The sequence below is a fragment of the Plectrocnemia conspersa genome, unplaced genomic scaffold (genome assembly GCF_051122295.1).
Source record: "Plectrocnemia conspersa isolate PC_06_02 unplaced genomic scaffold, ASM5112229v1 ptg000004l, whole genome shotgun sequence".
In the NCBI taxonomy this organism is placed as follows: domain Eukaryota; kingdom Metazoa; phylum Arthropoda; class Insecta; order Trichoptera; family Polycentropodidae; genus Plectrocnemia; species Plectrocnemia conspersa.
Window position 1 is genome coordinate 8,881,331 of NW_028277168.1, and position 72,089 is coordinate 8,953,419.

A 72,089-nucleotide genomic window follows, 5' to 3' on the forward strand; every position below is an offset into this window, starting at 1 on the left:
ATTTGAAAAGGACCTAAAATTATACATATAAATTGAGTAATTTTATGAAAGGCAAAGTAGAAGTTGGAGTGGTGATATTATATGTTACGTATTATATTATATGATTTATAAAATGAATATAAATATTTATAACACATTAACATTTGTAAGGCTGAATTCGCTGAACACGAATTTGAAAATAGTACAATTAGTTCAATTACAATGAAACACACAGTTGATCAATTATTCATGATTTCGACAAAAGTTGGGGGAAATTCAGTTTCGTGAATTAATTCCTGTCAGTGGGACTCCTTGGTACGCAGAATAATCGAAACTCGTTTGATTTTATCAACGTTTAATGTAAATGTAAACCTCGTTTTAGTAATCAATTCCCCTCGAGGTGTAAAATTAAATTTTGTTCAGGTCGTGCGATGTATTGAACAATCGATTGCTAGCGATTGGCCTGATTGCGTCAAATGGTTTGTATCGGATATATATCTGAGGTATTTTAAAATAAAATATCTAATTTGAATTATATCAAGTAATTAAAAAAACATTAGCATACTAAAAATAAAATAAGTAGCAGCGTGGAAAGCAGCACGTTTCGCTTTTTTTTATCTTGTATTTGTAATTTATTAGGTTATACAGTATATATTATTTTTTGTTAAATTTCTTTCATTTATAGGGCAATAGGTAAATGGAATATTTATTGGAAAAAAAATATTCAGTATATAAAATACATTTTTTATGTATTGTATAGTCTTATAAAACAGTATTGAGTATTTTTTTTAGTATGTGAGAAGCTCAGTATTTTATTTAATTTGTCAAACTTTAGTTGTAAAATGACAGGCGTAAGTTTAAAGCGTTACAATGTGGTGGATCAGTACTAAATCTTTACATTATATTAAATACAAGAAGCAGATTATGTACGTTTGTATTTTAATTAACTCAATACCTCGCTATATATTTTTTATAGATCACTAAAAGACTACATAAGCTCTTTAGTAAAGGACTATATACCATCATATAAGTTACAACCTAGATTGATCTTAAAAAAAAAAACATGATATTTTTTATTTTTATTCAATATATTAAATTTATTTAATACTATCAAATGAGCTTTAGTATAACGTTAACCGTTTAGCATTATTAAATGTAAAATTATTTAAGAAACTGGGCTCTAAAAGATTTTCCTACAATTTTAGAGGAACTCTTCTTAAAATAAAATTAATAATAACTTTAGCTTAACTTTAATATTTGTATTACGATATTGTCAATGCTGTGGTTTAAGATGTAGTCTTTAATTTTTTATATGACACATTAATCCTTAGCAATACACAATAAGGATCGGTAATATATAAACCAGTATCGTGAAATATTTCTTACTATTAAAATAGAAGTAAAATCCTTAGTTGAATATTTTAAATTAAAGTATTTTACTTTGTTGTACTAAGTGCCTAAATAAAATCGTTGATTTATGAAATTTTTTATTTAAATCAGATTTTTAACGAGCCAGAAATATGTGTGGAAGTCCCACCAAGAATTGAACATCTATAATTTGACAATTAAGAAAACTATTCATAGATCGCGACAAATTTTTCAACAAAATAGGATATCGGAAATGTAAATATGTAGTTTGCGCACAACTATCCTAGAGAGTCGCGTTCGCGCTCTTTATTCTTTCCGTCGGGGCCGGGACGTCAGCGCTCAAGAGTGCTTTTCATACACGAGTTATTCAACCAGTTTGCCAAATACAGAAATATTTTATGTGACAGCAACTAAGAGCTGAAACATTTATTATATCATTTTTCATTTCGTGTGCAGTTTTTTATAAATTATAAATATTTATATGCTTAAAATTATGTTATTTAGCTACAATATAGTTGTGATCAAAAAATATAATAAAATAAAATCGTTAGTGACTACAATATAAGAAAAAAATATAGAAAAACCTTTTTTAGGTTTAAATAAAAGCAAAATGTGTTATGCGTGATATTTTTGTAATATTTTCTAATATAAAAATTGAAATATAAGAAACCAAATAAAATATGTAGTCAGATTTGTTTTATATAAATAAAACGAATACAGTGTTCTTATCAAACATTTATTTTTATTTTAATATCTTATTACATTTTTATTATTATAATATATATTTTTTTTTGAATATATTATATTATTTATAAGGAATTTTTATAATTTTATTAATTAAAAAAAAAACAGTGATAAAAACAAAGGCATTTTATAAATCACCAATTAAAGAAAATCATATTTTAAAAAATAGTACGAGTTCACCCAGAAATAGAAATCGCCATAGACTTTTTAAAGTGTGAACAATCCCGTTTTAATGCAATTTTTCAAACAGCAATACAGCTGTTTTTTTTAACAATATGCATTTTTTAATAACCTACTGTAATTGTCTAAATTATGTTATGATGTTAAGATAAATTAGTTCAGGATATAAGCTAGATATTTATTGTAGGCCACATTAAGGAATATTTTAAATAATGCATTTAAATAAATCAGGCAAAATATATTTGTCAACGCTGCTAGATTTAATAATATCGCTGTATTGCGTATACTAGTAAAGTACTTTATGTTATTCACGACTCAGAATAATTTTTCCAACGCGTGATTAAGGATCGTTAGGCTTTACAAATTATATTGTTATTAATGGTTATGTATGTTTTTTTCAGTCAATAGGCGAACTGAAAGAGGCGTGAATTTAATTCGGCTAAATAAGCCTTACTATAACCGTTTACTATTTGTCAAAGCTGCTAGCATAAATTATATAAATGCTGTTTTTTATATACCAGTACATAGACTTAAAACATTAGAGGCTCTGTTTTTGAAGACTTGGACTTTGAGTGGCGCGCAAATATTATTACTTATATTGGCACTAAAAACTTGACAATCTGTTTTACTAAAGCGATTTATGTAAATTTTCTCGTATTATATACCGATGTCTTGTACTAATAATTAGTGACATATTATAAATAATTTGTGGAATAAACAAGACGCTTCATTGGCTGACAAAGTAGCACTTACTTGCCCTACAAACATAAAATTTGTTGTAATACTTAATAACTAATTTTTTTACTTACAATACTATATTAAAAAAAAATTAGATTGCTTATGAGTTTTGATCCCACGACCTTCAATTTATAAGCTCTCACCACTGCTTCATCTAGCTAGTCAAAGTTATACCTTTTAAATTAAACTCCAAGCCACCACTTTAAATTGAATAAAGCACGAGCAGTAAATGGAGTAGATAAATATTTGATCACTAAGCAATTTGTTAAATGAAAAATTTATTTATTCCGTTTTCTTTTTGGCGAAAGGATGAATCGAATGCAATAGTGATTAATAGTAAAACACTTTGGTCGCCGCGAGTGGGGAAAAAGTATATAAGGCTCCCTCTACAAATCACGAGAGCTTTTCTCGCTAGGGGTGGGGGTAGTAGGCTTCAGGGTGGGGGTGGACCAGGGGGTTGGTTGCGAGGGGTGCGGTCTAACACCAGCGCCAGTCGCATCAGGCGCCGCCGAGCGTCGGAACGCGCGTCATGCGCGGACCGCGACCCGCAGTTTATAACCTCTTACCCATTCGCACGGTTTAACCCTTTTGGATAATGAAAAGCGCCGGTTGTATGATGAAAACCGCTACGATAAATATAAACGTGACGCCATTAAAAAACCGTGAAAATGAGTAAAAATACATAAGTATTGCTTGGATGCATAAAAGTGAATTGGAAAATCAATGTTTGAATAAAAAAGTGAACTTTATATAAAAAACATGTAAGAGAATTTTTTGTTTTTTTAATACTAAAATTTTAAATACTTTTTATGTAAAAAATAATAATTTTTAAAATGCTACGATATAGTAAAAATAAATATAAGCTAAACGCCAATGTCATATTCTTGAATTATTATACTTTATTATTGAAATTTAGTACTAACACAGTAATCTTAAAAATACAGATTTTTAACACCAATTAAGATGGTAGCAAATATTATTTATATTATATAAATAAGGTAGCGATTCTCATTTAAATACAAATGTGAAACAGTTTTATTATTTCTTTTAGGACAACATTTTACATTTTTATTTTACTTTAGAAATATATATATATTAGTGTAAGCTTATTTTTAGTGCTACTTATTATATCAGAAACAAACTAATAATATAATATATTAAATTACAAATTTTGAGGTTATTGAATTACTTAATAATATTTGGCGACGATACAATAATATTGTAATTATTCTAATACTTTGATATAATAGTATATCAAAATTTGTATGTTTTTATTATTATATAGCTCTAATGGCATATCAATCTAACTGGGCTTTATTTAATTATCTTAATATTGGTCCGATTAGGAAAAGCTAGAGCTAACAAATATATCTAATTACTAATTTCGATCTTCTATACACATGGGTTTACGTATGATTTAGGTTAATCATATAAGTAGAATATAATATTATAAAGAAATCCTTATATATACTTTATACACTTGTAATATATAAATTATTAAACATCTTAAACCATAGTTTTAGTTACACATATTTTAAGATTTAAAGTAAATAAAAAATATAGTTACTATTTTTATTTTCTCTCAATTATAATTTTAATATTCAATTATTTTTCGGTTTTGTATAAATCCAAATCCATTTTCATAAAACTATTACAGCTATTAATCACCACATTTTTTCGATAAATATTAGCATTGTTACTTTGAGTAGCAAGATAATTATTATTTTATTAGACCCAAGTATTTTTAATTTAAATGAGTAAAATTACGGTGTGATTTGTCTTAATTTTATTTTAAAGTCCTAGGAAATCTCAGGAAAGGAATGTTGACAAACTTAATTACGAACGGAATGCTTTTAAGATGTAATTAAAAATGTGGACTTTAAACAATTTAAATATGTATTTACAGTATTTTTGGGAATAAATATATATATATATATATATATATATATATATATATATATATATATATATATATATATATATATATATATATATATATATATATATATATATATATATATATATATATATATATATATATATATATATATATATATATATATATATATATATATATATATATATATATATATATATATTTATACACGTATGTATATTTAGGTACATTGCTAACAGTAAGATAACCCTAAGAAATATAATAACATTGGTTAACGAGTCAAGCGGAAGGTGTAATCTTTTACACGGCTTCCGATATTACCTTACTTAAGAACGAGATTATGGCATTGGGCGTCAAATTACATAAAATATTATATATTATAAGAACTTTACTTATATCTTCGCAAAGGATTAATTTCAACTGCAAAGTGATTTTTTATTCAAATAAATTTAGTTTATGCTAATACAACGCCATCTAGATGGGTGTAAAAGTGCTTTAAAACAATTAAACAGTTTCGAACTTGCTCACTGTTAAACAGTTACGGGGGAAAAAAGCTTGCACTTAAAGCAGAACCTCAGCAATAAATAATGATTTTTTTTCAACCCTTAACGATAAGTTTAATGCGAGGGCCGCAAAAACTTTTCGAGTGGAACGAAAAAAAATTAAGGCCGCACAATAGAAACGGTCGTTTTATCGCTTTCATTAAAGGCGTCGTTTGCGATATGTTATATAATAATTTATATAATAAACGGGCGTGTTAAATAATTATGTGAATATAAGTGAATAAAGTGTTTATGATTTATAATTAAACATTTCAGCTCAGTAGCAAAAGATAGATAGCAAAAGAAGGGATTATGTTTCTGACGTGGAGAAGAATCTCATATGCTCGTGTGAATTATGTTTGTGTATATGAAGATAAGCACACAACATGTCAAGAAAAAAAATAATGGATGGATTAATGGAATACTTTTTCGAGAGAAGTAGGCGACGAGGAGATGCTCGCAAAAAGAAGAAAAATATCACCAATTCGGCGAGATTGATAACGCCACTCCTGTTTCTCATAAGTGCTGGTAAGGATTATTAAAAAATATTATATATAATGCTTACTATATTAGTATATAAATATAATACACGCAATATAAACTTTATTATTGTGATCGATTCAGCTTAATGCCAAAGAAACGTATATTTGCGTGTGGATTGAAAATCTGAGCTTTTGGTAAAATTTCTTATAGAGCGAGCTTTTTCGTTTATAATGTTTTAACATGCGAGAAATTACGAATACGAGTATTGTATTTTTTCTGAATAAACTATAATTATATAATTTTGCGTAATTGCGTTATTATATTATATAATGATTTAATTGAAATACATTACGGTATACCAAACATTATATATGACTATGCTTATACAAAATATAATGTTTACACTTTTACATATTTATGTATACATATATAATGCATATTTATATTTTATTTCATGTACATACATTATGTAGTAAGCTAAGAATATAATTCTTAAATGACTGTTTCTAATTTGCACGAACCTACATTTCGATTACCTAAAATAAATTTGTTAGATAGAGAGTTAAAAGTTAAATGGACCGTATTTTAAGGAGCCATTTCCCAAAAATTAAAACTTTTAAATTTATATTCCTCTGGCCTATATTGTAGAATCTTATACTATTAATATTATACTATATTATAAAATACTAAACTCAAACTTGTTTTAAAAATGTGTTTATTTAAAAAAGTACTATTTTTATATTTAATTACATTTTAATAGTAAGCGTATACTTTGAATGATAAGGTCATAAGGGTAATTCTAGTTAACCCTATAGCAATATAGTATCGAACCCTATTCTATCTTATAATTGTATTAATTATTATTTGGTACACCGAATGATAATTATTTGATATATTAGTATAATATAAAAATAAGAGTAGATAAAGTTTATCGTCATATTATTTTTATAAATAGGTTTTAATATATATTAAATTGGTTAACTTAATTTATATTTGGAAAAAATGATAAAAAAACAAATCTTCGGGTATTAATTATATTTATTACATATTTATTTAGGTGTAAAATAATCATAATATTTACTTTTTACAATATTTTACCATTAATTTACTAAAAAAACAATATTTTATTAATAATGGGTTAAGCGTTTCTCTAATACATTTGTAATATATTCAGTAAGTCAAAAAAACTTTGCAAAGCTTTAATATTAGACATTATTTTAATAATTAAATTTCTAAAATAAACAATATACAATTAAAGACAAACGTTTTACTAAAATAGAAATAGTTTTTAAATTAGTAAAATTCCTCAAAATGAAACATTCATAAAGTGTAATTATTACAGTTTTAACTATTTTTTTAATGAGATTAGTTTTAAACATGTTTTTATGGTTTGTGATACAATTATATGTATGCTTTGCTTATGTTAATTTTCACTTAATTTGTAAGGTTTAGGTCTTTATAAAAACAAAATTATACATTAGTAAAAATAGCTAATAATAATTATTTAATGAGATATTTATATTCAAATAAATATTTAATATTGACTACTTTTACTACTAATACCAGCATTTGCGTATATTAATGTTCTTAAATAAAAGTTGGGAAAAATTCTGAAGCGTATGTATCGACATGAAAAGAGGCAAGTGCCAATATTAAGGTTAAAATGCCGTAACTATAATTTACATAATTTACACTCAAGGCTATTTAAATTTAATTTCAAAATAATTTACAGCAATAAATGTATGATAAATACAAATAAATAATTTTCTCATGCAATATACTAAAAAATATCTGTAAAAATATTTCTACAGATAATATTCTCTCTATAAATTGAGCTTGAATTATATGCTTTATACATATAGCCCAGTAATTAAACATCATAAATGCCGGCAAAACAAGTTTTGCATTCGAAATAATTAAATTCACACGGCTCATTAGTTTGGTTTTGCAAAATATATAGGTAAAGTTTTACGGCGCTCGCACAGGTACACGAGAAAATGGGGGTTGGAAAATTCCATCCCTAGTTTTACTACGGTAACCACCGCGACGCTTTTTGTTTTCGATGTCACCACCGTAGCTGACCGCAATTCTGTAAAGGCAAATTGTCCATGGGACGTTCCTTTGGACTATTCGTGGAATTTTCTACTTCAACATTTATACAGAGTAGGCGGTATGCCGTTTTTGATATCGCCCCTTCTTATTTTTTTTTCTTTTTACTCTCGTCCTATCCAATTGAACTTGGGGAACGATTCTTTTTTGTCGTGTTACGTCCTGGTTTACTGTCATACTTACTTCGTTGACAATTCCCGGGGGTAAACTAAGCCCGGTTGTCACCGTGGCTTGAATATACGTATGTATTTCCTTTTAACTGGGGAAGAAATAAGACATCAATCACGGTTCTCTATCAAGATGCTTGTGAGACGTATAATCTATTTCGTTGAATGATACACGGCAAAAAGATTGTGAGCGTATTTTTGATAAGATCTTCATAGCACATGACTGCTTACAAATGTAGATATATTCGAGTTTACACACACGGTATACTTATAAAGAAATAAGACAAAAAATGCGCATGCATTAAAATTAATTTATATAAGGAAAGTTAAACATCATATAAAAACCATAAATCTACCATAATTTAATCTTAAATATGTTAAATAGCTTAAATAAGTAGCTGACTAATACCTGTAAATATGGTTTCCAATTTCATAAATAGATTCATTTTTTAGAGTGTATTTTCTTGCTTTTCTTAAGCTCACAGAGCAATATCGTGATGCATAATTAAAACTATAGTTGAGCTAGGTCATGCGAAGAAAAACCTAATACCAAATATATTCGCTCGTTATTTAACTACTTGTTATTAAAATATTTGTCTAATTATTCGTTTAGTGTTTGTATTAAAATGTTTTTAAAATTTTTATTTATTGAAACTTAAAGACCAGCTCTAACAACACAGGTTTGTATTATTTCTTATTTTTTTGTGTTAAACAACAATGCAGGTACTCATTCTTTCTTAGATGTTTCGCTGCATTACTCTCACCTCATTTTATTAAAAGATCGAGAAGAGGCGACTAGCTTTAAGCTTTAGAAGCTTTTGTGATAACGGATCACTAATTACTTGTTTTATTTGCTCAATTCGTGCGAACATCTTGTCTCTAAACCTTATTCATATTCTTAATATGTCTATGCACTGTTAAATTGGACTGGTTCGGTTTACTGAGCCAACCGATGGATAGTTTTCGTAGCATTTGCTTCCATTTCTACAGCTATGATATCATCCTCTACCTTTGATAATTTTCTACATCTAGCATTATTCTTGATACCATAATTTTATGTTTGATTTTAAAAAAATATATTTGCTATTTACGGCTATTTATTGAACCACCTTCCAAATTCACAAATGTTTTTAGTGTATGTTGTCTATTTTTTTGATAAATTTATATAACATGAAACTTTGTATAAATGTTTCACATCATCGTAAATTTTAGAATTAAAAGGAATATGAAGTCTAGATGTTTTTTTTATTATATCTGTTGAACCAACAGATATATTAAAAAATGCACCTTGATTTCAATGACCAAGGCACGACTAACTATTAAATCTTAAATTTAAAAAAAAAATACATTTTAGGATTGGCTAATTTAATACGTATAATGAAAACAGCTATTTACAAGATTTCAAAACGGAACAATTATTTATTTATATACAAATAATGTAAAGACAAGCTTTAATTACAAAGATATTTATATAACTTGTATTTTAAAACATTGTGAAGCATTGTAAAGTCGGCTTATTACCATTATTAAAGAATATCCAAGTATTAGGTATAAATTATCGTTATAAAACAGGTGTTTTTAATTCAATTTAAAGTAGTAAGACATGAAATTAAAATTAATACCCATTAAGTATAAGTGAAGTTGTGACTTATTTAGGTTGAATATTTATATTTACATACAAATAAAGATAATGAAATATGGTTTTCTTAATTTATTAAATGTTCAAAAGATAAAATTTTGCTATTGTTGCTTTGTACATACCCTGTGTGTTCATAAAATACACTCATACGTACATGAATTTATGAATAAAATTTATGTTGGGAATTTTATTCTTGGGTCGGAGTTTCAAGTTATAAAAGAGGACTCGACCGTGTCTATGTATAACGAGGCTTATTTTGATCCTATTATATTATGTGGATTTTTTTTAAAAAACCTTAAAAAATACCAAAGTATGCTTCAATGCGAAATGGTTGTATATGCCATGAATATTACTAAAATAGCAATAGCTTTTAAAATATACTTCGGTTATACTCTCAAAGTCTCTTTAAAATCTTAAATATTATCTACTCAACTGAATAACGTTCACTTAACATTATAATCTTATCGATTCTGCCTCTTATTGAATAGTGAATTATATATTTTTAGATTTTAATAAAAATTAAGTTTTACTGTAAACTTGTTGATTTATTAAATACATGACGTTTGCCTCGAGTGGAAATTTAATTTTAAAGGTTACATACTCGTAGAAGTGTGACCTAGTTTTCATGCACCATAACTTTCCGAACAGGGAATATTTGTTTCTTTTTGACTTAATTTATAGTGTCTATATATATAGTTAGCAGATGAGAAAGTTAAATGTAATTGATGCTTTCACTGTAACATAATTTAATAACATTTTGATGCCAATGATTAACATAAAATAAAAAACTATCTTACATAATTTAAATTATTTTCATCCTTGAAATTACGTAATATTATATATATAATTTAAGAGGTATATTGTTAGTCCTTATTTATTATTTTCATTGAATAGTAGAAAAACATTAAGCAATAAACTCAAAGATTCTGTATAGATACTGGTATCTTGGAATGATTTATTTGTTGTTATAATAAAAATCGACGTAAATACATCGTAAGGGTATTTTGTTATTAACTTTTTTTTATTATTAATAAATTTTATTAGTAATCTATCATCTTGTCGTTTGTATAGTGCATCATTTCGAAATGTGTTGGGTTTTGAGTTGTGCTGTGTCACGGCTTGTGGTCTACCCCTTCTATTTGACGCTTGTTTGGCAACCATTCAATGGGTTTTCAAAATTGTGTGCCGTACATAATTGAAAATATGTTATGCTGGAATTTACAGCACGGTTTTTGGATAACAAATTCGATTATATTGTACTATTATTAGAGCTGTATTGTAGCAAAATATTTTAGTAAGTAATTAAATTTTATTTTGGGTCCATTCAAAATTTAGATTTTTTAAGCATATAAGAAAATATTTTTTGAGTAAATATATTTAAAAAAAAATTATATATATAATAATATCAGTGTGAAATTACCTGATTCCATGAACCTTTTACTACAATTTCACTAAAAAACCTTTTAATATCAAAGATTTTTTAATTTAGACATCTATTGTATTTACGATTATAGTTGCAATTACATTTTGTACTTTTAGAAACATTTATAGTGCAAGTTATATAGCAAAAGTAACTTTTGTTGAATTACAATATCATATAGCCACTGAGATTTTGCCGTTTTAAGCCTAGTAAGTCCTACATTACATACTTGTGATATTTTTATATCTATAAAAGTAATATTTTTTATTACAAACTGCAATTCTACATTATTTAGTACTACATTTACCTGTATAATATGTTTTGCACAGGGGTTTCAACATCCTGCATAATTTATTACAACTCAGAGGTTACACTAACGATCACATTTGAACAAAGAAAAATAAAATCAACCCGTCTTGAAAGTCGGGTTACACACAGTATATTCACAAAATAATAAAAAAGAGATTTTGTGACTCTATAGTTGTATATATTTAACGGGTTATTCTATTGCACATTCATCTTAAGACGTTTATTATCCATAAGTCCTAACAAAAACTTTTTTTGTTTGAAAATAAATAAGCAAGACAATACATTCTAAGCTGCACACATCACTATTGTTCTTCGACTTTTGGTTACCGATCGCCAGAGTGGCTATCAATACTGTTTCTTTTTAGGCCTGTATACAATTCGATTAAATTTTAATTAACTGACATTATAGTCAACAATAATACAACTCGACACGCCAGCTCTGTCTTCCAAGATCTGCCATTTTAATTCCGCCGCCTGATCCAAATTTATGCATATATTTGGTAGTTTATATATATTTATTATTTAAATTGTTACCAGCTTTTCTGATGCTATCTGGCTGCAAGATCCCATTTCTTCAGCCTCAAAACCCGATCTACTCTAATGCAAATTTACAGACTGACAAAAAAAGTGAAAAGACATTTTATATATTATTATTTCAATGTTTCGTATAAAAATAATAATACGTTAGTAGTAATACAATATATGTAATTTTATAGATTTGTCCTTATAGAAAATTAGCATTGCAATTGCCAATAATTTGAAATTTGTTGCCAATATTACATACAATTGCTAAAAAAATATATATAAGCTTATCTCAGGTACTTTATTTATTATAAATACTAGATACCATAAATTGCAAATACAATTTGAAGTATTATTTCAAGCCAAAAAAAATCAGATTTATATTGATGAATTGTATTTATAAATCAAATAAAATTTTGTAACATTGTGATTAAAGCTGTAAGCAGAGCACATTTTATTTTTTTTTAATATACCTTTCAAAACAAATTATTTATATCGATGAAAATGCTTACACACAAACCCACATATGACTCTTCGAGAATATAAAGGGCCAACTCAACGCATTCATTTGAGATAATCGATTTTGAAGATATTTATGTGCTTGAAAATACAATAAGCCATTTAAAACCAATATGAATTTAATCAGCATCCATTAAAGCAGTGAAAGTAAGCCTTTGAACTCGGTGTGTCGAACTTCTAAGAAAGCCTAGCATAAATCGGATGCCGTGTCACATCTAGAAATATCCATAGTTTTGTGATATTTGCAGCCCTAGTAAAAAAAGAATTATATGTTTAATACATTAAAAAAAAAACAAATAATTCTTTACAATAGTGATTTTTTTAAGCAGAATTTCATTTGCTAAATTTTAAGCCCAAGAATGCGCTACTAAGTTTATCTGTCAGTCGGTTTCTTTTATTGGTTTTGATGTGATTTTCCTTTAAGAATAATGTCTGACAAAAGTGCAGAAAAAATGTTAGAATTTTTTAAGGGTACTATAAGTGTTTGATAAACGTTTTCAAGCACTCCAAATCTATTGTTTGTAGTGGCACATCATTTTCTTTCCTGATTCTTAAGTTTGAAAAATAAATCGACAAACTATACCATCTTAACATAAATTTGCATCCATTGAAAATCATTTAATTCCAAAGTACTGTAGATTAACTACATCACCGAACTGATCTAGTAACGAGTTTACAATATACTAGTACGTTATATAAATATACTTCTTTTAATTTTGTAATATGCTGACTTTTTAGTAATTTATTATATATTACATTTACTATAAAAATGATCAAAATGCGTCGGATGGCTCAAAAGCCATTTTTTATAGCAACTAAATATATATGGCGTTTAACGATGAATGTAATTTATGAACAACTTATAAAAGTTTCTAAAAATGTTTTTTATATAGCGCTAATAGAAAGATTATACTATCTGAAAATGAGAGCCAATAGTAGCTTGTTCACAGGCTCACCAAATGCATGATTGTCCAAGTTAAATATATATAAAAATTAAATACTGGTTGATTGAAAGGTATATATGTCAATCTAAAAATAAAATGCTTTTATGGCCGTATTATTTACTTTTTCCAAAATCAAATGCTATGTAAAGTCGTACTCCAATTCAACACATCGCGATTCCAGCACTCTAGACCAGATCCATCATTCAATTTAGGCATCGATCACACACATCACCGGCTAGATTCGGGCGCCCCCTAGCTGACTGCGGCCCAAACAGCCCAGGGCATTAACGGCACCGCGTATGACTCCCGCGGGATTAGCAATTCAAATGTCATCCGGCCTGGAGCGTGTCGCGGTCGTGAGGGTACACGCCTTCCGAGACTCATCATTCATCCTTCCCGAGATGAAAACATGTCCGTTTTATATCGCCCTCGTCCCCGCTCCTCCTTCATTTTCACCGTCCCTCATAACCGACATGATCCGACAAACGCTGGGTCAGTGTTTTTCAACTTTGTCTCTGGTAAATTTGAGGCTTCTTTAAAAATACACTAAAGACTAAGGTCAGTAGAGAAGGGAATTATCGACTACACATTTTAGTTGAAGTGCATGCTATTAAGCATGTCTGGAATTTAAACGGTAGAGTAGGGATAGACGTCAAGTATTTTATCAAATTATTTTATCCCATTTTGAAAAAAATAATATTTTAATTATTTATATATTGGATTATTTTTGTCTTATTAAATTAATTAAGGATATACCGATGTCTTATATAAAATAAGTTTTTTAACCGATTGAATGGTTAACTCACATTTTCAACCTTAATTGTAGGAGAGAAGTAAATTAATATAAAATATATATCATATGTCGCAAAAATCTCGTAAGTATATTTTATTGTTTCTTAATAATTAAAAATAAATTGATTTAGAAAATTATACAGTAAATTTTTATTAAAAATTTTAGTAAAAATGTTTAATATACCTGAAGGATCAAATATGTATGTTTTTAATGTTTTTATTTTCTTAAACATAATTTATAACATTATTAGGTTATGTATAGTTTCTTCAACTGAATCAAATATGGTTAATAGTGTTGAAGGCAATCACTTATCTTTGTGCTTTGTGCTTACTCTTTGACGATTGTCTATTGATTGGATCTTTGGAACGAGCTATATTGCAAAATCAGGTGTCAGGTAATAATTAATTTAGACAGGTGTAATATAAATGGATATATATCCACAAACAACATTTTATAGAATTATCAAATATAATTAAAGATATTTATTCTTTATTTTTTTTAAATTTGATTACTAATATTTTATTTAATGTTATTGTTTTATTATTTGGTAATGCTGGTTAACAATGATTAACTATTTAATCTCCTCTTAATTTTTATATTTTACAATTAAACCTTAATATAATAATACGTTGGTGCAATAGTAATTATATCAACTTAAATATTATTTCATTAAAAATGATTCTTATTCATAAGAAATATATGCAAGCCATATGCAATAATTTTAAGTAGATTTTTTATTTTTTATGACACATAACTAGTTGAAAAGCACTGTTCTTTGGTCCACCTTGCACCCTGGGTGTCCTCGGCATCCGCACAGGAAGTGCCCTAAATTAAAGGGATGATTAACATCGCCATTAACATCCACGTCCGCAGATTTTGATATAGGGCTTCTCTTCCCCCGGCGACCTAAAAGCCGATCCCACTTCACCCGACTCCTCATAATGCCATTCTTGTATACACGGTGTTCCGTGAAAGTGTTTGCCAAACGTTTTATTGATAAATTATGTATTTATTATGAGAGTAGTATCGATTATGCTGCCTTAAGTTTTAATCTTTTGAAAGGTTATTAAGTTCACTGCAAACAACAATTTTCGAAAGGAGATGTTGTGCGGTATATTCGAGTATTATGTATGTGGTAAATGGGTTGATTATTTATCTTTATTGAAACATGGTATTTAAGTCATTATATAATTTATTTATAAGAACATTGTGTATGTTATATTAGATAGTAAAATCAAATCATACATTTCAATTATTTTATTATACTGTTTCATATAAACATATACTTTTAATTTATCGTACGTAAATCGTTAGCATTTTGATTTAAAATTGCAATAGAAATTTTGTTCTTATGGTAAAATAAAACAGACACAATTTAACTCTCAATATCGTATTACTACTATTTAGACACTTTTCATATATTTTAATAACAAAACGCACCATATTAGTAAGACAGTTTTATAAAATAGTATAAAATGTAGTTTAATGAAATATGTAAAATTACACAATGAATTTAAATATGCGAGAAAAATATTTTTATTAAATAAATATATACTACATTTCAACCTTGATGTGAAAGGATAAAAATTCAATGAAAATTCAGTAATAATTAATTATAAGGAATTTGTTGTTTGTGTCTAGAATATTTATTAACGACATTTAAAGTACAAAATATAAATATCTATTTACATTTTCAACTTAAATTAGTAGATTACTTTATTATTAATAAAATTAAATAATACAAATTTATTAATTCTGATATAAACTTTCTAGGAAAATATTTGCGATTTATGATTTTCTAATTAATGATTATTTTCTTAAATTAGGTTGTACTTCAATAATATAAATTTAATTAAAGACACATTTTTTAATCATTTATAAGCTTATTTTAATACGGTGATCAGAAAAGTTCTAAATTTGATTTAATCTCAAAATGCACTTTAATTGTAAGGTTTTCGAATACTTTTCTGTAAGAATTTGTCGAAATGTTTAAACAAGTTTAAACTATTGTCAAGATTGTCTACCAAGTTATGTTGATAAGGCAATATTTCAAAGCTCAACTAATTCAACTTTTGGAAGGTCAATTGTACGATACCTTATAACTTTAAGCTTTATTGTTTTGCTATAATTTGAAACTCTAATGGATTATACAAAATGCAAAATGTTTTCGGAAAACTTTGACGTTCAATTTTGTCCAACCATTGTACTGACCGCTTTCTGTTGTCGTGAATAATCCTAAATATTTTTTGTTGCTTATTACAATATGATCAATAAATATGAAAGAAGTTCAGAAAAACTTTAGTTTTTATTATTTTTAAAGATACAGAACTTTTTTATAACTAACACCGAACTTTGATGAGACCGTTAAAATTATTGTGTGGAGTAAAAATAAAATAAGCATTTTAAGTCGGTCGTTATTATTCTTAAAAGGAAATTTATGATATTATCATCATCTCACTACTATAAAGCATTATTTAGATCAGTGTTTCTAAACTTTATTTGTACCATGCCCCATTTAAAGTGGAGTATAACGCAAATAAGGCTTTATTTTCCATATCATAATTTCAAAGTCAAACAAATTACAAAAAATATTTTTGGAACAACTGGAAAAATAATATGCAAATAAGTGTGATTATTTTATTTAATGTGTGCTATATTTTTTTTTTGTGTAAAGTATTTTAAGTCCCTATGGTTTGTCATATCCAAACGATGTCTCTTAAGCCGTTTTTAATTAAATATGACGATGAAAAAAGGCAACAGTAATTTCTTGATTATCTAGTAAAAAAATTATATTTTGTTTCTATATTGACACATAATCATGCTATCATTTTTATACGGTAAATAGTGTTTTAATTGATTTATAAATTTACTTAAGTTATTCAATATGGAAAATCAATTTATATCAAATCTAAAAAATTCTAATGTACTAACCAAAAATATTACAAATTAATTTTTTTAACATAAAAAGGAACAAATAATTATGATTTGCAAACGGAAAGCACACCTCCTTAAGTGTTTGAGAGAAATACTAATATATTTCCAATAAGGGGCTTCACAAGCTGGGTGTCCACCCATAAGGGTTGGACTCGTAGGCCTTATTACCGGTAACGGCAGTGGTGCACGCAATGGATAATACGTAGTTAAACTTCTGTTCCTCAAAACATTTAAATTTATTAAGATTATTAACAGGTTTTTGCTTTACCATCCGTTTGGAACTCATATAAAAAAATTCTATTTTTTTTTTATATTTTATCCAATGATACTTGCTTTGCCTCCTATTGAGGATTTGGAGAAAATGTGACATTGCATGGTAATATAATATTATAGATACATGGCTGGCTGGCACTGCTATAGTATATCAAGTGGTGGTTTTCCATTAAATTTTGCACTGTTTTCTACATTTTACAGATATCTTTAAACTTATTTTAAGTGAGGGGTTTTCTCAGCCTCATTTTCATCCTTCTCATATATATTATTCTCTGTGCTGTTGCCTACGATGCAGATCTATTAGTTCTTTCTTAGTCAGCTTCTGGCCATGTTCTTTTAGTAGCTCTTGAATATCGTCCTCATTAACTTTCAGTCTCATGTTCTTCTCCAGTCATTTTATCTAATATTGGAGGCTCAAGTTTTTAAGCGAACAGTTATCTCCGAGCAGAAATAAAAATTCTCTTAGTGATCCCACCCCACGCTTTAATGACAATCTCAAGGTAGCTTACACAGCAAAAATGATTTTTTCAAAATTCTTAAAGGTTAAGTTTGTTCCTTTGGTCATTTCCAGCATCGATAAAATAGTGATTTAGTGTAAAGTTTTATAAAGTTAAGTTAATAGATTATACGTTAATCATTATTATTTTAAAATAAGATATAACGCTTGGTTTAACATAAAAAACAATGATGTATACTATTGACTTTAAACGTAATATATTATATTACATAGTTGTAGGCTACTTAAAAATAATGTCCTTTATTCATTTTTATTCTCTTTGTTTATGTGGTGCTTTGTCAATTTATTAAAGAACATTTTTTTAACGTAGTCGATTGATGTTTTATAAAAGCATATGTCTTGCTCATTTTAAAGCATTATTCTGCCAGGTAAATATATTTTTAAAACTAAAATATATTTTTTAGTCGCATAATAAGATATATCAGAAGTTCGTTATTTAATCCACTTCGATTGTAAAAAACAAGCATCACTTTTCACGATGCCCCGGGCGCATTAAATTTAAACGGTGCGCTCGATTGGACACGTTCTGGTCGAACAAAAAACGGGAAAACAAAAACGTAACTGTGACGTTTGACAGCGTTTGTTTGACATTGTTACGTTCGTAAAATTTACGGTGCGTTATTCGTTTTTTTTCTGCTTGTTAACGAAACGTATTAATAACCCTGGCAAATGCCCTTCCTCCCTTTGACACGAGATAGGGAACGTTCCGGTTTACGATCCGTCATATCTGCGATGTTCATCAACACGTAGTCGTTCGTGACAAATAAGGAATTTACGCGGAAATAGGTGAAAGATAATGACGAAATGCGACAGGATGCTGCGCTTTGCATAGAACGTGACGTATTTCCGTTGAAATTTAATGAAAGGACGATTTTCAACGGTAATTGGGAGTTGTGTGTCATTGTATTTTTTTTATAGTGTGCATTATAGACGTAGTTACGCAAAAGTTAAAAACATACAATCTTTTAATTTTAGAATAGTAGGGTTTAATTTAAATAATATTGCTTAGCATAATTATAAAAATACTACTTTTCACGGATATTATATTACTTATAAATACATAAAGTTTTTGATTAATTTACACTACTTTTTGTGAAAAAATATGCCATAATTAGATTGATATTTAACATGTGAAATAATGTACGTTTTTTTATGTTTTAGGAGCAAATAATAAATTCACAAATAAAATTTGCAAGCAAGAAGAGTATCAACACAATTATATTTTTGCATGTGTTATTGTATTTGGTTTGTTTGTTATAAAATTCAATAATATTGTTTTCCACACATAATTGGAAATATGTCATAATGGAATTTATAGCTTTGGGGTTTTCAGGTGACCTAAATTTGATTATATTGCTATTTAATAATAGGTTTGGCTGTAGCAAAATCTATTGGTTCAATTCATTAGTATATTTTTAACTGCGGTAATATTAATCCAAACATTTTTCTTAGTGTTTGTATTTTATAAGTAAGTCTAATTTAAAACATGTTTTATTAAAAATAAATCATGAGCATATATTATATATATTAACAATTATTATTTCTAAACTGACCTTATAATATGAATAATAAAATTTTACTAGATACATATCAATAAATAATTACTTTAGAAAAGAAAATTAATTTAATTTTTTTAAAATTAATTTACTAAAAGCTATTCGGATGTGTGTTTTTAAAATTAAAAACTTAGAAGGGTTAATACACACTTTCACGCTATGTTTTATATAAAAAATAGTACGGACCTTTTGATGTTTGATATAGAAAAAGCTTTCGACATGGTATGCCATAATGGTTTGATTCGTAATGTAGACAATTACAAAACCCCAAACTATCTGCTACGTTTAATACGCTTATAACTGAGAATTATAAGCTATATTGTTTTTTCCTGTCAGTCTAAAATAATGTCTAATTAATCACAGAATATGAAGGTTATCGTGAATATTGACCTTCTGCAATATATTACAAAAGGAGAGGTTAGCTGCTAATTAACCTACGATACGGGGAGAATCCCTTCCAACTACCCTGACTGATAGGGTATCGTGCGGGTCATGATTTTCTTGATTTATACCCCATCAATCGCAGTTTAGAGCGCGCGGATAAAGGTTAATTAACACACGAAGCTGTCTTATCTGACCGATTAATAATATCGCATTGGTAATGGCGATAATTATTCAAATTCGTTAATGTAATAAATTTATATCAAGCTAACTTATACAAGTAATTTAACATATTTTAAAGTAACTAATTTTACAATATAGAATATATTATTTTTAATTAACCAAAATTAGTATTAATGTATTAAACTTTATTTTTAGGTCCGCAGTTATTATTTTATATTTGCTTTTATATTTGAAAAATAAAAATAAAGTACAATTTGTTATTTTATTTTTCTAAAGTATTATTAAATTTTCATTAACTGTTTCAGTGAAATCATACATTTTTATCGGTAAATATACATTTCTACCAACAAAAATATTAAGCAATTATACTAATTGCTGCTTTTGAAATTAAATGCTGCTCTAAAATATCTATGAAATATAATTTGTCAATTAAAAAATGTAAACATTATATTTTTGCCTATTTTGAAAACACAAAACGTCAATTAGAGATTTTATTAAAAATTAAATAATTCACTCTATGCTAGATTTTAATTTAGCATATAATTTTGTATGTATTCAAAACCTTGTTGTATAGTATTCGAAAAATAATTATAATAAAAAATAATGCTGACATTCACATTTATTTTTTAGTGAAATTCCCGTTTTAATATATCAAAGTATACATTTTATTTTTTTCTTTATAATTTTTCCGAGCGTTTTCTTTTGAAGTGTTTACACATTTCATACCCTGATGGACACTTTCAAGTCTATCTTATTAAATAAATATCTCACCGTCACCCACCTTTATTCACGATAAAGTGAAAATGATTACGACCCTTTGCCAGCAGCCCTGTAGTCGGCTTATGAAATCACGCCAGCCCTTAATGAGATAATTTCGGGCCGTGAAAGTCACGGGCGTTTGGGCTTATGCATATAGTAATGGAAGCCCCGAAACGGCGAACAGCCCCAATATCCATCTCGTCTCCACAAAGAACGTCTCTATCTCCATCTCCATCTCGCTGTATTCTCAGGAGTGACTTGCAATTTCTTTTGTTGAATATTATGGACGCGTAGATGTGACGCATATACAGGTTACGACTAGGGCTTTTAATACCAGTATCTAGGTATTCCTGTATTTTTTTTTAAATACTAGAATTCACTCAGTGTTCGGGTAATAATTTTATATAATTTATATTTTGTAGTACCGAAATATATAGCATCGCAAAAAAGCATTTAATATTACAAAATTATACATAAATATATAAAATACCCTATTGTAAAATAATATTCACGAATCAAGCATGTTTACGTGGCACCGAAAATTTGCGCTTAAAAGTGATTCAAGGTATTGAAAATACGCCCTAATCTTAAAAAATGTGTTCAGTTGTTTTAGTAGTGACACTTTTTAATACTAAATGGTCGGTTGAGAACATATTTTAAAAACGCGTTAAATGCGTTATAAATGTCGTGAAAATAGAGAGTTTATTTTAATGTAAATAGTGTTACATACAAATAAAATACAAGCTTAGTTACAAAGGATAATATTAAGCAATTAACTCTATGTGTTAATATTTAGTTAATGTTAGCTGAATATTAAATCATATAATGTAAATTTTACATATCCTGAATTGAAAATATTATAATTTATTTACAAAAAGGTTTTAAAAGACATTTAAACGACGTACTGTTATATTGAACATTTCGCATATACAGGTTAAATTAAATAAGTATTTAAAAATTAATACTTTTAGAACTAATAAATATCAAAAAAAATATAATAAAATAAAATTATTATATCACTACATAATGATTAGTTTTTAAAATTTACTATGAGTATTTTAGTATTAGTTTTATGTCAAAAACAAACAAGTGGTCTTTGTATAAATTTTAAATGTTATATGCTTGGCATTTCAACGAAAAATGATTAAATTTGAATTGTAGCGTGTTGTGCAAGCATGATACGCGTTGTAACACCTGAACAGCAATTGTGCATCGGTCAAAGAAATCACCTTGCCATTTCGAAAATTATTTACAAAAATATTTTAGCTCAACTTTTAGAATTTTGTATTGCAAGAAAATAAATTTTAAATTACTGGTTTTCATAAAAAAAATTTTAGCCTGTGTTCTAAGTTCTACTCACACACATTTTTAATTATTTTATTAGCGTGAAAAAATATTCAACCTTTTTCCAAAATATATAAATATACATTTAAAATTTCGAAAAAATGTAAAACTATAAACACTTTCATTGAGAGATGAGCTAAAAAACACATTTTATAGCAATTCTATGAAGCAGCTCTTTATTAGAATTTTTAATACATAATATATACGACCTAGGTAGATTTTTATAAATCATCAAAAAAATCTAGGTAATCCTAATCTGTGATGATGGATCAGAATTAAAAATACATATAATAATAATCACGAATTGCGATAACCAAGACACGATAAAAATTAGAAAAACCACTAAGGTACACATAATATTTTAACTAAAGTCTTTTAAGTTAATAGTTAGTGACTAGTACCACTCGTCTATCGTGCTTCAGTATTTTTATTCAAAACCTTCGTTATTTTCAATATTTTAACTAATAACGATCAATAAATTTTATGAATTAAATTTATTATAAATTTTATCTTGAGATTGAAGTCTTCAGTTGTGATTTATTTTCTAATAAACAGTAGAAATTAGATTTTATGTCTTAAGAATTTATTGTTTTAGAGTGGATTACATCATACGAGCAAAACCAATCTTTAATATTAAAATTCATAAGTAGAATATCATTATTATTTTTCTTAATAAATTATTGTACTTTTAAATGTAACAATTAAAAATTAATATATTTAGAAGTGCAATTTGATTGATTTTTAATTGTTTTTAATTAATTAAAAGCCAATAGAACAATCTAACAAAATAATAGAAAATTTTGCTAAAAAAAATGTAAAAATATTTATTTTTTTGAAGAAATGTAAAACATCCCTTAATTAAAACAATATTTTTTAGTATTCAACAATGAGCGTGAGTATTATGGATGATTACAATTTATCATAAAATTCTCGATAAAAATATTAAAAACAATATTTATTGTGTAAAAATATCTCTGTATTACTCTTTTCATATGGTTATACATAATATGCATGTACATATGTAATATACGTCACATCGCTTTTCGTTCCATTCACTGGAAATGTATCTACGTGTAATGAATATGTTTTTTTTGCTCTTTATTACTTTCGCATGTATACGCTTCTCGTATTACCTCGTTTGTGTTGTTTATTAAGGGAAAAATTAATGTTTGATTTATTATAATTCGCAAGCCGAGAGGGTTCGATGAACGCTATCGTGTGCGTTGAATGTTCTTATCGGTACTTTACGTTATTTATATGCCTATAATATGTAATTTAAAATAATAAGAAATATAGACATTTATCGCTGTAATTATATGTTAATAAATAATATAAGAAAAATATGAAAAATAAGGTTCAGTAAATATATTTTATATCAAAATTTTTTTAACTATAAAGCTGTACATTAATTAAATTGCCACAAATTTATTATTTTACCAGTATCAGCTGTATCTGGGTTTTAGGCTAATAATAACGCGTTGTAACTAACATTAACCTGTTACTTAAAAGTATATCTATAAAAATCATTGATTTTATCACTTATACATTTTAAATAATAAGTAATTATTATTTTAATTTTTGTACTGCTAAATTATTTTTTACTTGATTATTCTATATAAATCTATGTATGATTTATTAAAGATATTTTCCATACAACATCTGTGATGCAATAGAATATAAAGTAATTTAGATTCAATCTGAATACGTATCGAAGATGCATTCAAAATCCACCAGTGAATGCAAATCCCATGCTCGTAAATATTACTATTTTAATGACGTGTGACTTTCCGTCTCTGCTTTTCAATGGAATATTCAAATATGCTTTAGCGTAAAGAATTTCTATAACGTTGGGAAATATAAAATATATATAACGAGTAGGTAAAAAAAAAATCATTAATCCATCCGTATTTCATACACGAAATATTGTATGAAAGTTTTTTCATTTGCACAAGGTATTAAATACCGAAATGTTGTGTTTAACTCTTTCCATTTCATGTTGTGCTTTATATCCGAGTTAATACTTTTGCATGCTCCCAAAAGATCTATATTACCATTTCATATATGTATATTTATATACATTTTTTATACTACACCGTTCTGACACGCTGATAAATTCATATACGATGTGTATTATTTTCTTTGGCGTCCTCTTTCACCATGTTCTCATTAATATCTCTCCTTGATCCGGAGATTAATGAGTTTCTTTGTATATAACGCGGTCCGCAAAAAAAATCTTCAGTGACCCGCTCCTACATGAATAAAAGATGACTACACCATTTTATAAGCTGTCTTTATGAACCTAATTTCTTATCGTGACCCAAAGAAAAAAGTTTAAAAATAAATGTATAATATATATTGAATATAAGTTTTATGTGGTGCACCAACATATGACCTGGATCGTTTTATAATATTCATTGAATTTAACCCACTACTACTAGATCAATTCCGCAAGAGCAGCGTCTGACGTGATTTAAAATTATAATTTCAGCTTAGACGCGGTTTTGTATCCTGAACCTAGGTTTTACCTAGCAAAGTAGTGTCTTACACATTTTTTTTAGCTACACGATCTCATAATTTAAATATTTATGTCTTATTAATTTTTGAGAATTAAAAATAATAAGTGACATTTACATAGTAATTAATTTCTCTCTCTTGGATTTTCGTGTTACTAACAGCGTCACAACGTGGTATTAGATACATAGACGCCTTATTCTTGAGACGCTACTTATTCTTAACATTTTCTTGCTTTGTATTCATTGGTTTATTTTGAGAATTTGTGAAAAATTTTCTAACCCTTAGCGGACGGAAGGAAAAATGCCCGCTATGTGGACAGGGGTACAGATTGACACCAAATCTGTTTCTAATTCTTTTAGAATACTCATGCTTTGCAACTTTCCTTTATAAGTCTAAAAAATGTTCTTAATGACCTCAAGCACGAACAGAATTGTGTATTTTTATTGCACGTGACAATGCCTCCTTTTGTTTGGTTGTAATGATAGAACACTTCCGACCTTTTCCTATTGTCATTATGAATTTCTGTTAACAGTTTTATATTTTTGGAACTTACGACACCAAAATAAGATTTTTCGCTTTTACTGAAATATCAAATACCCTAATAACATATTTGTTCCTTTATTACAGGATTACATACGATATCATTTTAGTAACATAAAAAATTGATTCAATATTAATTTATTTAATTAATGTAAACAATTATATATATCCGTACAAGTTTTGTAAAATATTTAAAATCATTTGTGTTTCACTTCAAAAATTATTTAGAGAAAAGTAATTGCCTACATGTATAAATTAGGCCAAATCATCATGATAAGATCTAATGACGACACAAAGATGACCACGTTTGCAAGGGTCATTGTCTCAAACAGTAATCTCACGTAAATGACTGTGACCAAAAATGATCATTAATCAACAATTGAGAGAAATTGAAAAGATTGCAGTTATTCGCAGCTGCTTGGATATTCAAGTTTAATTTAGGGCAATATTTGTTACATTTGAATAATATATATTTTCACATGATATTATATAATGTAACTAAAACTAAAAATTTATATTTAAGACATTGATGTTAAAATATTTTTTTCTTTTACGACTGTGCAACTTTAAAGACACTTTTTTCAGACTTTGATTTATGTCGCAACTAAAGAGAGCTTTAAATTATTAAAGGTCGTGACGCTTTCTTCGTGAGATAATTTTTTTCCTCGTCACTGAATTTTTAATATATTTTTATCAAATATACGTAAGAGTACAAGCATCTCTAATCTATTACAAAAAATATTAGGTTTCTTAAAAATATATAGATATCGTGTAAGCTTTTTGAAAAAGTTGTCAAAGACACGAAATAGCGAGTTAATCAAATAGTATTTCTTGCAGTGGCAAATAGCAGTTAATTGTTTATCCGCGTTGTTGATACCGCAGGCGATTACAGTTATTGCTGCTATTATCATTTATCATCGCAACAAATAAAGTGCCTGTTTATGGCGGTCCCTCCGCCCACGGGTTATAGCTTATTAACCACCAGATTTAATACAGGACCGCCAGTTACAAATGTATATACCTATGTTACAATTAAAACGACTGAACAATAGTTAAACATATTTATTTTAGCATTTTTTAAATATTTTTAAAAACATTTATTTTGAGTAACGACAACATTTATAATAATATTAAATTTAATCTTAGAAAATATAGTTTTATATGTTTATTATAGTGTTTTGCTTATAGGTACTAATATTGTAAAAAGTATATGTATTATAAAAGCATACCAATACTTTTGAATTTAGATTCAAAAATAAGTACAGTAATTATAGTTTTATAGCATGTACACTACAACTTTACTAAAGAATTTTTATAATAAAAGTGGCGTTAAATTTTTATACACGCGGGTAATATAAAAACTCCTACAGTCTTATATTAGAATTTTCCACAAACTTCTTCTCGTTGCGACGCATTTAAATGCATTATTCGAGCTCTCTCTCTATTCCACCTATTGCACTTTACTGCTTCATTTACACATCTATGAGTTCTTCCTTCTTATTTCTATCGTATTCCACGACGTTGGCGCCATTGTGCACAAACCGGGATTTGCGAGGCACTCAGCGAACCAATAACAACTAGTAAAGGCTACAAATCATAATGTAATTTCCGGCGAGCTGCCTTTGGCAGAAGAACGCTGCAAAAGTGTTATTGTGCCTCTGCTTTCGTCGGGCAAAACACCCGTAAGGGAAGCGATTTTCCACTTTTCCACTCGCCCCCTTCCGAGACGTGATATTTTTTCTTCTTTCACTACTTCTTCTCCTTCACTTCCCACAGTCTCGGCCAGAACGTTTTATTTATATCGCTAAATGTTTGCCGCACACATACGCATACATTCACAGTGATTTTTTTTGCACTGTTACGGTATTTTATCGCTGGGGTTTGAATGATCGCAATTTGCAACAATAAAAGTTACGGCCGCAATAAAGCGATGTATGCAAGATAAATTTGAGCGGTAAATCGCCTGTAAGCACATCGATTATGTGTGCTTATATATGTGTTTATTTACATAGATACAGCATCGGGAAAAAATAAAAGGAAAGGTAAAGCTCTTATACATCTGAAGCTGGTTAGACTAAATTTTATTTAGAATACTTCATCATAGACTATAAATAATAAAAAAAAAATCTATTATCAATTAATGCTTTATGTACAAAGTAGAAAAAATTCTAAAATGAAATATAATTTTAATATGTTTTAAAACATTTTATATTTGTTTAAAATATTTTCTTTAATCAGTTTAAAAACAGTAAAATACTATTATTATAAATCTCATACCAATACATAGTTGATTAAACGTCCTTTGATATATAAATACGTATGTACATTCGTGTAAGCTGATTATTAAATTATATTTTTTAATAGTTTTCTTAAGACTATATTTATTTTAGCAATACACAAAAAGGAAAAAAAGTTTAAGATTACTTCTAAATTTGTCTGTTATTATTTGAGAAGAAAAATATTACCCACATACTGTAAAATACTAGAATAACCCATTTTCTAGTGTCGGTTTTAGTAGCGATGGCGTAGTAAAATTTTCTTAAGACTCTTTTTACGACAAGGTTTATATGCAACATGACAAAGGTTTAAAAGCAAACAATACTAACGTAAATCTATATATGTAGATTATATAGATGATAGACATGCATACTAAATAATAAATGTAGATGAAAGTTTGTTGTAAGTTTATTTTATTGATGTCTCACGCATAAATAGCTTTAAAGTAGTATATTCTATTCATGTAGAAGAATCAACTGCGAGTACATAACAGTAGTATTTTGATATTATTTAACTACTGAGAATAAGTATATTATATTTATAATTAAATCTTAGAAAGTACATTTTAATATCATAAAACGAATGTTAAAAATTTACACGTATTGTTGATTGCGGCCACTGAAAATTTTTGAAAAAAATATTAGAAATTTCAAAGATGGTTTGAAAAAAATTGAACAAGAAATTACGATTTCAAAAAAGTCCTAAATTTATTTATTTATTTATTTAGATTAAATTAAGACCACCGCAATCTAACAAATAACCCCAATGCGTCACGATTGTCAAAAAATAATTGTATTATTTACTACACACAAATGTATATATATATGTATAATTCAAATAATACACAAAAAATAATGAAATAAAATAAATATGGAAGACTAACAAAGATAGATGATCAGGTTCTGGCTACGTAAATGGAAACATATTATTTTCAAAATAATCCACCAGTTGGCCAAAAAAGTTTAATTCAACAGCGCGTAGAAACATAAAAAAGATTGGGAAGGCTTGGAGACAATGTGTATTGGCTCCACACGAATTTATAAAAGAAAACAATTCGGGCGTATCCGCATATTCCAATAACTTCTGGACTTTGAAGCTGGTTGTCTTTTCTCGATAATTTCATAATCGAAAAATAGAAATGGGTGTTGTAGCACAACAATCTCTGTAGAAAACAGTGGTTAACCTAAAGTAAAGTAGTAAAAGTTACCTCTAAGCCCAGGCTTACTATTAAAAAAGTTAATTAGGGTGTATGGTGGGATTGCAAAAGAATTGTAAGTTATATAACTCTTACATCTATCGAATCAATAACATAAAGCTGGATCGATGTTTACGAATATATAAAATAAAAATATTCACTTGTCCACAAATAGTTCTACAACACGACAATGTACGTCTCTATGTCACAAAATTTACTCTCGATAACATTAAGGAGTATCGCTGAAATATTTTATCTAATACATTTTATTCTCCATACGTTCTTCTTCCTGACTATCATTTATTTTGATCGATGTATAATAATACATACTAGATGGTAAAAAATCAAAATGCAGACAATATGAAAAACAATAATTTGCATCAAAGCCTAATTTTATGCTAATGGAATTAAAAAAATGACACAAACATAAAAAAGGTTTATTTAAAAAATTAAACCATATTTTAAATCATTAAAATAAAAGTTAACGGTAAAAGCAATTTATTCTTAAATTTATATATATATATATATATATATATATATATATATATATATATATATATATATATATATATATATATATATATATATATATTATATATATATATATATATATATATATATATATATATATATATATATATATATATATATATATATATATATATATATATATATATATATATATATATATATATATATATATATATATATTTATATATATATATATATATATATATATATATATATATATATATATATATAAATATATATATATATATATATATATATATATATATATATATATATATATATATATATATATATATATATATAAATAAAACACAATCTTAAAACATCTTATTGTTGTAGAAGGTAATTTAAAACGCTATTCTTTTACCCACTTTACTTAAAACTTATTATATTGTTGTTACAAATATTTAATGAATAGATTACTGTCTAAGGACAGACAATGCAAAAAAATTAAAGAGAGCCTCTACACCAGTGGTTCTTAACCTTTTCAAAGTCACGGTGCACTTTTGATTATGGGAAAAAGTGGCGGTGCACCAGAATTAAGAGGTCGAAAAAAATAGGTGGACATAATTTTTATTACATATTTAAAAAAAATAATGGTTACGTAAAAAATTACATACAAATTTTTTACATCTTTTTTTAAATTAAATTATATAAAAAAGTTTAGTATTGAAAATAAATTTAGTTTGCTAATTTTGCCCTAGAAACAATTTTTAAATACGTGTTTTTTTAAAAATATTTGTATTAATATTTAAAGGTGCTCTTTGGGTGGCAAATCTAAGTGGTGCATTTTCCCCCTTTGTTTACCCAAAATGACGTTTCTGCTTACCATAATGGAATTTATATGATCAATCAAAAATTAATTATTGTTATACCTGAGCTTGTTGGCTTTTGCAGATATCAGAAATATTAGGTCGAATATTTTATGTAGTTACCCTGAATTCTACGTTTAATTTTTTTTCTATCTTTCTCGTTTTTTAGTTTTCATATTAGTTGTTGTTGAGAAACCAAGCTCGCACAAATATGATGTTGAAAACTGTAACAAAATTTTCAGTGCTTTCATGTAAAGAACTGAATATTCCTCTTAGACAGTAATCCAAAAATTCTTCATAGTTATTTCGGAAAATATAATTTTTGGAGTACGATCGGTCGACAATGAGACTTATTTGATGATTTCGTATCCGGTCATAATTTTCTATATTTAAGGATGGAAAATAATGTGCAATCTTTTCTTCCAATAAAGTCAAATGTTCTATTATTGCGGAAATAACTCCCTCGGGAATGTTTTCGTTAAGTGAAGGAAACATATCTACTTTTTTTCTATTATTCGATTTTTCCAAAGAGTTATTTTTTTTCCGAAATCCTGTCAATTTGTCAATGAATGTCATGAATTTTTCTTTTTTTTCCTTGAATGCTTGTGTTAACGTTACTTAAGTAATTAAAAATATCTGCTAAATATGCCACTTTAGCATACCAATCATTTTTCTGAAGACATTTTACAAAATCATCCATACCTACATTTCGAAAAAAGATTAACAATTCATTCTTAAGTTCTATGAATCGGCATAAAACTTTACCCTTAGATAACCACCTGACTTCAGTGTGAAAAAGCAAACACTCGTACATAGCTTCCATAAAAATGCAAAGTTTTTAAAACATGCGTGATTTTAAAGGTCTTGATTTTATGAAATTCACTATATTTACAACTTGATCTAGTACAGGTTTTAGTGCTGCTGGTAATGTTTTCGAAACTAAAGATTCTCTATGTAAAAAAAACAGTGCATAGATATAATATTAGGTTTTCTTGTCTTTGCAAGGACTACAAATCCTTTAAATGAGCCTGCCATTGAAGGAGCACCATCCATAGAAATTCCTACACATAATTCCCATGATATTTTAAATTGTTCTAAATATGAATAAATAAGATCAAAAACATTTTGTCCTGTCGTATGCTCGGTAAGTTCTTTGCAGCATAGATATTGATTCACTATTTTGTTTTCATTTATGAAACGAACGAATCCTAGTATTTGTGCCTTAACGCTAATGTCAGTAGATTCGTCGACATGTAAAACAAAATATCGCTTGGAAAGTTTATCGTTAACTGTTTTCTCAATATCATCCGACATATTTAATTTTTTTTTTATTGTATCGTTTGAAAGAGGAATTTTCATAATTTCCTTTTTGCTTCATCACCAAACATAATTTTTCCTATTTCACAATATGCAGGTAAAATTAGAGACTGCTGTAGTATGTGGTTTTAATTGTACAGCAATCAATTCAGCAATCTTGTGTGACGCCAGTTGTGCTTTATCGGAAATTTTTACTGTTTTTTTAAAATATTTCGCTTGTTTATTTTGCATGCTTAACAATATTTTGAAGTAATCTTTACTTTTTGATGCAAGATCGGCGTGCTTCGTAGTGAAGTGCCGATTTAACTTGTCAGGATACATCGCGCTATTGGACAGTTTTTCTCCACATACAACACATAGTGGAATGTGATATCCTTCCTCATTGATGCTAGTAAAACTGAAACGTAAATATTCTTCAGAATACTGTCCATTATTTTTTTTGATTTTACTGGATATATTTTCTTTTGTATGAGACGTATGATGTCTAGTAACATCGTCACTACTTCTTCCACTTGTACTCCCAGTGTCATTCATATTTTGGTCTGATTCACAATTTCGTTTGGTAATAAATTTATCCATTGTGGGGTATCACGACTATAATAAAATATAAATTGATTGAAACATTAAGATTTTACTATTTTGCGGATTTTTTGTTTTTACCAATTTTCTCGCGGTGCACTTGCAATAAGCTCGCGGTGCACTGGTGCACCGCGGTGCACCGGTTAAGAACCACTGCTCTACACTATAAGATTTTAAACAACAGCGCAGTTGATAAATAAATTCAATTGTAATGGTTGTAATTATGATAAGGTAAAGAAATTAAAATTTTAAATATCAAGCATTGTTATCTATACCCATACTATTTGTTAAAATAATAAAGATCTAATTGCAATAAATATTTTAATAAATCCTCAAACTACAAAAGTGTACCACTATTTATTTTCACTTTTTCAGTAAATATTTTTTAGCCTAGTAAGTACACAAGAAAAATGTTATTTTGTTATGAAAATATTATTTGCTCTTTCATGGTAATGAGCTTTTTTAATAATTTATATTTCTATAAGTATTTGAATGTGCTAAATATGATACAAAATACCCTTAAAAATAATTTAAAATTGAGTTCACCTTATTTGAGGATGGAGTCTGGAAGTATACCTGGTATTTTACGTAATGTTTCCATTCGATCGAACTCCTTTGTTCTCTTTGGAGCGCTGTGGTGGATTCGAGGTGTTCGCATTATGGTATGTCGTTTCAATTTTCGGAAATTATACGGTTACAAAATAAATTTAATCTATTTTGTTATTGAAAATATCATAACATAAATTTTTACGTTGGGAATTTTATTACGTAATGGAAAATATAAAGGATCAGTATGCTAAATATTTACATATGATAATATAATTGTAATTTAAGGTTATATTGTTTCCCGAAAGAAAAAGTTTCTTCGAGCACAAATACGCTTTTGAAAAATATAATAAAAATATATCGCCCCTGGAGCAGTTGAACTTTTTGCCCGGAAAACGGTTACTTATTATAAATTTCCTCCGCGTATCGATATTCGATAACCTGAATAATTTATGTGTTATTCAATGATTCTTATACCGAAGACTATATATTCAAATGAGCTTTTCTACCATTTCTCCAAATCATTTCCATCCCGGCTTGCTCTGGAAAAGGCAACATTTTCCCTTTATGTGCCCACTTTTTTCGGCCTCCCTTAATTCAGATTCTCTTCCGAAAGCATTTCATCCCCATCCCGTATTATGATGACTTGATTTTCATCTAGAGTGGCGCACTCGAATCAGGAATTTCACACGTTTTCAAGTTTTCCGCACTTCGACTCGAGACGAATTGACATTTCAGGCACGTAGCTTTCGAAGATAATGTTGTTTTAGGACGAAGCTGGGCACGGGGAATATTTTAGAGTTGCTTCGTCAACGTTTGCAATTTTAAAATTCAATTTGAAATAATATTTTGCTTACAACTTTTTTTCCTTTTGATATGGAGGTGGTGAGTAAAGTAACTTTTATAAACAGAATCTTGGTAATTTATTTCATTATACTGTTTGGTTCGCAGAATTGTTTGTTTCCCACTAATTTAAAAGTCATGATGTACAAATGCATTATTTAAAATAGCAGATGTAAACATAAAAAGTTAAGTACGGCAACTATATTGGCATTTATTTATAAAGGTATAATTGGTAATAGGTATCATATTCCATTATTTTAAATAAAAAAATCGTATTAAATTTTATTTTTATATAGAGCGATGCTTGCGATGTAAATAATAAACTTCTGAGAAGTCAATAATTTGGTTATATCGTGTTTCGTCTGAATTTAATATTTCGGAAATCATAAAATCGTGCTGTTTGTATCGTAGTTGAAACGTTTGGTTAAATAACTATCCAATAAGCACAGCCATCAGTCCTTTACCCAATTTAATTTTTACATACGTATATTTATAATTTTAACATTAATATTATTTTTCCAAGTTTTAATGATTATTATATGCATATACGTATACAAAAAAAATATTTCCTATGATTATCACAACAAAAAAGAATTTCAAATATTACCATTATCAGTACTCAACCGTTCGCAATTTAATTGAAAACTAATAATACACCTGTTCCTACTATTATTACACCATAGTATTATATATTAGCCATTAAAATACATTTTAATAGATTTTCTACGAAGTATTGATAAAATAACGATTCACTGACCATTGGTTTCAGTATCATATATTACCCTTATTTCGAATTCATTATTTAACGTGACGCGTACCTTGTCGGCGGGGTTATATACCACAGTTTATCAAAACAAACTTTATCATATGACAGGCAGGCGACATAAAAAGCCCTAACCCTATCTTTGACGGGTCTCATAAGAATTCAATATTTCATCAATTCCCCTCCAGTACACTTTTTTGCTTTGGCGTACACACGTAGGTACCTACCAATCTATGTGTCAGTGTGATTTTTTCTTCCGCGAAAAAACCTTTTCCAGGGAAAATTCTCCGGGAAATGACGTAATAGCCGTCCATTTTTGGTGTGAGGGAGTTTCCCCGGGGAACGAGGCACCGACTTGAATAAATAAACAGGCTATGTAGGCAGGGGTCATTTTAACCCCTTTACCACAGTTCTCAGCCCCTGCGCTTGCCGGAGGTGCCCACTAGCCCGAGAAAAGCATCGCTTAACAGCTCATGAATTATATATTTTATGCGTTTCGCTTGCAAGTTTTTCGACCCTGTTCGTCTCAAATCCTCCGTTATAGATTTGCTTCGTTTTGTATTCAGAAAAAAATCTAGGGCTGTGTGAGTGCTTCGATAAGATTATATATATAAGGGACTACCTGGTCCCATGCAAAAGGCAAATTTATTTTTTACATCACCCTAAAATTCATGAGAAAGAAAATCGTTTTAAGAAATGCACAAAAAGCAAAGATGCCGATACTGTAATTCCACAAAACCTTAGTTAAGGAATATGTTTCAAAGTACCTTTAACAAAAATGTTTTATATACACATATGACAGTTATTCTATTCACGTGAAAGTATAATGTAGACTATTTTTGCGACATATATTAGTTTCAGATATATTTTTATATAATTGACTATTTTATTATATTAATTTAAGTTTAAAATACTAATATTATATATTTGATTGTTATTGTAAAGTTATCTATTGGTAAAAAATACGTTTTTATAAAAATACTAATAATATTATACATACATTACCGTTACCGTTAGCATTTTATTAAATGGTCAGTTGTTAAATTCAATACTTATATATTATTTAAAGGTTTGTTTTTTCTTAATTATATTTAGGTTTCAAAATTAATTGGTTAGTAGTATGTACATATGTATATATTTCAACTAATTGTAGAAATTTCAACAAAGAATAATAATAATAATTTACGTTTTGTGTGATACTTTTATTTTTTACAAAATAAATTTATAAAAACAGCATTTTAATTATTTTATGATCGTGAATGTTGATGCAATATTTGTAAAGAAATACGCTTTTATTAAATTTACAAATATATATATATATATATATATATATATATATATATATATATATATATATGTACATACATTTATATAAAGAAAGAAACACTGGAGTCATCTCACGCAAGGATGAGCTTGTCGTCCTTAGGGAGACGAAGTAGCGCGAATTCATAGCTGACCCTTTAAATAAGGCCCCACACCGTGGAGGCAGCTCAGAATGCTTTGGTTTTGGGAGAGGGCAGTGAAGACATAAATATAGGCCTCGTTTCGTGGATGCAGTGTGGAGGCTGCAATGTCAGGGTCCTTTGATAGAAACTTTTATTCGAAGGATGTCTTAAATTAAGCCTGACCGGCCAAAGTTTAAAGCTCGGCGTCTTTATTGGAGACAGCCGGCCAAGGACAAAAATTAGGCAAATGGCAACTCGCTGCAGTGTTTTTTTTCTAAAAGGTCTTTATTGGTGGGACCAACAAACTAAGGATTAAAGAAAGTTAAGTTTGTGTTAAGTTCTTTCGTCTAATTCAGTTCATGGTTATCTCTGCTCTGAGCAACTCGACTATCTGAAGTCTAAAAACGGGGGTTTCTGAATCTTTAATGAACGTGAGATAAGTCAACTACTTATTTATATTAATTAAGTAAAGAATTAAAATAATATTGCAAAAATGTATATAATAAAAATAAATAGTCTTGGTTTAACTAATAGCTGCAAGTTTTATTAACTATTAATTTGTTATTGACTCTTTTAAAACATGAACTAATATATTTATAAAAAATACTGTCAGTTTTATATAATAGTAAATGCTTGTTTAAAACAAACACGCTTAATATACGATTACCGTTTTAAATATAATATAATTAATCACCATTTTGCAAGATAATAAAAATTAGGCCTTTTTAATTTTCACGTATTTATGAATAAAATAATCAAAATTAAAATGCCTTTAATTTAATTCTTTAAATATTTGCTTTCTTATTAAAATTATCAAAATATAATAAAATGGATTATGAAAAAAATATATATTATTTATTTTACTTTTTAAAAAAAAAATTATTATATTGCCATTCTAAAGTATACATGTATTTAAAAAAAATATATAAAAATTAAAAAACAATACCCTGCAGAATTTAAAATTTACCTTTCTTATTAGATCTATTAGAAAATAAATTGTTTATATTTTGTCAAAAAAATATTTTTACCCCAAACTTAAATAATAAAATATATTTTTTCTGCATAGAATTGCAAATATTTTTACCCCAAACTTAAATAATAAAATATATTTTTTCTGCATAGAATTGCAAATTTATATTCAATTTATGTCATTGATCTGTGCATAAGTGACACTAATTATCTAATGACGTTATATAAAATTTTAAAATTTAGAATTGCATCATTTAAAATATTGAGGCTTTAATAACAACACAATACTAATTTTATTTATAGTATTATTCATGATTTATTAAAAATCCACTCCTGCTTATCATATTTATACAAATGCAATTTTAATTCTGTGTATAAACTATATATAACATATTTAACCTTTAAAGAAACCTAAGAGTTGTGGAAAAAGTTTGAAAAATATTTTAAAGCTCATCTAGTGAATAGAGATATTTTATATATTATATATACATACATATATTAAGATATATGTAAATTTAAATAAATACATAAAATAGCAACCCAACACATTTGTTATGTCTACGTATAAGGTGTAAATAAAAAACGACAGACTTAGTGCTGCTTTTAGATGATGCAAGTTCTATATCACTCTACAATCTTATCCACGTTTAAACACTATACAAAAGATCTGCATCAAAATAAAAAAAATGATTTTTATGGTATATTTATTTGAGGTTCTTTAACTTTAAAATATTGGGTATGTTTGAGTGTAAAAAAATAGTAGAAAATATTGGGGTAGCATAAACAAGTCTAATTTAAAGCTAATGCTTTGTGTTTATTGTGCTACAAAGAGAATCGTATATATAAGCTTTGGAAATTAAACTTGAATATTCAAGCGAAAAGTTATTGTAAATGATTACGAAAATTAAGGCCCTTCTCTTTGACGCTCAATCATGTGTAAAAATGATGTTCTAACAACGTTGATTATGATGTTGTCAATAGCTTACCATTCTATTCAGAATTACTTCATTATTTTAATTTAAAAGGATTTTTATTAAAACAATACTAATTTAAAAATAATATTAAAAAACATGGTGAAACGTTTTAATTTTAAAATGATCTAGAATATATATAATATTTATTAAGAATATATATATTTTTATTACAGTTTAGAAAAATAACAATATCTCATGAAGCATATATTTTTTTTCTTTATATGTATATATGTTATAATTTAAATAAGCGATTCCACAAGTAAACAGTACAGCTTATGAGAAATTTCGTTAAACATTGATGCTGCAATAAAAATAAAAACATTAAATGAGCGTTGTTTAAGCTTTGCATTCTTAATGGGCGTAAAAGGGGTAAGCTTAAAAGCGATCCTTGCCCGAGGCCTCAAAATTATTTGACTGAGGATTTTGATTTAAGGCATCCTTATGTAGCAAAATTTTGTGCGGAAGGAGAAGTTTCTCATCGTTAATTTAATTTTTTAAAAGCAAAATTCCTCAAGACAATAATCCGAATTTTAAATTTAATATTTTTCATATTTATATTTTAACTTTAAAATTAGAATTTTAAGGAATTTATATTACAATATAAAACAATATGTTTTAATAAAAAATAATTTTAAATCTACATATTCTTTACCGTTAAAAAAATCTTAAATGTAATCTTGTTGTACTTCCACCGGAATCACTTAATATGCTTATAGTAGGATTATGTCGTGGTTCAATGGGTTCCCGAGAGCTTTCTCCAAATTTTCCCGCAGATTTCCTTCCTTACACGAATGAACGCAAATCAAAGCGGAGTGTTCCTCAGTTTCAATAACTAGGGTTGAAGGGGTAGTCCTCAATGTCTTGTGAAAGTAAAGCGTTTTATTCGGGTGACTTGCAATAATCCGATGCCTTTGAATGTGTGTGTTAGAATAAAGGGTCATATATTTCACATTCTCTATTTAAATATATGTTTAAAACGTTATTAAAATATATATCACATTATTATTCTAAGAAATGTTTTTAACGTACAATAATGATGTAATAGTACATATACATATGTACATATATCAAAAATAATCAAAGGCATATATTTCCGTATTCCGAGAAGGATTCTAACATTATTAAATTGCTGTTCTCGGAATCATATTGTAATCACTTCCATTCAATTTTATGAGATTGATAAACGGTTATTATTTTGCTTCTGAATTAAGTTTATTTAAACGTAAATACTAAAAATAGGCGTCACAGATAGCTATTAAATATAGGTATTAGACTATATCAATTTAAAAGATATACATAAGCATATTTTGTATGTATTTTTTTGCATATAAATATTTATTAAAATTTATCAATTTTTAATACTAAAATTATTATATACCGTTGTATATAAATTACTTTGTGTAAGTTTTATTTTCTGTTAAAAATAAAGATATATTTACAAATGTGTAAAAATAGATTTTAAATTTACTTTAACGTTTTGTATAAATATTTTGTATTGTTTTTTGCGACCACCCTGTGCGGTTGTACGTATAGTTTCACATTTTACGAGTGTGTGGCGCTCTTCTCAGAATTACAGTAAAAAGCGATGTATGAGCGACCTGGATAATGTTTCAACGAGTAAATGGTTCGAGCTTTGATGTTACCTCACCATCCATTTAACCGAACGGTTTAACATTGGTTCTTAATCAGCGATAGTGCTGCTCAGTTTTGGAGTAGCTTATTTTTAATCTAATATTTTTTTTAACAAATCGCACCGAAAAGGTTCGATACGGGAATGGAATATAAGTTTAAATTAAAACCCAAATTCACATACATATATGTATATACACAAAGGGGAATTTAAAAAGGGTCAAGAGTGTAGGGCTTTCGAAACGTCTCGCGCGTGATGCGGGTCGAGTTTGAATACAAAAGTCGTTTATTTCGATTGAAATTCGCCAAAAACTAAAAACGTAATATACGTCGTTGTTTTCGAAATGTTTTACAGCCTCCGCAAAAGTGAAAAACGCTTATTTATGCGTCTGTGTGAGTGTGAGAATATTGTACAACTTTTATTTGCCGTGCGCCCTCGTTCGCCTCTTGTTGTATACAAATTAGGGCAGGGAACAAAAGACGAAATGGCAAAATAAACATAATATAAATACGTATAAAAAAGCGGAGAGACGACACAAATATTTTACATAAAACGCCATAAATATCGTTTTTATTGCGAGCGATTAGCCTAATGGATTAAATTTGTTTGTCGGCACACTAACGTCCTCGTACAAACGATCCGCATCCCTTGCGACGTAACGACTTGCAAGGGGTTGGTTTTGTGGTTATTTATCAAATGTATATTATCACGTATAATATATGGTAGACATAAAGTCCTTGGGATGTGTGTCACGAAATAAGCCATAAAAATGTATGAACATGTTCAGAGTCGCTAAATGAAATCGTGCGATTTTTGTGTACTTAAATATTTATAATAATTTATTTTATAAAAAAAATCATATTTTTTTTATATATTTTACTAATTTTAAACAGATCTATCATTGCAAGGGGTTATGTATAACCGTGAATAATTTTATAATGTGAATTAGCTACAATTTTTTATGGGATTAAAGGTCGAAGGGATCGTGATTTTTAGCCAAATAGACGCTGGTAAAATTTATTTTATAAACATATGCATTAAATTATCATATATTTTTATGATATATTCTTTGTACTATCTGTGACTTTGCCGTGAGTATATTGGCTCGTATATGCTATCTCTTAATGCGTCTCTTCTACAGTGACCAAATATAAATCTTCTATAATTCTGTTTCATGAGAGCTCTAATGAGTCGCAGATAAGGATGTTTGCGAGCCAATTGCATCGCTTTTTAGTTTAACCTCCGAAATGTGTTTACGCATTAGAACAAAAACAGTTCATATGACCACTTAAGTGATCAGATAAGATAAGAGTTGAAAAACAATATGAATGTGCGCAGGGTATAATGTATTGTCTAGCGCGCGAGTCATTTTGATAGTAGTTTTTTTAGTTTTACATAAGTACATCATACATAAGTACATTAATCACCCATAAGGGTGATTAATGTTTCGGGATGGTTAAGCTATGGTTTGGTTTGTTAGAAATATTCATTAAATTTATAACAAATTGTGAGGGTGGTTGAAGTATACATGCTTAAAATATAGTAAGAAATAATTATCTTTGAGAAATTAAATTATTTTTTTCTTTGAATTTTAACTGCTGTTTTTGTTTACCTAATTAATATTAAGTTTTCCATAACTTGAAAAAAAGATTGCAGTAAAATTATAAAGTTTATTTATGAATTTAGTACAACTCTTAAGCGGGTTATTAAATACATTGTAGTGCCAAAAATATCAGTATGCAAGCATAGAAAAGAAAACCATAATCTGTTTAATTTTTCTGTCGTCAAAATAATAAACTACATTTTTTTGAATTGGGTTATTTTCAACATTAACGTTTATTACAGGATTACGAATGCAACAAAATATAAAATATAAAAAATACAAGTTACTGGCTTATAATTATTTTCTAGTCTGCAAGATAAATTTCTAATTTTTTTTGTATTTTTACATATTATTACCATAAGCCTACTTATGGTAATAATATGTAAAAATACAAAAACCATCAGTAAATTAAAATAAAAATACATTAATTAGGCATTCAAGTTATTCATCTTAAGACTTTTATTGACTATTTGCTTAACTGTGAAACTGAAGCTACTAAATATAAAATCTGTGTTGTGTCATTTTATGTGTATAATTAAATTTAAGATTAGTCTCACCGATTTTGGAGATAAGTGGCTTATGGTCTTACGTAATATTTTAATATAATTTTTATGTATTTATGGCAATGTTCTTAAATTGTTTTGTATTAAAGAACATTATCATAAATAAATCTATTATAAGGTTTTTAATTTAAGTATAAAAAAGTAAGTAATATTGGTTTGCTTACGTTATTCTATAAATTTTTAAATATTTTTATTCGGGGAATATAATTACAATAATACAGAATAAGGCACAATATAGGAGAGAAATAACGCAAAATATCTATAATATTAGTACTATTAAAGTACTATTGTATTATTTTGTAAATTATATTGTAGTGCTTAGAAAACATAAAATTTTTTAGTTATTAATTATTTTTATATTCCATACTTGTTCCACTTAAGAAAAATATTATAAGTAGTAACTTCAGCAATTTACAGGTAACTCTAATATTTGTTATGAAAGTAGTTTTATCAAAGTTTATTTATTGTTTAGGGTCTGTGTTGCTTAAGTAAAGTTTGTTCTTATGACTACAACGACCAGCATTGTTTTCGTAATAAATATGTACATATATTATTACAAGTTGGTAACTTATTTACTATGTACTAACTTATTACAAAACATTCGTTCTAATTTAATTTTTAAATTTAGATTAATAAAGGGTTATCAAAAATTACCCGTCAAACATAAAATTATTGTTTTATTTATTTAAAATAATTGTTTTTTACACTTTAAAGTATATAGAGAAAATATAGAAACAGACACCCTCGCAAAAAGTGACAAAGTACTGATAAAAATTGAATAAAAAATATGTAGTTTTTTATATATATATTATTAATATAGTCACTAAGATTATGCGTTAAATATTGTATAAACAGTGTTTTATTTTATAACATTAGGTATTTTTTTCACTCTGAAGTTGGAAAAGCAAATATAGATACAGTCTCATATAGGAATCGTTCAAAAACTACATTTAAAAAGTTAGAAAGTTCTAATTGATAATAAATAAAAAATGTGTAGTTTTACCTTAATGTTTCTCATTTTATAGGTTATTTTTTACGTACATATTATATATTAGTAATCCTGATAATAAATTATTTCTTATACAAAAATATATTAAATTAAATATTTTGATGCTGGTAAAAAATAAAATATCCCAAGTAAACTGATAAGCTTCTGATAAAAATCATAGAATTTAATGCTGCGGGGCTCAAACAAACCACTAAAGAATGATATTGAAAAACAGTGAAATTTCAAGCTGTGTGACCAAATAATTTACGACAATGTGAAATATGTTTTTTTATAAAAAACATTTCAAAATCTTTTCTTTTTTGTTTGATGTTGTTTTAATTTCTGTTTTAGCCCAGAATTACCGTGACTTAAATAAATTGCACATGTTTCGATTTTCTCAAATGTAGCTACCATTAATAATTATATTGTCTGCTGCTATTAATGATTTATTTGTATTTTGAGAATACATTTTTTTTACATATTGTGCTATTTAGAATATTTTTATGTGGGTGCGTCTGTAGGCTGCAGGCGATATCGAAGTGGGTCTGCTCTGAATTTCGGACGTCGAGCTAACGTAGACCAGAGGATGCGAAGAGAGAAGCGGTGGTTTTTGCGATCTTCGCTGGTCTAAAGTTGAATCAGCTTAAATTAATGAACTGTTTAAGATCTGATGTTTCGAATTCCAAAGCGGATGTTCAAGTATAGAAGTAGGAGTGCAGTGTATAGAACTGTAAAAGTGTAGTAAGTGATGTGTTTCTTGATTGCTTACGTTTCAATATTTATGTTCATGGTCTCCTACATTATATATTTTGTAGTCCGTCCCTTTTTAATAGGCTGACCTACTATAGAATGGTTGCGAGTATTTGTAAAATAAATTGCCGTTGGCAATAAACAAATTACGAATGACCTTATTCAGGATCAAACTGAATGTCCGGGTTATCTCTTCTTAAGACGACGGGTATTTTAATCCTTTCTGATTTATAACATGTACCTTGTGACTTAATCTGGTAAAAGGTTTCCCGTGGCTGTGTCGCATTTTAACAAGGAAATTTATTTTTTCCGACAAATATTTATTCTATACTGTATAATATTTACATAAGTCTTTCGTTGTAACTATCAGGCTCAAGTCCAATGCGTTACAACGGGGTAAACATAATCAACAACTACTAAGTAGTGAGATACAAGACTGAAATCAAAGTCTCGCTATTAGTGACATATATTATATTAATTATAAACTATTATTACGGTTAACAATAAATAGATGTCACTATGCACGACCCAGCTACATATTTATTTGTGAGATATGATTTGTCAAAAATGTGATTATAAAATAAATTCTAATTTGGGTCTTTCATATGCAATAGAAATTATAAAAAAATTTAGGGTTTATATGAGATTGAAATGCTATATTAATCTACTAAACCTATACTAGTCTATCATTCTGTTAGCAGATCTGTATGCAAAATACCGTTTATATATGTATAATTGTTTATGTTTTGAAAATATAACGATTTTTCTTAAAGTTTGATTCGTCTCGCGATTTGGTAAAAAATGATTTTTCTTTGTAGAATTATGTAGAAATTTCTGAAGCAAATATAAAACTTAGTTCTTTCTATATCGAAACCTTGACTTAAATTCTGGTTATTACAGAAAATAATAAAATCAAACTGTAGTTAAATAGCTCGTCATATTGCTTTGGTTTTTATTGAGTTTAAAGTTGATATTATATTTTTAATAAACTATGATATTTTTATAACTACAACTTAATTTAAATATTACCGTTTTGTTTTTCATTTTTAAAGCACATATCTCGGATATAAGCCTAAAAAATAAAAATCACTTTGACAAAGCATAAAAATAATTCTTTAAAGGCAAGATAGTTGTTCATTTAAATTACTCTTTTAATAAAAAATATAGGACATTAAGGATTAATTCTTTTTTCTCACAAAGCTAATAATTAAATAATATTTATATTATAATTTAAATTTAAGAGAATTGAAAACAATATAAGAGATAAGTTAATATTTTTTAAAATAATATAATATGAAGTCGGTAAACCAAAAGCTCACGTTTTCTCTACATTTATGAGCAAAAACGCATATTATATATTCATATATTTAATTTGTATGTTTTAGGTCTACACTACGCGGAAGCCGGTGTAGCTAGCGGCGGAGGCAGTGGTCAAAATTCATTATCGTCCGGCTCTGGACCCAGAGGTCAACCGTACTTTGACGCCGTTGCGCCGAGGAATGTGACCGCACTCGTCGGAAAATCTGCTTATCTAACGTGTAAAGTGAAGAACCTGGGAAATAAAACGGTAAGACTCTAACTGAAAATATAATATTCTATATATTTATTGTACCTATGAGCAGTGCACTAAAAAAAACAGTAAATTAATATAGGAATATAACAGCATACTATTTATTAGTACGAATATTTTTGAGGTCTTTAATCACAGCTCTGGACATAACCTTAAGACGTTCTTTATAAAGCCACATAATTATTTACTAGTGCATATTAAAAAAATAAATAAATAGCAGATAGTTATATAGATTGATAGTTAAAAAAATCAACTTAAATGTAGATTTTTTCATTAGATTCATAAAGGCTGTGATATCAATAAAGTATGTGTTTATATCACGGTATCAGGAATGAAAGAAAGTTAATCCTAATTGCTTAGGAAGACATCTCAGAAATCCTGATAAACTGCTAAAAGACTTCTTCAGAGCCGACTGGAAAAATTTTTAAAGTGCGAGTGCTTTTAATTTTATCAGAAACGGTGAGCAAAAGCATGGAAGTGGAATTGAGAGGTTTCAAAGCCTTAAATAAACCGTGGTTTTTATAAAAAATGAAACGAGAAAGCTAAACTTGGTTTAAGAGCAGAGAGATTTAACACTTGAGGATTGCGTGAAAAGAATTTGGTACCACGAACTTAACTTTGCGATACGCTTAAACTAACATTTACTTGTAATATATACATACATATATACATTATTAAGAGTAACTTGATGTTTCATTGTGATTTAAAATAGACGTCGCTTTTAATTGGTTATTTAAAATATATATTATTTAGTGCTATGTATGTTTTTAAAATAATCTTGTCAATTTCAATTTCTTTTTGAGTTTTTTGAGTACGATTCATGTAACCAATATATTTTAAAATAATGACGATTTTTAACATATGTTGAGGTCTTAATTAGAGAAAAATAGATGTACCTAAAAAATATTGAATTGGTTTAAAAAATTGTTTATATTCATCTGTGAGACATTAGTTATTATTATCGCAAAAATAATTGCAGTTGCAATAGTATAAAGAGGAAGCAAGACTAAAAAATAATAAAATCATTCTTTGACTAAATCAAGTTTTATATTTAAGCATATATTAGGTTACCTTATTATTTTGATCAAAGCTGTATATTATGATATTAACTAGTATGCCAAGTAAAATATTTTTATTATTTTTATTAAATAAACTATTTAACATTACCTAACTAAAGATAATGTATATGAAAAAAAATATTGTCTGACCTAAGCTTACTCTAATGTACATACATATGTACACCTAAAAGGATATCATAAGGGAATTCCACAGGGATGTAATTAATAAAATCTAATGAACATTACTAAGTTAGTCATATTGCCTCAAGAGATTTTAGTTTTATAATGGCAAAATATGAATCAATATCATAGTATGTTTGTAAATTGATAGCTAAAATTTTTCAGCGTTAACGAGCGTATAAATGCTCTGTATTTTGTCTGTGTATTGCACACATGTACATGTGTCTATATATGTGTTCCCTCTTCGGAAGCGTACTACAATAAATATAAAGTATATAAAAATGGAGAGATTCGCCCATCCAAACGTTGACCGCATCCAACCTCGTTTAACTTCGATAATTGGACGAGCGCCAGAATGTTAAATCGATAGAAATATTGTGTAGACCTGTTTATTTCTGTGTTTTGTACCGTGCGTATAATAAAATAATATAATATCATTACGAAAGTGGTTATTTTAAAAAATGGCAAGTATATTGAAAGCAATAGAAATTTAATTAAAATTTAATATATAGTTTTATAAAACTTTGAATTTGATTTTGCAATTTAAGTTTTTAATAAATTTGATGCTGTAGTGTTGAACGCTATTTAATTTAATCGTGAAACTTTAAGAGTCTATCAATATTAGTTACATTAAAACTTTGATTTGTGTGCTTAAAGAAACACTTAAAACTCAAATGCAAAATTTTAATAAAAGGTTTTAAGCAATTTCTGATATATATAAAATAATATAATATATTAATAAAGTTATAGATTTTTTCAAATTAAATAAAAAGGTTCATTATTTATATTAAAAACATTTTAATTTATATTGTGAATTTATTACATAAAATGTCACAATATATACATTTTTTTATTTGTATATTGTTTCAATATATCAAATAAAATGAAGTAAATGATTAAAAAACAAGTCAGTATGACAAAAAGTAGTAGTAACTAAATTCTAATAATTATTCAGAAATCAAAATTTTACCTTTATTATTTTGTCAGCTTATTAAATGACGCAATCTTAGGAATAAGAAGATGCTTTAAAACTACGCAGTCGTCATGACTGTGACATAATAACGTAACATACGACTAAAAAAATATACTTTCAAGATCTTATGTTGCTGGTGGAGATGCAATTTAAGCCATTGATATAATTTAGCAAATATTTTAATAATTAAATTAAAAAAAATCAAATTTACATAGCATAAATACCAGTAAATATACACACCATTGCAAACACAGTATAAGGAGCAAATTATTCAGGGGTGAGTCACTCGATAAAAAAGCCCGATAAAGATCCTACAATTCCGTTTAACTTATTACTGTAATAGATTATTAAAAAAATTAGCTCTAATGTGTTTAAAATAATTTCTAGAAAATAAGATTAATAACAAAAAGTTTGGCTTCAGTAAAAAAACACATGATGAACATAACTCAACTTAACCCTTTGAGCAGTGAGTTAATTTATAAGCAATTGTTAATTTGCTAGTATACACCTTGGAGTAAGGTAATTTTACGTATATTTCTATAATTATTTCGGATGGTATTTATTCATTATTATTTAATATTGCATTTATAGTAAATAATAATAAAAAAAATATTGCATTGATTTATTTTACTACTTTTTTGTATAAGTATGTATTAATCATTTATTTTAATTTTATATATTTATTATAAATTATTCGGCTTTTGTGGATTTTTTTGATATCAATACAAAGGCTTTTAATATTTTTATAAATTAAATATAAAATATATTTTGTTATGCTAATTTATTTTGTATAGAAATCATTAACAAAAAATTAAATTAAAAAAAAAACCATATAATTATAATGTTTTTATTTTTTCAGCTATAGGTTTATGTAAATATATAACTATCTAGGGTACCTCAAAACAGTGAAATTTTGACCGCCGTACATGTACGGCGATACTTCTAAATGGGTGAATAGTTTACCGGGGCATATTTGCGCTAATTTTTATATAAAAAAAATACGGAGCTTTTAATTTTAGATATAGAAAAAGCTTTCGACATCGTTATCACCTTATGGGGACAAACGGTGACCTGAAAACTATTAGTTGCATTATATTGATTTTTTTAGTACATGCTTATGATGATTTAAGAAAGTAACTATGACCCTTAAATTATAAAGAAAGGTGCAGATAGTTGATCCTACCACAGTGAAAACCACGTAAACGTCACATACTTGTAAGTATGTGTCGTGTTGACTGCTGTAAGGTCTAGGGCTTATTTATAGTGCGTCGTTGACTAAAGGGCGTATGTCCGGTTTAATTAAATTTTTAACAATACTATTATCTTGTCAGAAATTTTATTTATTTTTAATTATTGACTTACGTTAACGATCTCTGTATTAATAATAAGTTCGATATGACATAACGCCGCATTGACATGAGAATTATGGCGTGCTCGATACTGACTTTGCCCACTAAGCATATAATTAATACCCGTCAGGCTTGATTACAAAACTTCCACCCTTTAACTTGATAGGCATTAATAAAAGCGTTGCGAAGCACGTGTTAATTACGAGTATCATATTTTCCTAGGAACGCACGCATACTTATTCACACGCCCAAAATTTATTCCCGAAGTTAATCTTGATAAAACGCACACCTGGGTTTGAGAAATTACACGCTTTTTTCTGTCTTTTCCTCTAATAGGTGTCCTGGATCAGACACAGGGACCTTCATATATTAACGGTGGGCAGTTACACATACTCGTCGGATCAGCGTTTTCAAACCACACACCATAAAGAGCTAGGAGAGTGGACTCTGCACATAAAATGGGCTCAGCAAAGGGACGCTGGAGTGTACGAATGCCAGGTGCCCACTCAACCTGTCAGAAGTTATTTTGTTAATTTGAACGTAGTGGGTGAGTGAATTGTTTTCCGTGTATATGGTTGTTTGGTTTAAGGCAGATTTTAAATTTGAAATATTCCCCACAGTGCCAACCGCGACTATATTGGGTGGTCCAGATCTGCATGTGGACAAAGGAAGTACTATTAATCTCACTTGCAGCATCAGATTCAGCCCGGAGCCTCCGGCTTTCATATTCTGGTACCACCATGACGAGGTAATAATGATTTTTTTATTGTAGTAAAAGGTAATTTTATTTAAAAAAAAATAGAACAGAGCAATAAATATAGAACTACAACTCTAAGAATTGAGCAGCTGACATTCGCATCTGTCACTAGCTGCGGTACCTCACGACAGTGAGACACTGACACATAAAAATATAGGTGTCTTTTTACTTTATAAAAGCAAAGTTATTTCTATAAATCTGCCTGAATAATGTATTAGTGGCATATATTTATATAAACAGCATTCATTTTAGATACTTTTATTATAATAGGTGATTAGTTATGATTCATCACGAGGTGGAGTTTCAGTAGTGACTGAAAGAGGTGACATGACAACATCCAGACTTTTGGTACAGAACGCTGATCTTCCAGATTCTGGAAAATATTCCTGCAGTCCTTCTAATGCTGAAGTGGCGAGCATTCGAGTGCATGTTTTAAATGGTACAACATAAACTGAATTAAAAAGCATTATACTTATACTATTTTAATTTTTTATCTATTATATAATTCTTAGGTGAACGACCAGCTGCCATGCAGACAGGATCAGCAGGACTGTCAAGCAGTGCAAGACACATTTTGCCACTTTTACTATTCCCAGTAATACATGAAAAGCTCAGGGGATTAAATCGGTGACACTAAAATATAATAACAATGATAAATACGTACGAGTATAACGCGTTTACGAAATATAATATATAAATAAAAAATATATATATAATATATATTGAACATGTATAATTGTATAGAGAGGGGTAAACAAATTTTTATTAAAAAGTGAAAATATAAATAATTTAATTATATTGTAAATACTGTAATACATGGGTGAATAAAGTGTATTTTTAAGTACAACATTATGAATAATAAAACACAAATTATCAATGTTATACAGTTGTCTCTATAAGACGAAAATATGTGTGATATATTTATTAATATTTATTACGAAGAAACACGAATGTTTATTAAAAATATATATTATACAATATAAAAAGGGATAGTATATATCAGTGTCATGACGTTAAAAATAAATGGAGTTTTTGTTATACTATGACAAAAACTTAATAATATGTTTGTAAATAAAATGTAAATAAAATTATATATATAATAAATATAAAGTCTTTTATTTAATGAGAGTTAGGAAATGTCATATAAAATAATAACAACATAATATAACTAAATATTGAATTACTTTTTTTAAATTATATTTATTACTTAAAAGGATATGCTATTTCTCGTAAATATAATATTGTTCAAAATATTTTTTCACGTAATTTTGCTTGTGACTCAAATATCATGGACGTCTGTTGTTTGGAAATACGATATTAGATTTTTTTGCACGAACGCAAAACGTAATAGTGGAAATCTTCGAAACATTAACGGAAAAGCAATAAAGCTTTGACTCACAGTAAACTACTGCAAAACGAAGTATATGATCTGAACAATATCCGGCCTGCAGGACAAACAAGTTTCAACATGGTGAAATACCATACAAAAGGTAAATATCTACGAATATTTAAAACTCTATCAATAAAATAAACATTTATTCGTCTGTAGGTAAACAAATAAAACTTCTGTTTTTATTAAAACTGATTTTTCTTCGTACGTTACAAATAAAAAGTAATCTTGTTGTTTCCATATATGACATTAGGAACAAAATGTATTACCTAGTATTTTCTTTAAATCATAATGTAATGTAATATAATATAATAGTAAGTAAATTCTTAAAACTAATATTTTATCATATTACAATAAATTTATATATACATATACATGTATTTTATCAACACTGTTAAAATATGATTTTTTATTATTTTTTTAACTAATAAAAATTTACTCATTTAAGTTAGAAACTGTAAAATTTGTTCTTATAATATTTTATGAATTGAATCAATACTTAATCTTAATTCGTCGATGTGATGTTCTTTTTAATTAATTAATGTTTAATTAATTCTTCCTGTATCCTGACATTTTCAAGCCAAGTAGAATTTGCATTCGGTGTGTACGTATATTACGTAATAATAAAAAGCGAGGCACACCCCTTTGATCATTTTTGACCTCCGGTAAGCGGCGCTTATGTACGCAATTTTGCGCAATTTCGAGTGATCAATTAGCAATGAGCGTTCGTTTAATGAATTTTATATGGATTACGCCGCGACTAATCGGATTACAGCGACCGTTTCGATGCGAAAAGGAAAAATTAAGACTTCAATTAAAAAAAAAGTTAATCCTGTACAGATTACGTCGAAATGTTTGAGAATAATTAGAGGCACAAAGGGCTTTCGCTTAATGCTAAAGGGAGCTCTTTGCCTTTGCGAAGAGAGAGATGGGGGTATATACATACATACGTACATACAGTGTGAACTATTAAAAGTAATTTAAAAATCAATATTTATTAAATATCGTATATGTTGTTTACTATATATCAGACTATATTTTCTGGTTTATTTTTAATTTATTTTGTATTAAATAAATTTAATTGCTCATCATTTGTAACAAAATCAATATATTATTATCTCATATTTCTTGGATGATATGTATTTTTTACCGAATGTACAATATATATTTAATTAAATTTCTCGCTGTTTAAATTAAATTAAATTTATGATTACAGCACGTATTTTTGATATTACGTGTAACGTGATATTGCTCTTTGATCATTAAATGAGTTTTATTTCGCACTACTAGATTTTTTTGAGATGTGAACATGAGAGGATTTTCATAGGACATGTATTATTAATATATTTTTTTGATTTACTCCCAAGATTCCATATTTTGTGTTGCGCAAATAATAACATATTTTCCAATCATCAGATCCGAGTAAAGATTGAGATGGACAGAATAGCATTTTTATGTAAAAACATTCTATATTAGGCACATTTAAAAAAAATACGAAGTTTGAAGCATGACTAAAAAATAAGGAATAGTCTCAAAATTTATTAATAAAACACTCCAGAATAAAGTTTAAGAATACAAGAAGCGCGATTCTGTTTATGGTTGTAAAAATTAAAGCCCTAATATTATAAAGAGTTTTACGAAATTAATACATTTAATAATAATTTAAACCAATAAATGCCTCTTGCAGCAGAACTAATAAGTTTTATTTTGTTGTGTGGATCAAAAACTATATTATGGTTAATTAGTGTAGGTTTTTAAAGTTTAGCGTGCAAAAAAACATGTTAAAAAAGTGTTTTTTGTTTATATTGTGTTTTATGTTTTATGAAAATTTTTCTGTTATGATATTTTATATGTAAAGATAGGTGTACATTTATCATTATTAAATATATGAATAAATTTCGTGTCAAACGGAAACTAAAAACCATACCTAAATTATTTTTATTAAATATTACCGAAGGCAGAACTGATCCAAACAATTAAAGTAAATCTCAAAAGGCTTAAATTAAATTTTATTTTTTAGCTATAGAATCAAGCAGTTATACTTTCTTGCAGTCTTAATCGGCCGGTTGTTGGGTTAATTCACCGCTGGCCGATATGACCACCTGCTGATATTTTGATTCTGAACAATACCTAAAGTGTGGACCGCTGTCAAAAAATAAATTGAGTTTCCAGACTTCTAGATTTGTGTAGTTCTTGGCCTTTGTCTCTAAATATTTATATGTACTTTGACTTGTAAAATGTCAGCATTAAGCTGTTTAAATAAGAATTAGATTTTATAGAAATAAACATATTGAAATATTTATTTATGTTTATAAATTCATTGCTTTTTGAAGTATAAATTTTAAAGGAACACCTTGTATAAGAGAGATGGAGAGTAGAAAACGGCATTGTTGTGAGGGGAGAGCGCGGTTAAATTAAACCGTTTGCGGTTTTCGCCGTCTTTGTGTGTACGCGAAAAAGATGTACAACATACCTACTGCGAAATGAAAGCGCAAATTGGCCGAGTTGAATTCGGAGCGTTTCGGGGTCGGTTCAAATCAGAGCAATTCGCCAGATGCATTATTGATGTAATCCCTTTCGATGGAGCAACGGGAAGCTTGGATACGTGCTCATGCTTGGAGAACAGATAACAATGCGACGTAACAACCGTGCTCTGTGCAGAAGAAAATGGCGGAAAGTGGTGCACTTGTGCAAACATCACAGGAAATCTGTACGTGAGGGATTCACACATTGGTTGGTATAAAGGAAAAATATTTAATTTGTACGGGTCATTGGATTCGACGCGAAGAATTTTTATTTAAGAGTTGTTTGAGAAAAAGCACATGATGTAAAAATAATAAATAAGGTGTAAACATTTAAGATATTGAACAAAGTAAATACTTCAAATTTGTAATTGATATTACTTCTATATATAAAGCATTTTTAAAAATAAACTGTATATAGCAACAGTACATTTTTAAAAATTAAAAATACAGATAAATAACAAGTTGTAACAAAATAAAAATACCAGTAGTGTAATAACTACTGGTAATATTATTTTATAACAATTAGTAATACATATAAACTAAAGGTTGTATTTAACATAATTTTAATACTAAAAAACCCTAGACTACATATATTATTCACTTTATGAGTTTTTAAGAAATAAGTTAGTAGTACTGCATTGTAATCTTTTATAGAAATAATAATTTATATTTTAAAAAGCTTAAGTTCCAATTAAATGATAATGGTATATTTCTAAATAATTTAATATTATTTTCATAATTAATGAAAACTCGACTTTTTTCAACAAAACGAATCTCGCTAAGTAGCGTTCTTTTGAGTAAGTCTGGCAAAGTACACCTTGTCAGAGACATTTAAAAATCTTGTGTAAAATATAAAATATAGAACAGTCATTAAGCTCCGTAACGAAGAAGCTTTTTTAGCTTTCAAGAATCCAAATAAATGGGATATTTACCAGAAATATTGTAATGTTCACATTTTGCATAGCACAATTATGTATACATAAATAGCAGTAGGCTGTTCATTGATTTGTGAAAATGTTAAATCTACTGTGATAACATATTTGATACAACAAGATAACAATTAACCTATAAATATATATATAAATATTCAGTCGTATTTCTTAGTTATTTGTCTGCATGTATTGGCAACTAATTATTAATTATCCATTTAAAATTTATGGGTAAATGCTTAATTTCCAGCTTTAAAGCTTTTCATAAATGCCAATAATATTTCAAATTTAAGTGTAACATGTTCACCTTTCATTTACATAGCAAGTTTCTATTGCATAATTTATGTCTATGAAATTAGCACGCGTCGATTATCAAAACAATATAACGTGAACATCCAATAGAAATAACTTATTTGTAACATCGCTGTATACAAATGATTTATTATACATAAACGCGCAGTAATGTGGGACCGCAAAACTATTTATTTAATTATACAATGTGTGCTCTAATGTCCTTTATCATACCTTAAATTCTAATAGCAAAATACACATATATATATACAATTATATAGATAATATAAACGTTCCAATTCATTGAATTCGAAATAAAAAATATTTTTCACATGTATAGATGTACATTTAGATATTTTAGTTCAAATGTTTTCATATGAGTATATTTTCTTTGGAAATAAGGTATTTAGGATACATATTTTTATTAAGAAAGATATGCTCCTTGAAATGATTTGTGATTCTCGCAGTATGAGGCTGGCGCGTCGCCTTGTTCTCATCACTTAGTGCGTGTGGAACCCACATGTCTCGTAACGCACACTCCAGATGTTAATCCAAACACTACTCAAAGAAATACATGCGACCCAAACGACAAATAAGTCATAGCTGATCGTCAAAGTTATTCTGTATAACAATGACCTATCTTTTTAGTACCCCTAATATGTGCAGTTAAACACTGATTATTTTTTATATAAATAAGCTTAAAAGTTGATTTGATTTTCCTTATATGATTGAAATTTTGAGGCATTTTTTGTTTATATCATAAGCATTTTAATATACATAAAATTGAATGATTTATTGCTGTCATAAGATTAAAGATATTTTTTATAATTATTTTTTAACGCTTGAAATTTTATTTTATATATTTTACTTCGTTCCTTGAGTTATTGATAATATTATTTTTAATTGATTTAGATCACAAGCAGTATTCATGATTAAATATGCTATATAAAAACTCTACAAAATTGTTACTAAATATCATTGTTTCATCTAGTTCTTTCTACGCTGCAGAATTTAAAAGTGTTTATTTAAAAAAAATCTATTTGTGATTTTTTATATATTTTGAACTGGAAAATAGCCTTTAAATGTATCTTCACATATAGTTTATCACATATTTTTTTGACAGACATTGCCACCCATCGACCGCAAAGTTATATGCAGTCGCCCACGTGTTAGCGTAAGACATCTAGTGCTGAAACGCTTGTTTTAAACAAAAACCAAAATATATCAAAAAAATAATTTGAAGATGTTGGATTAAATTGTTATATGGACTAAAATATGATTTAATAATTTACTTAAAACACCATTATACCAATAATTTTAGAAGCAAGTCACCAAAATATATAATATATGTATCACACAACCTATGCCAAAAAGTTAGCAACGTGTTGAGCAGCATAGTCTTATATTTTGATGTGCTTTTTTTCGAGTTTATACGCCAGTTAAACAAACTCCATGAGTGTCTCTGGTAAACTTGAGATGCCGATTTATACAAAAATGTATAAGATGTCACATGTGTAAAAAATTATACTTTGCAAGTTGTAAGTATTAGTTGATTAAACTAATGTAGTAAGATGGTCAAACTGTGAACAAAACTATTTGTAACTTACAAAATAAGAGTAGTTATTGTTGAATTCACATTTTTTTTAATAAATTAATTATAAGCCCAATTATTTTTTGATTCATTAACAATTAAAACACAAAATTTGCATAAGGCTATTTTGTTTGAATATGTGATTTAATATGAACTGCCATCTTTTTTTATTTTAAATGCCGACTTAAATACCATATAAAATCTCGGTTCAACTATTTTGAACTTCTGATTGTAGATACACAGTGAGAATACGTTAACTTTGAGTTTTCGCAATGAAAGTGTACCATCCAATCAGCGTTAAAATCGCGCCGTCTATCATTCATCGGATCTTCTTGCATGTTTCTCTTTAGATAATGGAGAAAACTCTGATAAGACGCATTCGGTTATGGCCAAATTTGCAAAACCAAATTTCGCAAGCCATTATTGAATACGTGCCTGATGGCCGTAACGTAAACGCCGGGCTTATGTGCGCTCACGTAATGGAACCATTCGCTTTTTTCCACCCCGGTCCGCGTAAATAACGTTAACGGCGAGATTTATTCATACCACTCTGGCGAAAACTGGCGACATTAATTCGGGCCGCAAGATGGCGCTAAACTCTCGCGGCCATCGGGTTTCCATTAGCCCTGGGAACGAGGCGCCCTAGAAATGACAATGTTGTACTATAAACGAGAGGACGAGACAAGAAACGAGCCAGTAAATTGTCTCTGCGAGTATCAACCTTCATTCAAACGACTCATAATCACGGGCGGTGGTATGGAAGTGCTTCGGTGTAAAAACTGAGTATTATGCGGATAGGCCTTTATGTAAAAAATATACATATATTGCTAATGTGAGACTTAATCGGCACTGACTAAAATTGTTTTAAATAATTCTTTTTAAATACAAAATATTAGCTAGTCGTTCCATCTAGATACGTGCTAAGCATGCACATGTATTTTATCGTAGGGACAACAATCGAAAACTGTAAGCAAAAAATAAATAAAGATGAGTATATTGGATTTGTCGAAGTGCCTTAATAAACAAAGTTCGATGGTCAGATAACCCGACGCACGTCCCGCAAAATAAATATCCCGAATTAAAGGCGCAAGAAATCGAACGCGATTTATTATATTTATGAGGAAGAAAATTGAAAAAGGAAAAGGGGTTGTGTGGGAAATGGTCTAGGCGGGAAAAACAAACGTAATACCGTGGCTTATAATGCAATCAGAAGAGAAGGCTTCAGCGCAGTCAGCTGTACGTGCCCGAAACGTCCGACGGACAATCCGTACAAATTGATGGACTAGAATAACTATATAGGACTAATTCACTTGCCCCGATACTGTCTTGACCGATCTTTTGATATATCTAATAACGAACTGATTTTCAGTCCCTCCCAGTTATTCAATATCCCGTATAAAAGTGAAAAAATCGAATGAGTTGCGTTTAGATCTAAACCAAAATTTATACTAAGTGTCTCATGAAAAATATCAGCTATAAAATATCAAATAAAAAAGTATGTTAAATAATGATAATAAGGTGTGCTAAATTTTATTTGTGTCGCATTAAGCATAATAAATTTCGTATCAGTACAGCTTCTTCTTCCGTTAGCTTAAATAAATAACGCTGGAGTTCATTTTCGAGGAATTCCAGATGCTCAGTGATCTCTTCTTTCAAACTCGTTTATATTACCTTCAGGTCCGTCTACCACACTGCAGAGTTTCTCAAACGTCTAGTCATTTTAATAGTCTTTGCGCTCTGGCACATAAAATAATAATTTTACCGTCTATATCTCGTGAAATTTTATTCTTTGTAAATTTCTCACAATTTACTTATATAATATTTTTTATACTAAATTTCTAAAATATTCATTACTTGATTTTCTCCAAGCGTTTTTTATTGACAAGCGCTCTTATGACTGTCTACGCATTTGACGTACGCTATTTTGTTACAGCGATACTTTACGCACGCTTATTTGTGACGTTGCCAAAATTTCCTATAGACAACCAGCGTTTAACAGTATTAAAAAGAAGAACCTTGTGATCAGCATTTATGTCTTTATACAGTTATTTAAATTTACAGGTGTTAAGAGTTCTACATTTAATGTTATTTATCAGCGAATTAAGTGTCTCTTGCAGAGTAGCTTAAAAGTCTTACTTACAGTGGATTCCTTTTGCTATATTTTTCTAAAAGTCTGACTTTAACCCAAGCATAGTTGGTGCACCATTCTTACAAACTCTACAGACATTTTTCCACTCTGATCTTACAGTCTAAAAATAGGTATTTATCTTCTCAATTACATCTTCATCTCTTGTGGGACATACAAGTTCACTACAAAATAAAAATTCTATTTTGTAATACCGGTAGTACCGAATGTCAATTTTTTCCCAATACCAGTATTATCGGTATCGATATTACTGGTATCGCAATCCTAAGTTGTGAGTTTTTTTTTTTTGCTTGACAATTTCCAATGATTGCAACAATGCTATGCATTTTTGATGGTAACAATCAATCCTCTGACCTTTGGAAGCAGTTTCATGCCGAAGAAAGAACACTAATTTCTTTTAGAATTCTCATAAACTTTTCATAAACTCAGCACTAATAACAACTCTGCAAAAAACGCACTGTGGTTATAATATTTCATTGCTAGTAAATAAAGCTACATTTTAGATTTTCTTCTGAATATTAGCGGTTTTTTTTAATGGCAAGAGATTTATAAATTTTCGGCTAAATATCTGTTCGTAAATAGCAGGCTATATCCAATAATTAGATAAAAAATGATGATACTATTCAAACTACAAAATAAAAAATGAGCATTATTACTTTAAAATCAATATTTTTTCAGTTTAAAATTTATAACAGTGACCTAGAGTCTCCAATTCGAGTAATCGAGTACTCGATACTCGAGTATACTTGTCTATTTTTCAAGTACTTGATAATCGAGTATTTTGAAAATTACTCGATTAATACTCGAAATTAAAAATTTTTTGAAATATTTCAGAAACAAAAATAACTTAAACTCGGTCCGGTAAAGGTTAACGTCTTGCTTTTATTTGGCGTTTATGCCCGAAGTCCCGAGTTAGAGCGGTTACTATCAGGTATAATTTTTTCATAGTTCCATAGTTCCGGTCGTCGGCTATGTTAGTGGGTACGACGGAGAAATTTCTTTTGTGTTTTCTGTTCGACAGTCCCGACTTATCTAATTTATGGCAATGAACAATATGAAATATCAACAAATAAAATTTGTAGGTTTTATGACTATGCAGTTGTAGCGTAAAGTGTTGTAAATTGTTTATACTGATCCCTCAGCTTAAAATATAAATCAAAACAATTGTGTGTTTTAAAGGCATTTAAAGTAAAGTCAGTTCTTTGCGAACCGTTTAGCTCTAGAGTGAAAGGGATTCACCCAAATACATCTTCGAAGGATATAGATTTAAATTCTTCGCATTAATCAGAATGAGTAGAATATTGTATATTGTTAAGAAAAAAAATCTATTCAAGAGGAATTACAAAATGCTATTTTGTCAATAGTCGAAGGAAATAAGAGAAAAGCAGAGAAGGGAATGAAAGAAGAGAACATAAAAAGAGAGTTCAAAAAATTTAATATCTATAAAAAGCGAACAGATATAAATTAGAAGCCTTATCCAACGCGTTAATGACAATAAGACCAACATCAACAGCAACGGAAAAGGTTTTTTCCATAACGGGAAAAATAAAACCAAAGGTTAGCAGTAATATTAAATTCGAGACACTTTTTGCATTATTGTTTTTAAAAAGTATGTTCGTGAAGTTAAAATAATTGTAAAAATGAACATACTAAGTATTTTATTTATTTATTTATATGTGCACGAATTTGAATAATAGCTATTTTGGTACATTTGGTAAATACTCGAAAGTACTCGAGTACTCGAGTATTTTAAAATTTTAATATTCGATACTCGAGTAGTTGATGGTTCGAGTAATTGGAGACTCTACAGTGACCCCACAAAAGACTCTCGACCAAGGGTTGGGAACCCGACAATATATTATATGCAACGCTGCCGTAAAAAAATCACTACTATTGTGAAACTTGAAATGTATATCACTACATACTCATTATAATCATATTTTTAACAAGAAAATAAACGAAAATACGGCTTAGAGCTCGTCACCAGTGAAGCTCACAGTAAGATTGTCTTCACCAACTTGAGCACACCAACGACACAAATCCACAAAATAACCGATCTATCATGTAAATATATCTGAATATTAATTCATTGCATTAATTTAAATAGCTGAAGTATCAACTGTTGTATCACACATATATCAATAACTACAATGTTCTAGAAATCAAATATATTTAGCCCATATTTAGCTGGCTATAGTAAAAATGTGAAATCCGAAATAAAAACAGTTTTAAATTACTTGTAATGTAATAGTTGTATTATATTTAAGATAACTTCAAACTTATTTATCGAATATATAGTGCGAAATATAAATTTTATTTGAAGGCATGGATTAGCTCTACAAATAAATCAGAAATATATTGTAAAAAAAATCGAGTGCTGCTTTATTCCTACTTTTCTGATACATGCGTAATATAAAATATATAAAAATACGAATTTTCAGTCGCAAGAACACTCTTTTTGTTACACTGAAAAAAATATTATTTTGCTTTTGTATATTATATTATACATATTATGAAACATGATTTTTTTATTACTTAATTTAGTAAATCAAGTTATACTTTATTTACATGTAAAGTTGCCAATAATTTATTTTTTATTTTTACATTTAAGCCCATACAACTCTTTAATTTGATCATTTAAATATGTACATAATTTATATGATAACACCCGTATGATGTCCAATTCTACTTAATTATTAACGTTGAAATATTATTAATGGAACTAATTACGGATTAACAAACAAATATTTTGAAACTTTACCACAGTATTAATACATTATGTAATTCGGGACTAATAATCCAAAATAAAACAGAATATTCATCACGGAAACATCAGAATATTTATTTTTGGTTCAATGTTATGATTAATTTCAACAAACATAATGAAAGCAAATTAACCTGTCAAAATTAACAACGCGTTTCCAATAGTGACCGAATGTTATACATTATTAATTATGCCGACTAATTGGCAAGTGAAATTCATATCCATAATTTTATCAAAAGATATAAACTAGGCTTTGCGCTCTGACTATATCCTTATACATTTTATGACATAGCACAACGAAATTGTTTCAAAAAAAAATAAGACAAATGGTTGTTTTTTAGATATCGCGAATTTTTTTTAATTTTATAAAATTTATTTTATTTAAAACTTTACTTGTACAAAACTATTTTCAACTGCATTTAAAAATATTATTTAGTTATATGAAAGCGAGTTTTAAGCTTTATTATTTAGTGTAATTTTTATTTATAATAATAGTAAATAATCATTTTAATAAAAATATTCACTTAGTATATAAAGAAAAGAGAGAGAAGCGTAGACGTTATGCAGAATACGCAAAGAACTATTATTTAAAATTAAGTAACACCAAGAAAGGTTGTGGAGCATTATCAACTAGAAATTGCCAAGTTGGGCGTACATTGCAAAGGAGTCGCCTAGGTTTGTGCGGCATAATTTATGAGCAACCCGGCACAGAAGTGTCCTTAATGGTTCTCGACTACATTTGTATGTGGCACATTAATGAGACGGTATCAGTCACTTAACTGTAATTACACACACACGCATAGTGTACCGAAAGAATCAGTTTACATCGGCACAATATTCCTGAAACTAATTCCAATGATCAGTACAATGATCACAATCAAACAAGGACCCAAACAATAATTGTTGATGTTAGATAAAGTGCGGTAAGGGTCCGATGAAGCAGATAGAAAACGTTGGTTCTGGGGATTCGGAACAGACGTGGTGGTCTGCGCCAATAAAAGCAGGATTTGGGAATTATTAATGCATATTGTTCGAGTATGTATATGTGTATGTGTGTGTGTGGTAGCGAACGTTAATAAGGGTTTCTGGACACTGGTCGGTGTCTTGGGACGTAAATCATCGTTTAATTTCCTGCTTTGCGACCCGAACGTCACAACTTAAACAAAGTGCCGGCTGATCCTTGTTCTCGATGTTCAATCTACATCTATGGTTGTTGAAACTGCTTTAAAAATATTTTTAACTATTGATAATGATATACATATATAACCAGTAGAGAATATAAAATTTACATTTTAAATACAGAAATTCTGAATTTAAATATATTATATTATATAATCTACAGTTAAAAATAAATTTTTATATTTGTAGCAGTAATATAATATGTTATTGTATATAATGCGTATAGCTAAAATGTCCAGAATATTAAAAAAAATCAAAGGTCATCTTTTCTTAAAATAAATTAGTATAACATACTAATACAAAAAAGTAGTAAAATTATTTTTGTGTGCAACAGAAAAAAGGGATTGTTTCTCTAGCCTAATGGCTTAAAAATCTAAGAATTAAGTTATATAAAGTCTGACTTTAGACCATATCTCTTGTATTATGAACGTACTTCCACATTGACTTAAATGGTATCTTTTTAGTCTCTTCCAAAGACTTTCATTGTCAACTCCCGACAACTCGTAACAACATTCTACAACTCACTACGACTTACGCAGAAACAACTTACAAGACACCTGTTACCTGCATTTTTTTCTAATATTTTGCGGAATAAACATAACTACACGAGTTTCAAGGAGTAACTCATTTGACTAACCAGATATTGTATTTTATGTTTATCTTCTTATGCCAAGGACTTTTAAATAAATATTATTAATATATTGGTCGAAACTCATATATTTTACGACAAAGTGATATATGTATGCTTTTATTGAGTCATCAATAAAATCTTCCTTAATATAAAAAAATGCATAAATTTTTATGGCAACTAAAAAAATGATTTGCATGGTTATATGATTACTCTCAAAAGCGCCATTTAATATGTTGGGAGCGATTAATAAAATCGTTTTTTTACAATAGCGTAAGACACTTGGTATAACGAAAAATCTTTTTTTTTTTGACAAAGGATATATTTAAAATGTATAGTAGTAAATTTCTAAATATAATTTATTTTTAAAAATTAACTTTTGCCATTTTATTATACACCTACAAGTAAAATATCTCATATACGTTCTGGCTATTATTTTTATTATATATTAAATTTTATGTTTGTAAATTTTTTATATTTTTCAACGCAGGGCTAAGAAAAAATATATTATAATTACAATTTTTAAATATTCTGTAAAAAAGTGCCAAATTAATAATTTTACAGTCCATATTAAATTAATGTTTTAAATATGATAATAAAAAAAGTTTGGCATCCAGGGCTATTCTATTAAATAAAGTAACAACTTCATTATAATTTATTTTTAACGATCGTCACTTTCATGTCATGCTTGGAGACTCCATCACGGACTTCATGGATTTTTTGGGCAATAAAATAGTTATAAAAATCACTCATTGACAATATTAAAAAAAATATGTAACAAATAATTTTGAGTATGTATGCAATGCAAAAGTTCAATATTTAAATCAGTGGTATTAAAACAAATACATAAAAAATGAACCTTCTCATCTCATGCTAGTAATACTTTTAGATCGTAAATATACCAAACATTTACTAAGAAAATTTTTTTTTTATGGTAGAAGAAATCATTAAAATGGTTTACATATAAAACAGTAATATTAACAATATTACATTTAATTATAAAAAATATTGATTTTTAACGTACCTTTAATTTATTATTTAATATTAAAAAATCAATGACCAATCGTTAAGCGTTCATAAAAACGAGATATTTTATCAAAAGTTTAATAATATAAATAAATCGTTTTACCTTATATAAGTAGCAAATTGTATAATTTTTATGTAAATAATATAAAATGTACATATAAATGAGTTAATTCTAGACTAAAATTACCATCAAAATTTAGAAAATATATTTATCTTACAATTTACGAGACTTTTCCCTTTGAGAACGTCATCTCGACGTCCACTGAGATAACCGCTCGAAAATGTTACCGCACGCAGGAAGTACGAACGAAACGTCCGTTGATTTAATGAGTCTGACGTGTTTTTCCTGTATTTCATTAATTTTAATTAGTCTTCCTAAAATAAAACGAAGTAATTATCCAGGCAGCTGAGAAAATACGCCGAAGGCTAGGTGTGTTACTAACCTATTCATTTGATTTTTTTATCTCTATTCATTACCTTTATTCCACCAGCTCATAGAGATAAATATGAAACCTATAAATTAAACAATATATCTCTTATTATAAATTAATTTATATGTATAGAATTTTTTAAGTGAAAAATCGACATGTATCAATAAACATTATAATATAAAGGTTTAAATTAATTCCTTAACATTATAACTGGTACTTTTAGCACTGATATTTCATTGAAATATGTAATTTGCGCAGTATTGTTAGCACAGTAGAAATGTGGTGAGGGATAGTGACTAATATATTTCATATAGACCCTAGTGTTTTTAGACTTCTATCGTTGCATATTTTAAGACGTTTTACTGCATTCTTAGGATGACTTATTCTGATTTGAAATATCTAGTTGTACTATTACTGAGTTGTAATTTTTGTAGTTTAAGGCTCTATTATTTAAAAGATCATTAAGTGTTCTACCTATCTATCTAAGATTCTTTAATTATATGTTATTATCCTTGATTTAAACTCTCTCATTTATTTTTCAATACAGCACTTTTTCTTCTATGATTTTATTTTTCTATTTAAGTAATTTATAGTATTTTTTTCTAAAATGTAATATATTTTAAAAGATTGAGTTTTAATGTTTACTAAACAATATGAATATAATATATATAAAAAAGTAATAACAGTTACTTTTTCTTGAGAAGAGTTTAGTTAGAATCAAAGTAAGTTTCCCTCACGTCGATACAATCAAACATGTACAACGACAGTTGTGTTATTTATGGGACTTGTCTAAACTTCACGCCACAATGAATGTTACAAAGAAGAAAAAGCAGAAACGTCGGTAAACCATATATCCACTCATTTATCTAGAGACGGGGCAGAATGAGGATAATATGAGAAATATGTGCGCCTAACTTTTGCTTTCGGCTTTTAACGAAGAAGTGCCCTCACGAGGTGCATTGTCGAAGGGTATGGTTTTTATTGCTTTTTCGCGAGAGCGATTCTTCAAAGTCGTACAAAAGTTTTGACTGATATTTATGTTTGCACTGTGCCACTGCTAAAATGAGTGGGAAAGAGAAATTTTAACAAAACAACAAAAAAACTTAGGAATGTTTTGAGTAATGACGATCATTTAAATTTGTGAATTTATATAAAGGTTTTATTTTATTTATATAAATGCTAATTTTATACATAAAATATTAAGATGACAGGAGTAATATTTATTAAAAATAATATTTCGTTGCTTGTGTAACAAAGTTCTGTGTATAACTAAATCATGTTTATTATATACTCTTAGTAAGAAACATGGCACTGAGCTTAATACAATAGTTTTGATGCTGAGCAACAAATAATAACATTAGTTGTTGAACTTGAATATGCATATTTCATATGCACTTACTTACTTTGTATATATATATATATATATATATATATATATATTTACAAAGTAAGTAAGTGTAAGTAAGTCATCATATATAATTAAGATTTATTTAATGACACTCTGTTATCGCATTAAATCATATTACGATCAATTCACAGAAAGGTAAACGAGCGAAATATTATCTTATGTCGTGCAACCGCAAAGTTTAATTTAAGCAGAAAACAAAGGGCGAAAACGGATGAAAGAGAAATACAATTTTGGTCTCGAGCCAAGACGGGATTTGAACTCATGACCTCGCCATGATAATCAATACCGTTGCCAAAAATATGAAAAGTATTACGAGTGAATCAATAACGTTTTCTGTGTGCGAAAACATATTACTTGCGCTGCGAACAAGTGTTGATAAATAAATGTTATGTTCGGAAAGGCTTACCTAAAAAACACGATAATGTTCAACAGATATTAAATTTGAGCAAAAGCGATTTTTTGATGGTAAGATATTATTATATATAATAATAGATAGGTTATATATATTTATTTATGGTATATTAACAATAAAAGCAGTTACGTCTAACGTTTTGAGCTCAGTGTATCAAAATTCTAAAAAAACTTAGCTAAATCTGGATGCTTTTCACATCTAGAAATATCCATAATTTTGTAATATTTTAAGCCGCAGTAAAAAAAAGTTTTTTTGATTAGATTTATTTATTAAAAAGCAAAAACAAATATTTTTTACATTAGTGATTTGTTTATTGCTGAATTGCATTTGCTAAATATATATTTTTGTACTTTATAAGAACAAACTTTATTTAATTTTGTACGGTAGTGCTGGTTAATTCAAAATACATTTTTACTCGTGGAAAATACTTTGGATTTTAGTCTCTAGATCTCGCTTAAAAAAATAGGTTTACTATTAAAGGCTTATATGTCTCCACACATTAATACTTCTGCTAAAACCTTGTAGTTTTAAGTTCAGTTAATTTATATAAACAAAGATTTGTTGAAACTTCGATGTGCTAATCCATTAATCATCATAGAGCTAAAGAAATGTTTTAATTTTTACTGAGCACTCCACAAATCCACTGTAAGTGGAATCCACTTTTTAATCAACTCACTTTTTTTATACATATCATATAACGAACTTTCAAAATCTTCAATAAATAATTTTCCACCATATTGGGTGCTCCATTTGTTGCCCCTGACTTAACTTTTAACATATCAATGCCTTATTACGCTTCTTTATGTATTTATTGGTACTGATTCTAACCTTCTCAACTCTTCTTTTATTGACGTGTCACACGTGTCATAAGTTCGTTATCACTGATGTAGAGCTTTTTCAATACAATTTATTTTTTAATTTATTTTAGGGGTTTTATTTATAATTCAGAGTACCCAGAAACGACAAATTACGTTTAACAATTAAATATAAATTTTAAAGACAACAATAGCATTTTCTTGATGATAAATAAAGGTATTACGCAAATGGTAATAAATGTTTTTAAATAACGAAAGAGAGATCTGCCATACAATAAAAGAGTAGTGAAACGATGAATATTAAAATCGTGTAGGACACCAAACATTGCACAGAAACCACAAACTTTTATAAACACTTATTATTGCAGCTGTAAAAACTCTAAACCTTGTAAGAAGTCAAGACCTTGCATCAATTTTCATTGATCATTGAACTCTTTGGTTAACGAACACCAAAATAGGTTAATCTGGAAAAGCAAAATAAGTAAAGATTGCGATTACTTCCAATTTTTTGCGATTTGTCAAAGCTTATTTAAATTAAAATAACTGACTAAGAATCACATATTTTATATCAATTGTGTGTATATTGAATCTAAAAGTGAGAAAAATTTAATTCCGCAACGATATCAATATTTTCAAACCCTTTTCTAATTAATATTTAAATAAATATTTAATATGTTTTCATCTAATTTTAATTGTCATTTAGTAGCTACTATAAAAACTAAATATTTTATAATATAATTAGAGCCCAGATTCAAGTAATATAAAAAAATATAACTTATGCGAAATTTGTTATTTTTTAGGCCAATTTTTTCTTTGTCTTAGATATCTTCTTTTATAACACATTATATCATTAATTACAAAAATTTTCGAACAGATCGTATATGATTATAATTAAATTAAAACTATATTATTTATGTAATAATAAATTTTATTTTCTATTTGAAAAAAATCTATATACTATGTTAACGTAGCTATCATAAAAAAGCTTTCTGAAGCAAAAAAGTTCAATTAAAATATTTATTATTAGATTTATTTATAAAAATAAGATACTTGATAAGCATTTTAAATGTTTTTTTTTATATTTAAAATCATTGTAAAACGAATTCTGTAGTATATTATTACATAATAAAGCCGCTTTGTTTTTTCTGGGAATTTTTTGAATAAAATGGTATGTCAGTAGCAACGTATTTTTTCCCCAGAATACCGGGAATCACAAAATACCGGAAAATGATAAACATTTTTAAGCCTTTCAATCAATTATTAATTGTACCTATTGTTTTTTCGAGTTTAAATTTACGAAATTATTTTGTCATTATCCTGTTCATAACGATATTCGCATAAATTATAATTATTCAACGGTGTATTGTTTTGCACACAAAAAATCCACTAAACCAAGATTGAGCTTAAAAATTACTATTTAAGACACATTTACTCATAACTCCAATCAATACATTCTGAATATATCTACTTCATGTTTTTAGAAATTTATTCTAATTCTAATCGTATTATTCTCCGCGGTAGTTAGAGACAAAATAAACCCCCCTAGCTTAAAAATATGAAAGCCATGTCAGCGTTACGCGGTGTTGCATTAAATTTCAGCTGAAGAGATAAAGTGGTATGTAAATTATGGAAGTGCATAACTTTGCCGCCGCGGGCTTTTAACACTCTCAGCGTTTTGCTTCTAATGAATACCGGCAAAAGCTACTACCTACTCGCACACCATATGCATAGGTCGAAGCCGGTTCGTGAAGTTTCCAATGACAGTCGGGTTTTAAACCCTTAAAACACTTATGTATCCCCCACACTTCAAAGGATTGTTCCCACCGTATAACTTGTGGCAGCAGAGTGTTTGAGAAAAGCGTGTCGCACGTGCGCGTCACGTTCAATATTTAATTTCAAAAGACAATTAAATTAAAGTTTGACTGAGAATAGCTTAAACTTACATGGTCATATGGATTATAATACGATACAAAAATACAATTCTAATCACTTAGAAAAACAGGGTAATTTCATAGAATTGATAACAAGTAATATCTAAACAGTGGTCGATCATCGTAAGCTAGTTATATCTTTTTTCAGTTATTTTATAAAAAATATACTAATAGTTTTTAGTATTGTTCTTTATTTCATAACTGTATTCTAGAGCTTAAGTAATAGTTTTCAATAAAAATGTAAAACAATTAATATAATATTGTTTAACTGTAGATATCCAAAATTGTATTTTCTCTTAAATATGTAATTTTATGCCTTATAATAAAAATTATAATACTTTTTCCTTGTATTGTTAGATTAATTTCATTGCACTTTGTAAATTTATCTGTCTGATAATAGTCGCATGTCTTTTATCAACCAAATTTCAATAAAATTTAATTTTAAATTATTTTATGCCTTATAAATGACGAATAACTTACATCTAAGTTCATATAGCCTCAATAGAGATTTTCCTCTATATAGCAACTTTAGTATGTCTTAAAGTGCAATATGTTCACTACCCATTTTATTTTTTAATTATTTTTTCACGGGTGCTTGCATACGAAAAATAAAGTGACGTTGATGGCTTTTATAGGATCTTGTAGAATACTTGCAAAATATGTGATATAACTTCTTTATAATTTTTGACAACTACAAACAAGCCTGCGGGTGCTTGAATCGACAGCTGTATGCTGAATACACGTATTTTTAAGCTGTTTTTTGCTCTTTGAATTAAATTTGTAAATAAATTTATAAGCGTGACTAACTGATTTGAGAATCTTAGCAACTGTCGACAGACTAATGACAGTCGCACTGGGAGCAAAAATATAGTCTCCATCTTGCCTGCTAAGAACATGTTTTAATTTTGCTCGCAGAACAACTGTTAATATATGTTTAAAATGCGAACAAAAATATAAAGACTCTATAGAAAAAAATTTTTTTTTTTAAATAATTGCAATTTTTCGCGTTGATATTTCTTTGTCCAAAATGACAAAGAAATATCAACGCGATATTGATATAGGATATTATGCTTTGTTATTATTTAATAAAATATGTTTTTAATAAAATAAAACAGAAAAAACATATTTCAACGAAATGCCAATTATATTTTATAATAGGTCAGCGATAATTGGCAGCAAGTTGAAATACAAGTTGTTAAATTGGAGTCTAAATAATATTTAATTCAATCAACTTCCAGGAATTATTCATAATAATATCCATATTGAAAATTTAGTAATAGAAATATGTAAAGGTCTGATATTAGTGTAAATATATTTATAATTATAGATTTTTATTAATCCAACTATTTTAAATCAACGCATAATTTTATATAAAAATGAGTAGTTCGTATAGTTTTATTGTTAATAATAAAATTGTTTTATACAACAATCAAGAATTTTTAATTTTTAAATTTTAATTGAATCGTTTTGTAGCTTAGTATTTATATAAACGTAACGAGATATTTCCTTAAAATATTATTTGTGAATAACTTCCATCTAAGTCTATATATATTTTTTGCTATATTTATATTTGTAATTTAAGATACAAAAGCGCCGGGTATGTTGTGGTGTAATTAATACGCTGTGAAATAAAAAGGGTACATTTCATGAACAAGTTTGTGCAGAACACAAGGAGAATAACAATGACATAAATTTAGCGAAGACCGTGTTATGACTGCAGACAATGGAATAATTCCGCAGACAAGTAAACTCCCTAGCCGAGTGGAGAATGAAGAAATACGACACTTTTTTTACATAAAAGTTGCTTGGGAACATGTACATTATGAATCTTTGTATTGAGTATCCAATAAAGAAATTAATACCTAAAATAATATGCTAATACAGAAAAATACTTAAATATTACATCTTGCTTTTATTATAAATTTTTATTGATATCTTCTATATTTAGATACTTGTATGTATTGTACATATATGCTTCACTTTATACCCTATATTGCTGAAAGGTATTTAACTTTTAAGGTAACCCCATAAAAATGGTTAAGAGTTAAATCAGGGTATATGTATTTGTAAACACATTAAAACTGTGAAAGTTCGTTAATTATAGGCATAAAATTCATGTGATTAAGATATTAAAAATTTATAGGACACGTTGTTAAAGAGATATATCAACAGTTATCGCTTACTGGCCGTCGACTACACAAACAAATTAATATTAATATGTGGTCAAATTTCAATAGCGACCAATTTCATCGAATTATACAACATATCCTAAGGGGCTTTTACAGGAGAATGTTAGCACCTAAATCTCAATTGTGTTCTTTGACATTGGTTAAGCTTTTGATCGCATGCAAGCATTATATTATATATATAAATTAATTAAACTTAAGTTGAATTTATAAACTCGTTTTTGTATTTAAGAATCTTGATTGAAGAATCTTAATTAAAATCATCTGTCAAATCAAAGGGTAAACTTTAGGACCTTTCCTATTTAAATTATTTAAAAATGATTCTCAAATTAAGCTACGTAGAATCAATACCAATCAATTATTGTAGTAAAAGGCACCGCAGTTAAAATATTTCTCAATATATTATAAAATCTTTTAGCTATAATTAAAATGAATAGTTGATTGGTAAAATATGCATTTTCACAATTAATTAAAAATACTCAATCACAGATAATCAAATAAATTAAAACTATGTAATAACTTAATATTATACTAAGGATAATAATAAAAACATATAAATAAGTGAAATTTGATATTAGTGAGTTGGTTTTCGATAACCGATTTCGATTCAAAGAAGACTGCTGTTTTAATGTCAACAACTAGCTATAAATTACGATATCAGAAATCAATTAAATATATGGAAATACACTATTTTTATGCCAAATTAACCATATTTTATATTTTTTATTGTTAATCTTTCACTGTAAAATGATAAGCACTGCAATGGTATACAAAAGTGTAAGTATTATTATACGTAAATAGTGAGATACCAAATCGATCAGGATTAAAATTATTTAAAAATCGCCATTTTCAATCTACCATACACAATAGAAATTTAAGCACACAGGAGTTCATATGGAATTCAAACCCAGACCTTTCATGTTTTAGTCACTGACTTAAACCACTGGTGCCTAGAATATCCGATCTCTTAGACACTAAAAACCTAATGGGATTCGAACCCAGATCTTTTGTTAGTCACGACTTATACCGCAGTTCTATTTTTTTATAACTTTATTTTAATCATATAAATAATTTGACAGACATTCTATTATATTAAATACACGTTATTGGTTTAAAACTATTTTTATGTTTTTACATAGTTAGCTAAATTCAATAAAAAATAACAATATAAAACAACACGCTTGTGGTTATAATTTTAGGGGGCAAGTTTAAAAACCTTTTACAATTTAAGTGAGAGAAAATTAAATTGAAAAATAAAAGTTAGTTCGGTTTCGCGAGATATTTGTATATTATTTTCTGGTATAAATAATGACAATGACAATTAAGTTATTATGCATTTTATAATATAAATCTAAAAAGGTAAATTATATATTGTTATTCCACACCGGACAGGCATATGTTAAAATGGGTC

General features: G+C 27.8%; 1 protein-coding gene across 1 annotated transcript; it reads left to right on the forward strand.

The window, feature by feature from the left end:
• The first annotated feature begins 3,521 nt into the window (after window positions 1-3,521).
• LOC148235844 (zwei Ig domain protein zig-8-like) lies at window positions 3,522-50,103 on the forward strand. The gene is made up of 7 exons (XM_088184218.1): window positions 3,522-3,770; window positions 5,725-5,976; window positions 44,525-44,706; window positions 48,606-48,816; window positions 48,890-49,017; window positions 49,297-49,465; window positions 49,539-50,103. Exons 2-7 carry the CDS (start codon window positions 5,835-5,837, stop codon window positions 49,655-49,657), a joined length of 951 nt encoding a protein of 316 aa, XP_088040344.1. The 5' UTR covers window positions 3,522-3,770; window positions 5,725-5,834; the 3' UTR covers window positions 49,658-50,103.
• Window positions 50,104-72,089: the final 21,986 nt, after the last annotated feature.

What these genes read in the sequence shown, in the direction of transcription:
- LOC148235844 (XM_088184218.1), top strand. Translation starts at nt 5,835, where the DNA reads ATGTCAAGAAAAAAAATAATGGATGGATTAATGGAATACTTTTTCGAG. An exon ending in AGAACCTGGGAAATAAAACG is followed by an intron (nt 44,707 to 48,605) that starts GTAAGACTCTAA and finishes TTCCTCTAATAG; the next exon opens with GTGTCCTGGATCAGACACAG. An exon ending in TCTGGTACCACCATGACGAG is followed by an intron (nt 49,018 to 49,296) that starts GTAATAATGATT and finishes TTATTATAATAG; the next exon opens with GTGATTAGTTATGATTCATC.